This window comes from Phascolarctos cinereus, unplaced genomic scaffold, assembly GCF_003287225.1.
Source record: "Phascolarctos cinereus isolate Bilbo 61053 unplaced genomic scaffold, phaCin_HiC Scaffold_5;HRSCAF=322, whole genome shotgun sequence".
Classification (NCBI taxonomy): Eukaryota; Metazoa; Chordata; class Mammalia; order Diprotodontia; family Phascolarctidae; genus Phascolarctos; species Phascolarctos cinereus.
Window position 1 is genome coordinate 78,072,538 of NW_027555958.1, and position 67,472 is coordinate 78,140,009.

At 46.3% G+C, this 67,472-nt stretch overlaps 2 protein-coding genes and 12 non-coding genes across 14 annotated transcripts; 7 read left to right on the top strand and 7 right to left on the bottom strand.

Annotated features, from left to right (window-relative positions):
• Positions 1–3,224: 3,224 nt before the first annotated feature.
• On the bottom strand, positions 3,225–3,296 carry TRNAD-GUC (transfer RNA aspartic acid (anticodon GUC)). Its single transcript has one exon. It is a non-coding gene; the product is annotated as a tRNA-Asp (tRNA).
• A 1,981-nt stretch (positions 3,297–5,277) lies between these two features.
• Positions 5,278–5,349, bottom strand: TRNAD-GUC (transfer RNA aspartic acid (anticodon GUC)). The gene has a single exon. It is a non-coding gene; the product is annotated as a tRNA-Asp (tRNA).
• A 4,691-nt stretch (positions 5,350–10,040) lies between these two features.
• TRNAL-AAG (transfer RNA leucine (anticodon AAG)) lies at positions 10,041–10,123 on the bottom strand. Its single transcript has one exon. It is a non-coding gene; the product is annotated as a tRNA-Leu (tRNA).
• A 13,822-nt stretch (positions 10,124–23,945) lies between these two features.
• LOC110197942 (heat shock 70 kDa protein 6-like) lies at positions 23,946–27,534 on the bottom strand. Its single transcript, XM_020972012.2, is given in 4 exon segments — positions 23,946–24,452; positions 24,455–25,037; positions 25,040–25,446; positions 25,449–27,534. Coding segments are annotated over 4 exon segments (1,929 nt in total). The 5' UTR covers positions 26,269–27,534; the 3' UTR covers positions 23,946–24,333.
• TRNAG-GCC (transfer RNA glycine (anticodon GCC)) lies at positions 27,239–27,309 on the top strand. Its single transcript has one exon. It is a non-coding gene; the product is annotated as a tRNA-Gly (tRNA).
• A 151-nt stretch (positions 27,535–27,685) lies between the features above and the next one.
• On the bottom strand, positions 27,686–27,757 carry TRNAE-CUC (transfer RNA glutamic acid (anticodon CUC)). Its single transcript has one exon. It is a non-coding gene; the product is annotated as a tRNA-Glu (tRNA).
• A 457-nt stretch (positions 27,758–28,214) lies between these two features.
• Positions 28,215–28,286, bottom strand: TRNAD-GUC (transfer RNA aspartic acid (anticodon GUC)). The gene has a single exon. It is a non-coding gene; the product is annotated as a tRNA-Asp (tRNA).
• A 518-nt stretch (positions 28,287–28,804) lies between these two features.
• Positions 28,805–28,875, top strand: TRNAG-GCC (transfer RNA glycine (anticodon GCC)). The gene has a single exon. It is a non-coding gene; the product is annotated as a tRNA-Gly (tRNA).
• Positions 28,876–30,672: 1,797 nt separating this feature from the next.
• Positions 30,673–30,744, top strand: TRNAD-GUC (transfer RNA aspartic acid (anticodon GUC)). The gene has a single exon. It is a non-coding gene; the product is annotated as a tRNA-Asp (tRNA).
• Positions 30,745–31,193: 449 nt separating this feature from the next.
• Positions 31,194–35,006, top strand: LOC110197941 (heat shock 70 kDa protein 6-like). Its single transcript, XM_020972011.2, has one exon. The coding sequence runs from the start codon at positions 32,691–32,693 to the stop codon at positions 34,623–34,625; it is 1,935 nt and encodes a 644-aa protein (XP_020827670.1). The 5' UTR covers positions 31,194–32,690; the 3' UTR covers positions 34,626–35,006.
• TRNAE-CUC (transfer RNA glutamic acid (anticodon CUC)) lies at positions 31,201–31,272 on the top strand. Its single transcript has one exon. It is a non-coding gene; the product is annotated as a tRNA-Glu (tRNA).
• Positions 31,652–31,722, bottom strand: TRNAG-GCC (transfer RNA glycine (anticodon GCC)). Its single transcript has one exon. It is a non-coding gene; the product is annotated as a tRNA-Gly (tRNA).
• Positions 35,007–44,378: 9,372 nt separating the features above from the next.
• TRNAE-UUC (transfer RNA glutamic acid (anticodon UUC)) lies at positions 44,379–44,450 on the top strand. The gene has a single exon. It is a non-coding gene; the product is annotated as a tRNA-Glu (tRNA).
• A 777-nt stretch (positions 44,451–45,227) lies between these two features.
• Positions 45,228–45,299, top strand: TRNAE-UUC (transfer RNA glutamic acid (anticodon UUC)). The gene has a single exon. It is a non-coding gene; the product is annotated as a tRNA-Glu (tRNA).
• Positions 45,300–67,472: the final 22,173 nt, after the last annotated feature.

Genomic DNA, 67,472 nt, shown 5'->3' on the forward strand with positions numbered 1-67,472 from the left:
TAGACTCTCCTGAGAGAGAAAGTGGGCGTAGACACAAGCCAAAGAGAAGAGCAAACCCAGCAGAGTCTCTGGGGACAGGCACCAGGCTGGACACCCCCATTTGGCATCAAGGGCCATTAGAAAGGGGCAGGCCTGGAGGGAAAGACTTTCTGGTCAGGGTGATGACTGCAATAAAGGAGACCTGGGCCAAGTGGGGAGATTTTGGAGTGGCGGAGGTTTGCAGGAGGGATGCTTTGGCCTGCAGTGGCAGTAGAAGAACCCCTGCCAAGGTACAGAGGCTGCAATCAGCACCCCAGTTTGTGAAGAAAGGGAGGCCTCCTCTGTATCACCAAGGCTGTTATCAGAGCTTCCTAGCAGTGCAGAGAATCAAACGGCTGGAGCTGCTCTTGTCCCAGAAATGCAGACTGACTAGGAGGAAGTGTTAGGAAGGTTGACACTCCCATTCCCTCAAGTGAACCGAATTTGTCCACTCCTGACCCTAAGGACAGGGGATCTTGGGAAGGCAGTCCAAGGGAAGCATGTTAAGGGGCCCATGAGTCACTCTAAGTGGTGGCCAACTAGGCTTAGGCAGAAGTGGAAGCACCATGCAAAAGGAAATGGAGGATATGCCTCATCTTTCTATCTTCATTCATTCACTCACTCATTCCTTCATTCATTTCTGAATTGACTCAGGAAACTTAAGGTTACAGGTCCTTAATGTAGTTTCCCAGCCTCTTGAGGAACTTGGCTTTTCCAGAGACTGGACAGGGCCTACTGCAGGCTATCGCCCTAAAGATCAATAATTGGGTTCAGCTGAATCAAGGCTGTACCCTTGCTGAATATCGTTCCTGGCTTGAATAGTCTTCCTGTCTTAGAGCTAAATAACCCTTTTGCCAATTGATATATGGACCAAGATTCTCATTTCACCAGAAACCACAAACTAGTTTGGTGGTACTAGCCCTGCTGAGCTACACTATACAAATACAATATTATCCCCTCCCTAACCGTAACTCTTTCCCCACCCCAGACCTCCATCAGCAGCAGCACCCAGTGAACTCCTTTCTTCTAACTCAATCTGCCCTCTTGTCCTTCACTTCATGACAATCCAATAGTCTATCTTCCTCAGGATTAACAGAGGCTATACACTAAGCCGGCAGCATATTCCTTTCTTTCCTCTACCTCAGATCAGAGATTCTACCATGGCTCAGGCCCCGAGACACTCCCAATGGGGAGTTTCTAACACTTTCTAGCAGTTCCCTGGTTGCTGGTGCTCCTTCCTTCCTCAAATACTCTCTCTGCAGTTTGAATCTGTACCCCCTCTCCAGGCCAAACCTCCCACAGAGCTTGAGGTAGAAACACTTCAGACTCAACAAACTAACAAAAAGGGGAAGGGAATAAGAAGCATGGATGGCAGGGAGGGCAATTTAGAGGAAGGAATAGTTGGGAGGAAAATGGGCTGAATATTGAATTATGAAATTCTTTTTGAAAAAGCAGGCTGTATGAAAGGAAGAGTCATGCTTTCATACATAATCCTACTTTCGACTGCTATGCATGTAAAGTGATAATATTTTATTGCTTACATTCAGAAGTTAAAATGAAGTTTAATTTTTAGAAGTGATCTTTTCCTCCTTTGAAAAAAAAGAAGAAATAGGGGCAGCTAGGTAGCACAGTGGATAAAGCATTGGCCCTGAAGTCAGGAGAACTTGAGTTCGAATCCGACCTCAGACACATAACACTTTTAGCTGTGTTACTCTGGGTAAGTCACTTAACCCCAATTGCCTCACTTAAAAAAAAAAGAGAGAAACAAATAAAATGTAAGACTTAAATAAGTTAAAGGATAGCAAGAACGAAACAAACAAATTTAGTGAAACCCCACCTCCCAAGTTGTGACCAAAGATGAAAGAGAGTGAAGACTAGAAATTTTTGGTTTTGCCTCCCCTCTTTGGAAATATCATGTCTGAGATCTCAATAATAAGGTCCATGACATGGGTGTTACCCAATGATGGCATTTCACAATTGGTCTTCTAATGTCAGATATTGACCTTGACTGCGATTAGCACCAGAATGTCAGGGTAACAGCAGAAGTGATGACCCCCTTTGTCACAGTGACTGATATTTAACCACAGATAGAGTTATTTGTAGTAAGGTAGTTATTATTAACACCATTTAACAGATAAGGAAATTGGGGCTACGACTTGCACAAGGTTGCACAGCTAGTAAGTGTCTGAGGTTGGATTTGAATTCAGGTCTGCCTGACTAGGTCCAGCGGTAGATCCCTTTTGCAACCTGGATAAAAGGAAAAGGAGAGTAAAAGGAGGAATGGACTACAAAAAGAAAAGAGATGCACTAATGAAAAAAAGGAGTGGGAACTTTCTATGTCGTAGAGCTGGGATTTGGAAGAAGAGTATACAGACGTGGAAGAAGGGTGGGGGTCGGAAAAAGGAGTCCGTATTAGAGAAACCTTATTCGGAATTGAAAGAGGCAAAGGAGGTTTGAGTATACACACAGAGTTTGGTGCAAACCCCAAGAGGAAAACAGTTGAGGATGGCAGTGGGGTTACGAAGGAAGATTATGCTGCGGAGGGAATAGCAAAAGCAATAGAAACTTCCTGATGCTGTGACAGGTATTAAGGGGATAGGAGGTGGGAAGGGAGGAGAACTCTAAAAGCAAAGGACTAAATTCAAAGGTAAAGCCTTCCCCTACACTCGATTTCCCCCTCGCTCAGTTTCCCTTCTGCACACCCGAAAGTCCCTGACAGCAGCCCTTCCCGTGTGCTCCACACAAAGTCCTCAATCACCTGTCTCGCCCCTAAGCTCTGGAAGAGGCTCGGAATCTGTCGGCCTTTCTGATAGAAGCTTGTCCTCGGAAGGAGCAATGTCTTAGAGGGAACAGCAAGGGCAGAGGCTGGAAGCCCAAGCGGGTCACCTTGCTACCTAGACTGCCCCAGACCAGAGGTCCGGCCTCCCGATTGGGCAATGACCCGCACAAGCACCTCGAGCCGTCCTGTCGTTTGCCTTAGCTTCCTGTTCCCTCGGTGCCGGTTGGATGGCCCCAGAGCTGCGACTTCTGTTTCCTGGGGCTCCCAAAGTACTTGTGGGAAGAAGCCGAGCATCTTCAGGGCCTCTGTGTTGGGGCGCCCCGCCACTGGAGCCACGTGGAGAAGCTTTGTGTGACTCCCAGATGCAAAACAAAAAGAGAAAACGAGAAAGCCAGCAAGGGCATACATAGAAAAGCATTGATTTGTGCTCCTCGTCGGGGAATCGAACCCCGGTCTTCCGCGTGACAGGCGGAGATACTCACCACTATACTAACGAGGACCTGGCTACGACGCTCTCTTACCCACTAGATAACATGTATGGAGGCCATCTAGTCAGGAGGAGAACCTTTTCCTGTAAATCGCATCGTATCTTCGCACATGTTTTATCCCAGGCCATTTATAGCTTCTTCCTCCCTTCCTCCTTTCTCTGCTAAGACATCCAGGGAAGACCAATGCCATTCCACTCAAACCCCTATCAGACCCAGACCCTCCTCCACCACCACCTCCTTCATCCTTAACCCTCACATTACCATCAGGGCCGGGTCTGCAGTCTTCTGCCAAGATTCACCTCTCCCCTAAGGGAACTCTCCACCCACCCACACTTGCACTCTCGCCACGGGTCGCCTCTGCAACTCCGTCCCCATTCCCTTTCCTTACACTGCCACCAGCCCCGTTTCCTGGCAGAGAAGATTATCTGTGGGACTCTTTTCGGCACACTGCTACTCAGCGGCCTGAAGTTCCCTCACCTGTCAAATCAGAGGCTTACATAACGTGTGACGCCTAAGGATCTCTCCCACCTCAGAACTAGGAGCCCGGCTTCCGAATGCTGTCTGACCGTAGGTAAGTCATTTAAGTTTTCCGTTTTCCCGGCAACTCCTTCAGGGTATCAAGTTGGACCGCAGTTGCCAGTCGGTCTTAGTAGAAGGAACTTCTCACCTGGGTCCCCAGTATAATGATGAGGCCACCAAAGGTTCTTGGGTAGAGAGTAACAACATCAACCCTATTACCTGAGAGTCTGCAACCCCACAGTGGGAACATTTCTCAAACAGCTCTTACTATGCCCGGGGCACTGAGCTAGGCGTTGGGAATACAAAGACAAATCCAAGCCCAGTCCTGGCCTTCAAGGAATTTTCAAGAGGGGTAGTGGTAGTGGTGGTGGTGGTGGTGGTGAAGGGTATGACGGCAGAGATTCAACCTGCAACCAGATACATAGCTATGGGAATATTTGAAGAATGGAAGAACAGTAACAGCTAGGGGAGATGTCGTTCAAGGGTCGCCATAGAAATTGGCACAGGAATACAGCTTCGATGGGTTTAAGAAGTAGGGAAGAAAAAAAAAGATCCTTCTGCCATATACGAATGTCTGCCCTGAGATCACTTAGATATTTCCTCATCTCTTTGGAGCAGTTTACATTTGGCCTTTTTTCGGAAAAGTTACCGTTCCTGTGCCCGGACTAGGTATCTGTTAAGAGCATGGCTCTTGAATTCTTAAACTTTGTCAGTACCTCCCCTCTCTCCTCCCACACACTGGGAGGGTGGGGAAGGGATGATAGGTGATGCTGATATTTGTCTCAACCTGCATTTTCTCTCCTTATTCCATCCTCCTTGATTTGTTTCATGGCAAAATTTACAAATGTTATGGAGTCATTTCTGTCTCTTTGGGCTTCTGCAAACAACCTGTCCCACTGTGTGGCCCTCTACAATGACCCCCTTCAAAGGTCACACTCGATTTCCCCCTCACTCAGCTTCCCTCTGCCCACCCACAAGTCCCTGACAGCAGCCCTTCCCGTGTGCTCCACACAAAGTCCTCAATCACCTGTCTCGCCCCTAAGCTCTGGAAGAGGCTCGGGATCTGTCGGCCTTTCTGACAGAAGCTTATCCTCGAAGGGAGAAATGTCTTAGAGTGAACAGCGAGGGCTGAGGCTGAAAGCCCAAACGGGTCACCTTGATTCCTAGATTGCCCCAGACCAGAGGTCCGGCTCCCGATTGGGCAATGACCCGCACAAGCACCTCGAGCCGTCCTGTCGTTTGCCTTAGCATCCTGTTCCCTCGGTGCCGGTTGGATGGCCCCAGAGCTGCGACTTCTGTTTCCTGGGGCTCCCAAAGTACTTGTGGGAAGAAGCCGAGCATCTTCAGGGCCTCTGTGTTGGGGCGCCCCGCCACTGGAGCCACGTGGAGGAGCTTTGTGTGACTCCCAGATGCAAAACAAAAAGAGAAAACGAGAAAGCCAGCAAGGCATACATAGAAAAGCATTGACTTGTGCTCCTCGTCGGGGAATCGAACCCCGGTCTTCCGCGTGACAGGCGGAGATACTCACCACTATACTAACGAGGACCTGGCTACGGTGTTCTCTTACCCACTAGATAACATGTATGGAGGCCATCTAGTCCAGGAGGAGAACCTTTTCCTGTAAATCGCATCGTATCTTCGCACATGTTTTATCCCAGGCCATTTATAGCTTCTTCCTCCCTTCCTCCTTTCTCTGCTAAGACATCCAGGGAAGACCAATGCCATTCCACTCAAACCCCTATCAGGCCCAGACCCTCCTCCACCACCACCTCCTTCATCCTTAATCCTCACATTACCATCAGGGCCGGGTCTGCAGTCTTCTGCCAAGACTCACCTCTCCCCTAAGGGAACTCTCCACCCACCCACACTTGCACTCTCGCACGGGTCGCCTCTGCAACTCCGTCCCCATTCCCTTTCCTTACACTGCCACCAGCCCCGTTTCCTGGCAGAGAAGATTATCTGTGGGACTCTTTTCGGCACACTGCTACTCAGCGGCCTGAAGTTCCCTCACCTGTCATATCAGAGGCTTACATGAAGCGTGACGCCTAAGGACTCCTCCAGCCCCCAAACTAGGAGCCCGGCTTCCGAATGCTGTCTGACTGTAGGTAAGTCATTTAAGTTTCCCATTTTCCCGGGCAACTCCTTCAGGGTATCAAGTTGGACCGCAGTTGCCGATCGGTCTTAGTAGAGGGAACTTCTCACCTGAGCCCCCTGTATGATGATGAGGCCACCAAAGGTTCTTGGATCAAGAACAACAACCTCGACACTATGACCTGGAAGTTTGCAACCCCACAGTGGGAACATTTCTCAAGCAGCTCTGACTATGCCTGGGGCACTGAGCCAGGCGTTGGGAATACAAAGACAAATCCAAGCTCAGTTCTGGCCTTCAAGGACTTTCCAACAGGGGTGGTGGTGGTGGTGGTGAAGAGTACAACCGCAGAGATTCAACCTGCAAACAGATACATGTCTATGGGAGGATTTGAAGAAAGGAAGAGCAGTAATAGTCATTCAAGCATCGCCATAGACGATGGCACAGGAATGCAGCCTTGATGGGACTGTAAGAGGTAGGGAAGAAAAAAAAAAGATCCTTCTGCCATATACGAATGTCTACCCTGAGACTACTTAGATATTTCCTGATCTGTTTGGAACAGTTTGCATTTGGTCTTTCTTCCTAGGAAAAGTTCTTGTTCCTGTCCTTGGAGAAGGTATCTGTTAGAGTATGGCTCTTGAAGTCCTAGATTTTTGTCAGTACCTTCCCTCTCTCCTCCCACATCCTGGACGTCACACAGGTGAGGGTGGGGAAGGGATGATAGGTGATGCTAATATTTGTCCCAAACTGCATTTTCTCTCCTTATTCTATCCTCCTTGATTTGCTTCATGGCAAAGGTCACAAATGTTATGGAGTCATTTCTTTCTCTTTGGGCTTCTATGTGTGTTGTCTTCTCTCACACTCTTATTTGGATAAGAAATCTTCATCTAGCCACAGCTGTGAAAAGCACCTGATTCCTATTCCTTTCTATTCTATTTTTTAAAATAACGTTTCCTGCTTCGAAGTTGGGTATCCATTCTGAGACAATTGCATTATAAAGTATAAGATGTTGTTTACCAACATGGTCCTTGAGTAAAGGAGTGACATGGTCACCTTGGTGCTATTGGAAGAAAATTTTGGAAAGTTATGTAAATAACTGATTGGAGAAGAAAGGAGGGGATGTGGTTTGAGAGGAAGAGGGAAGGGTGAAGTATGGATTGTGAGGAGTGGGGTAGGAAGCAAAGTGACTGGGAAGATGGCTGTGTCCTTCAAAGAATTACAAAATTTCCTCTTCCCCAAACCCCAAACCCAGTGGGAAGGTGGCAGAGGTTGGGAGAGGAGAGAGGAGCTTCATTTTGTACTTGTTTAATTTGAGACTCAGTGGTTATGTTTTGTAGGAACTCAAGAGTGATATTGGTCTCCACATATACATATCTCAGTAATTTGCCAAGAAGTAGTAGTAATTGAAACCAGGGGAAGAACTGAAGAGATCAGAGAGAGAATGAGATGTGAATGTGCAAAGTTGGAAGACCAGAAGGTCCAGAAATGGATATCCTGGAAGGACACCCATAGTGAGTGGATCTGGATCATGGGGTCTCTGAGGCAAAAGAGGGGAAGGAACAGTCCTAGAGAAAGTCAGAAAAGCTGGAGAGAGAGCCAGGTTAGGGAAGATGATGGAGAAGAGAATATCCAAGAGGAGGGGTTGCACTGTCCAAACCTGAAGAAAGGTTCAGAAGGATAAGGGAATGGAATCTCTCTTTTCCCCCAATTCTCACAAACCTGGGAGGGGGCAGTTTCAGTTGAGGGATCAGAGGAGAAGGCATATGAAGAAGGGTTGGAGGTGAGTGGGAGGAGAGAAAGTTGTGGCTAGTCACCTAAAGGGCCTTTTCTAGGAGATTCCCGCAGAAGTGAGGAATGGGGAAGGATGACTGAGAATGGATAGCTTCTAGTGAGCTCTTCTTACTAAGGAGGTAGTCTGTCCCTGTAGGGCCTGGTCTGTCTGTGTCTGTCCAGGAGAGGGACTAGGGAGTAAAGTCAGACACCCACCTTGTCCCGGGTCCTCCTTTGTATTGGCTTATCCCCACATGCCAAGTGGAAAATCGAGGTTCTATTTTCCGCCGGGGAGCACAGGCCATTAAAATTTTTTTTCTTGTCTGCTTGCTGTTTAGCAACTGGGAGCCATACAGAGTTCCTTCACTCCTGGTGGCCTAAGTGATGGTGTCCCCCCAGCCCACAAACATGCAGGAAAGGCCAGGAAGGGGTCCCTTGAGCCTGCTTGGCTCTTGCCTACCAGGACTTCGGAGGCCCCAGGACTGAGAAGTAGATGATCTTGGGCCATGGAACAGGCCCAGAGGGAAGAGGATGCCAATGCAAGGGAGGACACAGCACAGGACTGTGGAGCGGGTCACTCTCCACCCTATGGGCCTGGCCGTGAGGGCTCTGGTCTCCCGGACAGTGTGGGCAGTGAGGGTGCACTCTTAGGCTTAGTGCTGCAGCCACTCAAGTATTATCACTGGCAAGGCGCTCTTCCTGAGGCCCAAAGTAATGGTAACTCTTTGAGAGCTTAGATGGTAGGAGAAGGATACGGAGGAAGGTGTGCGTAAGTTAAGAGTGCAAGGGAAAGACTGGTGGGCGAGCATGTGTGGGCAAGAGAGGCCGCTGAGGTAGCAGTGAGGTATTCAGGATGCGTGTTTTGGCGTGAAGGGTAAGGATTGCAGGAGGGGCTGAACCAAGGAGATAGAGTATGTGTGGGTTGTCAAGGTTTGGGAGGCTGGGGAAGGAAGGCAAAGGATGGCTGGGGTAAGTGGGGCTGTTTGCACTAAGTAGGAGACCCTAGTATGAAGGTGATATTGCATAACGTTGCTCCCTGGTGGTCTAGTGGTTAGGATTCGGTGCTTTCACCGCCGCGGCCCGTTCGATTCCCGGCTAGGGAATCTCTTTTGCTTAGCCCGCTTTACACACTTCCTCTGGACATTCCCACAACTGACAATTTCCCTCTCCACTACCCTGTTGAAATACATGCATCCTCACCAACTTTGGCCCCACCATTGCACATCACCTGTCCCTAGGCAAAACAATATTCAAAGCATTCTGCAAAGCCTGCACCCTCCTTCCGGGAAAATGCTCAAGGCCGAAAAGTGTCCAAGCATGACTGCCCAGCAATTCAGGCTGCAAGCCTGTCATCCGCCATCTGTCCCAACTCTCTTTCAGCGACACCCTTTCCATTTCGCCGAGAAAATTCCCTAGTCCGACATCTCCCTCCCTATCGGGCCTATATAGACTCAGAAACTCAAACAAGACAGCTCCTCTGCACACATAAACTCCAAAATCTTCCTCCAATCTGCTGGGAGTCTGTGAGGGATGATCCAGACCTGGTGGAAACAAGGACGGAACCCCAGGACGTATGTTGCGCTCGTGAATCTCGGAACAGATGTGTAAGGAACAGGTGTAAGGAGGGATTCCTAATGGCCCTCGACTTAAACGGCCACTAGGAGGAATCCGGAGAAAGAAGGCAAGAAGAATTGTATGAACGGATCCGCAGTGAGTTCAGTAGAGACAGAGAAAGTACGAGATGCCGAGACTTGGAAAATGTCAATGACAAGGCCGGAAAACGAAGCCAAAGGCTCTTGTCGTTCATTTTAAGGCTTAGTCTTAGCTTCTAGACGACCAAAGAAAGGGGCAGGATACAACCAACGCACCTGCCCCCATCCCAGTTCTGACCTGTACAAAACAAGTCAAAAAATAAAAGAAGCTAGGAAGGAAAGGTGTTTGTGCTGAGCGGAGGGGAGGGAGATACGCCTGCTCTGCTAACTGTTAGCAGGTTGAGTCCCTCCCCTGGAGTACCCTGGGGAGAATGACAGATCTGCTTGGAAAGCTCGAATCCAGCCAGGAGCAGCCTTTCTCTTGCCTGGCATTGCACCACTCCCCAGTTGGACCACCTGAGAACGATGGTTCCTGGGCTTTGTAGGGTGGCGGTGTGGGAGTGTTTTCCAGCACAGTGGAAGGAAGAAGGGCTAGTAGCAGAAGGGGCAGTCCAGAGAGCACTTTGCGAAGGGTAACGAGGTAACAAGATCATCCCCTGGTAGCTAGCCTGCGATTGGCGTGAGTTTCTGTATTGCGGTAGCCTGCCTTTGGATTCCAGCTGCGGTACGTTGTTCAGCCTTTACTAGAAAAGAACGAATTGAGCGAGGCAAGATGAAAAGGACTATGTCAGAAATGGGATTCGAACCCACGCCTCCAGGGGAGACTGCGACCTTAACGCAGCGCCTTAGACCGCTCGGCCATCCTGACCGCCTTCAGCTTTCTCACAGCCTGCTTTTCCCTCACCCTTGCCTCAAACCCGGGCCGCCTCGCCCCTTAGACGACTACAGCAGCTTCTTCCTCTCGCTGGGTCTTCATTCTTCCCAATGGTTTCCTAGTTTCAAGTTACCTCACCAGAGGCTGACGCACTCGGACCGACCTCTTCATTCACAGGACCAGCCCCTTCAGTTCATCCCCGGAGAAGGGGTAAGCATCTAAAAGGTGGCTCTCCCACATACCCTCCCCTGCCGTCACAGTCGTCTGCCTCTCTGTCTTTTCGTCTGTCTAGATGTCCAGCAGACATCTTAAACTTAGTATGTCCAAATCAGAACTCAAACCCTCCCCCACTCCTACCTTTCCTGTTACTGTAGAGAACAACGCCATCTTCCTAGTTTCTCGGGCTCGAAAGTGAACTGAGATCTGTGCTCTCCTAAACCTGAACAGGAGGAGTCTTGGAAAGGCAATCTTAGGCAGTTGCCGTCTTCCCTCGAGGCACAAAAGCTGCCAACACGCTGACTGTCGCATAACCCGGGGAGGGGGAGAGTTGTCGAACACTAGGAAACGGAGGGCACTTTCATCTACACTAACTCGCTACCGGCTATTTCCTTGAAGCGGGAGAGCTGAACTCAACTAGATCAAGACTCTGTCCTCTGAATATCCATTCCTAGCTCTGAACAGCCTTCTCCCCTTACGACTAAATACACTTCCTTTTGGCAACTGATAGATGGACTGATAATCTTAATTTGTATGGAACAGAACTTTTCTGGTGGCACCAGCCTGTCTTGAGCCAGACCTGAAAAAATACAGTTCTGCACCACCCAATCACCCTTCCCCACAGCATCAGAACCCAGAAAAACCTGCCCACTTGACCTTCTTTACATAGGAATTTGACGATCTGACTCCTCACTGAGATTGGCACAGGTTGTCCCCTAGGCCTGGTGAGCACTCCATTTTCCCTCTACCTCTTAGAATCCCCAGATTTCCTCAAGCCTCAGCTTATGAGCCACCTCCTACAGGGCGCCTTTTCCGACATCTCACCCTAGGTAGCAGTGTTCTTCCTTCCTTACATATTCCTGTAGCTACTTACCTGTTGGCAGGTTGAATCACTGGCCATCCATCCCCTCCCTCAGTTTCTCTCTCTCTCTGCAAGATTGGAAACTCTTTGAAGGCAAAGACTGTTCTTGGATTTCTCTTTCGATTTCCGTCGCCTAGTGGAATTGCGAGCTTCTGGGTTATAGGATCAATAATATTACTCTTTTACGTTGTTTTTGTCTACAAGACACTGGGAATTCCAGGTGAGGAGTTCCATTTCCCAAGGCCGATAGGCAAGTGCTATGCAACTGGAAAATCTGAGGGACGTGCCCGGGAGAATGAAGAGTTTAATTGATTTGCCTGGGGTCAATCGGCTTTGTGAACCTGGGATCTCAGATTAGACGCTGCAAGCAGCCTTTGAAGCGACGTCCGTAGTCTGCTCCCCTCATTTGACAGATTAGGTAATTTCAGACTCGTGAATTGAAGAGTATTGAATAAAGCACCACAGATAATTTTCTATCACCGAAAACTGGTGGCTCAGGAACTGGACAGGTTGCAGGGAGTGTCAGAGGCAGCACTCATGGTGGCGGTAAACTGTTCCTGCGTGGCTAGGTGAAAACTTTTGGAGGAATCACGTGCTTGTGGTGACTGTGCAGAAGGGTACTAAACCCATAAAGGCTGCTGTGGCGATGATGGGGAGAGGAGTACCAAACCCAGCATTTCTGAATTTGCTTCCCTTCTCTGCATTTGGCCGCGAGGAAGGGAGGAATGGAGGAATAAGGTTCAAGGGGACGGAAGTAGTGGCTGTGGAAAGGCAAGGCGTGATTTGGAAGGGCGGAGTGGGGGGGGCGTTTCTTAACTGGGCCAAGTGACGTGCACAAAAGTTGTTCGGCGAGCAAGGAATTGCCTTGGGTAAGGAATTGTGTCCTGGGTCCTCGATGGTGGTGCATCCCCTGCTGTTAAACTGGGATTGCCCAGGAGGAGGATAGTTTAGTTGTTTTTTGTTTTTCTCGTTATTTAGCACCTTGGGGCCATGGAGAGTTCCTTCCCTCACTCTGGCCCCAGTAGCGGAGATACCTCAGCCCACAAGCCCACAGGACCGGCAAAGGTGGGCTGTCCTGAGGCTGCTTGGTTCCTGCCTACGTAGATTCGAAGGCCCCGAGACCTGGAAGCTGCAGCTCTTGGGCATCCAAAGGGAGAGGAAGGAAAAAGACATGCGGACAAGGGAGGGGATAGCACGAGACTGTGAGGTGGGTCACTGGCTCAGCGCCCTTTCCCCGGTCGGAGCTGTGGAGGAGAGGCAGCCAGGTCAGCAAGTAGACCTCTTAGGTTTCAAAGAACACGTTTCCAGCCCTACAGGCTTTGTCCCGGGTAGGACACGCTTCCTAGAGGAGGCCGAAAGTACCTTTTCACAAATCTAGGGACCAGGAGGAAAAGGAAGGGTATGTGGGAGTTGGAAGTGGATAGGCTAGAATAGCGGTCAAGGATGTGCCAGGAAGAAGAGTGGACACTGAACGAGGGAGAAGCGAGTTCGTGGAGTGTTGCGATTGAGGGCTGAGCTGAGCTGGAACGTTAGAGCAGTCAAAATGGGTTCATGACTTAGATATAAAGGCTGATACCATAAGTAAACTGGGAGAACAAGGAATAGTTTACCTATCAGATCTATGGAGAACAGAAGAATTCATGACCAAACAGGAGACAGAGAACATTATGAAAAGCAAAATGGATCATTTTGATTACATTAAATTGAAAAGTTTTTGCACAAAGCCAATGCAACTAAGATTAGAAGAAGGTAGAAAATTGGGAAAGAATTTTTACAACCAGTCTCTCTGATAAAGGCCTCATTTCTAAAATATATAGAGAATTAGACAAATTTATAAGAACACAAGCCATTCCCCAACTGATAAATGGTCAAAGGATATGAACAGACAGTTCTCAGATGAAGAAATTAAAGCCATCTATAGTCATATGAAAAAATGCTCTAAATAGTTATTGATTAGAGAAATGCAAATCAAAACAACTCTGAGGTACTGCATCACGCCTATCAGATTGGCCAACATGACAAAACAGGAAAATTAATAAATGTTGGAGAAGATGTGGGAAAATTGGAACACTAATACATTGTTGGTGGAGTTGTGAAATGATCCAACCATTTTGGAGAACAATTTGGAACTATGCCCAAAGGGCTACAAAAATGTGCATACCCTTTGATCCAGCAATAGCACTTCTAGGGCTATATCCCAAAGAGATCAAACAAATGGGAAAAGGACCCACATGTACAAAAATATTCATAGCAGCTCTTTTTGTGGTGGCAAAGAATTGGAAATTGAGAGGATGCCCATCAATTGGGGAATGGCTGAGCAAGTTGTGGTATATGAATGTAATGGAATACTATTGTGCTATAAGAAATGATGAACAGGCTGACTTCAGAAAAACCTGGAAAGACTTATATGATCTGATGCTGAGTGAAGTGAGCAGAACCAAGAGGACTTTGTACACAATAACAGCCATGTTATGCAATGACTAAGATTGTTAAACTGAACCCTTCTCAGCATTACAAGGATCTAAGACATCTCCAGAGGCCTCGGATGGAAAATGCTGTCCACATCCAAAGAAAGAACTATGGAAGTCGAATCGCTATCACTTATTTTTACCTTCTGTTGAGTTTTGTTTCATCTTTCTGATGGTTCCTCGTATTGGTTTTAATTTTTACTTACAACTTCACTAATGTGAAAATATGTTTAATGGGTATGTAAATGTAAAGCTTATATCAGATTGTGTGCTGTCTTGGGGAGGGTGGGGGGGAGGAAGGGGGAGAAAAATTCTCAACTCAAAAGCATATGGAAGTAATTGTTGATAAATCAAAATAAATTAATAAAATTTTAAAAAAGAAAGAGCGGATTGGCTGAGTCAACATATCAGAGGCTGGTTAAGAGCTGGACGGTTGTTATGTTGAAGCTTCTGTGGACAAGGCCAAGTGTCCCTTGACTACTGGGCTCCAGCATCTGTGCGTGCTCTCGGCTGGTCTGGTGGTTAGGAGTCAAAAGAGCCAGTGCCATCTTCAAAAGTCTCATGATGGAAAATGCTATCCACATCCAGAGAAAAAACTGCAGAGTTAGAATGTAGATCGAAGCATAGTATTTGCTCTTTTTTCTCTTCTGTTTTGTTTTGTGTCCTCTTTCTTGTGGTTCCTCCTATTCGTTCTAATTCTTCCTTACAACATGACTAATGTGAAAATATGTTTAATAGGAACGTATATGTAGAGCCTATATCAGATTGCACACCGTCTTGGGCAGGGGGAGAAAAATTTAAAACTCAAATGCATACGGAAGTGATTGTTCAAAACTAAAAGTAAATTAATTAAAAAAAAAAAAGAAATAGCTTGACGAGGGAAAAAAAAAAGAGTCGCTGCCCAGTTGGGTGCCAGTCAGGAATGTCTTTTGCATGGTCGCCTGCGCCCTTTTCACCATCCCCACCTCCCACACCCCGCCAAACAAACAGGCAAACAAGAGGAAGAGGAAAAGCGTCTGGGGTTAAGTTTGGGGGGAGGAGAAAGAAGACAAGAAAAAAAGAAAAGGTATGGGAGCTGTTGAACACCAGGCAACAGCCACTGGGTTTAGTCACTGGTCAGGAAAATGCTATTTTAAAAAATTATAGTCTCTCTCTTTGGCCCTCTGGGCTAGGCAGTCTTCTAATCCCAGCTCAGAGCCTTTTAGGGCTATAGTTCTACCAAGGCCAGCAACCATAGGTCTTGGTCGTCTCTTATTCCTAGACCCCCAACTTCAGTCCTGAACTTTCCAAACAGATCAGTCTCTTTCTCAATATAAGCCCTCAGGGTACCTCAGGGGAGGTACTCGACCTAGTGACAGGTGCGGGTGCTCCCCTGCCATACGTTTCCTTTTCTTTATCTTCTTCCTCCTCCCCAACTCCTCTCCTACATTACAAAGACCTTTCCTTTAAATCTTTTTATTTGCTTGATTTTTTTCTTTTGTTTTTGTTTCTGTTTAGCTCAAGTGGGTGAGGGTAGGTCCGTTTTGGGTTATGTTACTCCGGTTTCTTTGGTCTTCTCGGAGTTAAGGCTTGTCCTTAACATGAAAGAGAGCTTCTGTCTTCTTTTTTGCATTCTTGTCGGGAACTCCTAGTCTCTGTATATCTTACTTCTACTGGTTCTGCTGAATTCACTGTGAATCTGGTTCATACAACTCTTCCCTTCTTTCTCTGGATTCCTCCTAATGGCGATTTGGAAATTGTCATTTGTGGGGATGGCCCAAGAAAGACGCGAAGCGGGCTAAGCAAGAGACATTCCCTGACCGGGTATCGAACCCGGGTCGCGGCGGCTGAATCCTAGCCCCTAGACCACCAGGGAACTACAAGCGGAAGTTGTGCCCCATCACTAGGGTCTCCTAGTTGGCATGAAAGGTTCCACTACACCAACTGCCCTTTGTCTTCTTTCCCCAGCCTCCCAAACCTTCACACTTCACACACATTCTATGTCCTTGGCTCAGACCCACCGGCAATCCTGACCCTCCAGGCCAAGTTACACATTCCGAATACTTTGCCTACCTAGGTCAGCGGCTCCTCTCTCGTTTACACACTATCAGCCACCAGTCTTTCCTGTGCATCCATATGGGCCCAGGAAGTCACCGGTACTTTTCGGCCTCTGCCTGAGGAGTGGCAAAACTTGCTGCTGTGAATATTTTGCTTTCTATGCCTCTCCTCCCCTTTTGCCAGGGATCTCAATGGATTGGAGGGTCATACCTAGCAATGGAATACTCCAAATCAAAGGAAATGGGATTTTAGAGATTTCTTTGAACCCTTTCCAGAACAGTTGGATCAAGTCAAAGCATCATCAACAGTACAATCCAGGCTCACTTGAGCTATTCCCCTGCAGGATCACTCTTTCCATACCACTATCACCTTGAGCTACTCTCCTCCAGGATCGTTCTTTCCATACCACTATCACCTTGAGCTACTCTCCTCCAGGATCGTTCTTTCCATACCACTATCACCTTGAACTACTCTCCTCCAGGATCGTTCGTTCCATACCACTATCACCTTGAGCTACTCTCCTCCAGGATCGTTCTTTCCATAACACTTTCACCTTGGACTGTTCCCCTCTTTTCTCATCTTTGCCAGGTAATTGGAGGTGAAGTAAAACTGCAGAGTTGCTTGCCTTTGCATTGCCTGACAATTCCTTTACAACATGCTTTTATTTGATTGTTAATAAAGTTTATCATTCTTATTTTGAGAATTGTGCTTTTGACCACTACCCTTAATCTTTCACACTGAAGACCACCAAAGCCCTAGGTCTTTAGTGAGGGAATGAAGCCTGAAGTTGCCAGTTAATGTATGGGAGAGAATGGGGCCTCAGCCTTCTTTCACCTAGATCTAGAGAGTACTTCTCTACTGATTCCACCTAAAACCCTTAGGAGGGCTGGCCCCCACCAGAAACAGTGAAAGCAGGAAGGAGCGCCCTTTAGCAGAGATGGGTAACCTTTGGCCTCGAGGCCACATGTGACCTTCTAGGTCCTCAGGTCCGGCCTTTTGACTGAGTCTAAGTTTTATAGAACAAATCCTCTTATTGAGGGGATATGATCTGTGACATTTGGATTCAGTCAAAGGGCCACACTTGAGGACCTAGAGGTCCACAAGTGGCCTCAAGGTGGAAGGTTTCCCACCCCTGCAAGGCATTGGATCATTCCTGATGAATTTTGTTAGATCCTGTTACAGGGTCTTGAAGGATCTGTCTGTCCTTGAAAGGGAAGAGGGAGAAACAGGCCTCTTTCTTTTTGATGCTGGTCTTCCCCTACACCAGGCAGAGAGTTGGGCGGTTGCTTATGCAGTGGAACAGAAGATGTTCATGCATGCTCTTTGGCTATATCACCATACAAGTCTGCAGGCTCACACAGCACAGCTGGTTTGGTTAGGAGGATAGGCTGCCTCTTCCACCTTAGTCAGCTCAGGATCCTGGCTCTTTCCAAACTTAAATGAGGAGGTTAGCCTCACCCTAGCTGCTCCATCCCTATCAACACTTAGAGGTAGGCTCTAAGATTCAAAGGTGACTACATAACATTTGTAATATTTGGCATGAAACAAATCAATGAGAACAGAATAAGGAAAGAAACTCCAGGTTGGGACAAATATTAGCATCCCCTATCACCCCCTCCCTACCCTCCCAGTGTAATGTCTAGCATGTGTGGAGTGCTGACAAAGTCCAGCACTTCAAGAGCCTGCTTGGGTGGACCATTACGCTGTTGATAGGGGATTGGGAAAAGGTGGGTGTCTGACTTACTCCCTTGTCCCTCTCCCAGACAGACAGACCAGGCCCTACAGACACAGACTACCAAGAACCTCCTTAGCAAGAAGAGCTCACAAGAAGCTATCCATTCTCAGTCATCCTTCCCCATTCCTCACTTCTGTGGGAATCTCCTAGAAAAAGCCCTTCAGGTGACTAGCCACAACTCTCTCTCCTCCCACTCACCTCCAACCCTTCTTCATATGCCTTCTCCTCTGATCCCTCAACTGAAACTGCCCCCTCCCAGGTTTGTGAGAATTGGGGGAAAAGAGAGATTCCATTCCTTTATCCTTCTGAACCTTTCTTCAGGTTTGGACAGTGCAACCCCTCCTCTTGGATATTCTCTTCTCCATCATCTTCCCTAACCTGGCTCTCTCTCTAGCTTTTCTGACTTTCTCTAGGACTGTTCCTTCCCCTCTTTTGCCTCAGAGACCCCATGATCCAGATCCACTCACTATGGGTGTCCTTCCAGGATATCCATTTCTGGACCTTCTGGTCTTCCAACTCTGCAGACATTCACATCTCATTCTCTCTCTGATCTCTTCAGCTCTTCCCCTGGTTTCAATTACTACTACTCCTTGGCAAATTACTGAGATATGTATATGTGGAGACCAATATCACTCTTGAGTTCCTACAAAACATAACCACTGAGTCTCAAATTAAACAGTTACAAATTGGAGCTCATTTCCCCTCTCCCAACCCCTGCCACTTCCCACTGGGTGTAGGAGTTTGGGGAAGAGGAAATTTTGTAATTCTGTGAAGGACATGGCCATCTTCCCAATCATCTTGCTTCCTACCCTCCACCTCACAATTCATACTCCACTCTCCCCTCTTCCTGTCAAAGCAAATCCACTCAGTTTCCAAATCTTGGCCTCCTCACTTCCATACCTTCTTTCACACTCATCTCCTTCTCACCCTCTCAGCTCCAAGGGTCACAGACCTACTTTAGGTGTTAATCACTACTCTTTTGGATCATTGGAACAATTTCCCAATTGGTCTCTGGGGTTCCAGTCCCTCAGCTTCTCTCCAATCAATTCTTGAAACAACTTGGCCAAAATTTTCTTCCAAGAACACCATTGTGACCATGTCATTCCCTTACTCAAGAACTTTGTTGGTAACAGACATCTTACACCTTATATAATGCAATTATCTCAAAATGGATAGCCAATGTTGCAAAAGGACATGTAATTTAAAAATAGAATAGAAAAGAACAGGAATCAGGTGCTTTTCACAGCATTCCTCTATGTGTGTCTGTGCTGTGTGAGCCTGCAGGCTTGTGTGGTGATATAGCCATATCTGTATGACAAAGACACCTCCAGACTACCTACCTGATATTCCAGGTATTCTAGGGCTATGCTTGCCTCTCCTCCTCTTCCCCCCTCCCCCTCTCCCTATCCTGTTAAACTGTATTTAGTCCAGACACCTTACCTGGCTAATTGCTCTGGAATACTATAAGGAAGGGAGCCCCTTGGGTTCCTTGCCCCAATAAATGACTCTCTTTAACTTGGAGACCGTCCAAGGGAATACTTTCAGGACAGAATCTGTGACCTTTCCATTTCCTGTGAACCCCAATATTTTGGAGTCCTCGTGAACCCAAACAGCTACATCAAGAATTCTTATACAAACAAGGGAGAGGCCTTGACATGTAGAAGTGCAAAACAAAACAAAACAAAACAAAACAGAAATGAGTACATGACATTTGTTATCTTTGGCATGAAACAAATTAAGGGCGATAGAATAAGAGAAAACCTTTGAGTTGGGACAAAATTAGCATCCCCTTTCATCCCCTCACAGTGTGATGTCCAGTGTGTGTGTGTGGAGGGGAGGGGTGCTGACAAAGTCTAGGGCTTAAAGAGCCATACTGTAACAGATGAGTGGTCCAAGGACAGGAACTGGAACTTTTCCAAAGAATAAAGGCCAAATGTCAACTGCTCCAAACAGATCAGGAAACGTCTTAGTCGTCTAAGGGCAGACATTTGTCTACATGGCAGAGGGATCTTTCTTTCTTCCCTATCTCTTACAATCCCCATCAAAGCACAACTCTTGTGCCACCCCCTGTGGCGACCCTTGAACGACATCTCCCCTAGCTGTTAACTGGTCTTCCCTTCTTCAAATCCTCCCATAGACATGTATCTGTTTGCAGGTTGAATCTCTGCCGTCATACCCTTCACCACTACCACCACTACCCCTGTTGGAAAGTCCTTGAAGGCCAGGACTGCGCTTGGATTTGTCTTTGTATTCCCAACGCCTAGCTCAGTGCCCCGGGCATAGTCAGAGCTGCTTGAGAAATGTTCCCACTGTGGGGTTGCAAACTTCCAGGTCATAGTGTCGAGGTTGTTGTTCTTGATCCAAGAACCTTTGGTGGCCTCATCATCATACAGGGGGCTCAGGTGAGAAGTTCCCTCTACTAAGACCGATCGGCAACTGCGGTCCAACTTGATACCCTGAAGGAGTTGGCCGGGAAAACGGAACACTTAAATGACTTACCTACAGTCAGACAGCATTCGGAAGCCGGGCTCCTAGTTTGGGGGGCTGGAGGAGTCCTTAGGCGTCACGCTTCATGTAAGCCTCTGATATGACAGGTGAGGGAACTTCAGGCCGCTGAGTAGCAGTGTGAGGAACGAAGTCCCACAGATAATCTTCTCTGCCAGGAAATGGGACTGGTGGCGGTGTAAGGGTAGACAATGGGGACCAAGTTGCAGAGGCGACCCGTGGGGAGGATGCAAGTGTGGGACCGGGGCAGAGTTCCCTGACGGGAGAGGTGAATCTTGGCAGAAGATTGGAGGCCTGGCCCCGATGGTGACCGTGAGGATTAAGGGTGAAGGAGGTGGTGGTGGAGGAGGGTCTGGGCGTGACAGGGGTTTGCACCGAATTACGTTTCTCCCCCCAGCAGAGAAAGGAGGAAGAAGGTGCAAAGGGACTAGGGTAGAATCTATTCAAAGATAGGATATGATTTACAGGAAAGGTTTCCCTTCCTGGGCTAAATGGCTTTCTCTAGGAAGACCCGCTTGAAAGATACTACCTTACCCACTGGACATTTATGGAGGTCATAATGTTGGCCGGTGGGTAAGGTGTCATTTTCAACTGGGTCCTCGTTAGTATAGCTGTGAGTATTTCCGTCTGTCACACGGAAGACCGGGGTTCCATTCCCCGGGGAGGAGCACAACGGAACGTTTTTCATTCCTTGCTGGATTCTCTATTTTTGCATCTGGGAGCCACATACAGTTCCTCCACGTGGCTCCAGTGGCGGGGCGCCCCAACACAGAGGCCCTGAAGATGCTCGGCTTCTTCCTACAAGTACTTCGGGAGCCCCAGGAAACAGAAGTCGCAGCTCTGGGGCCATCCAACCGGCACCGAGGGAACAGGAACCTAGGGCAAACGACAGGACAGCTCGAGGTGCTTGTGCGGGTCATTGCCCAATCGGGAGGCCGGACCTCTGGTCTGGGGCAGTCTAGGTAGCAAGGTGACCCGCTTGGGCTTTCAGCCTCAGCCCTCGCTGTTCACTCTAAGACATTTCTCCCTTCGAGGATAAGCTTCCTCTTGACTGGCTGACAGCACCCGAGCCTCTTCCAGAGCTTAGGGGCGAGACAGGTGATTGAGGACTTTGTGTGAAAGTTGGGAGTGGATGGGAAAGGCTGCTGTCAGAGACTTGTGGGTGCGCAGAGGGGAGGCTGAGCGAGGGGGAAATCGAGTGTAGGGGAAGGCTTTACCTTTGAATTTAGTCCTTTGCTTCTAGACTTCTCCTTTCCGCCCACCTCCCATCCCCTTAATAGCTGCCACAGGAACAGGAAGTATGTTTTGTTTTTTTAATTGCTTTTGCTATTCCCTCCACAGCGTAATTTTCCTTCTTAACCCCACTGCCATACTCAACTGTTTCCCTCTTGGGTCTGCACCAAATTCTGTGTGTATACTCAAACCTCCTTTGCCTCTTTCAGATACGAATGAGGTTTCTCTAATAGCGATTCAGTTTCCCCACCCCCACCTTTCTGAGTCCTTTAACGATGACAATTAAGCTGTCAGAGCAAGGCAGCTAAGATAAGCTAAGATGAGCTTATCCAGTGCTCCTATCCTCCTTCTGCAGGTAGTAAAGGACTGGAGGAGTATTTGTAGGAGGTACATAAGCTCAGTATCACGTCCACTGGACCCCCTAAAAGGCATTCACCTCTACAGCTTTCCAGGCTCTTGCAGAAAACTCAAGTGACAAAAATGAAAGGGCTGAGAAAGGTCTTCCACCTAGCAATACTTTCTCTCAACCAGAGAGGCCAGAAGAAAGCTTCAAGAATGTAGCCGGGGACTACAGCAGTAGTAACAGGATTGAGAAGATGACTTTGGCACATAATAAGAGGCAAACATATCCCTCCTGTGGGCCAGAAATTCAGGAGAAGCAGCTCTCTCTCTCTGTTCTTGAGAGCCTCTGGCACATAGCCCTGGAGTATTCTTTCATGCCCAAATCTCACTAGCCACAACACTAACCCTCCCCTCCTAAGATCTCATCCATATAGTTGATTGACTTCAGAGCTAAACTTGGGAGTTGCTGATGTTTTCTACAATTTATTCAAAGTCCATTATTGTTTACAGAAATGTCACAAATATTTCAAGTATTGCTTTGGTTGTGCTGATATTTTCTTCTCTTTTTGTCTTTAAAAAATACCATTTGTTATATGAGATGGCTCACTGGGAGGAGGAGGGGGGCAGATACTGGGGAAAACTATGATGAAATAAAAATCAAAAGACATCAATAAAAATATCTTAAATTTAAAAATAAACACTACAAATATTTCACATGAGTAATGGTATAAAATCTAGCTAACATATTGTGTATGTATATGTACCTATGTGTGTATGTATATATGTATATATGTATGTATGTATAATCTTCATCCAGACAACGGCCAGCTGGCTTTCTAATTCAGTTGGAGAATGCTCTCTCACACATTATAAAGGGATAATAACATTAAGAGCCAGGATACATTTCTGACTTTCCTTCTCTAGAAAGATGCCAGCAAGGAAGGAGGGTAGGGTTTCCAAGGGCTCAATCTCAGTTCTCTTCTGAATCCCATTTCCTAGTCCCTAGAACAGTAAAAAGAAATCCTGACCAATAGGCATTATGTGCCAAGAAAGAAGGCAACATTGGTCCTTAGTTTAGGCTAGTCAAAAGGGCAGAAGTAGTGTCTTGAAGTAATCATAGCCACTAAGATACTAAGGAGACTCAAGAAAGATGGGGGTTTCCAACTACCAACTACCTAACTTTTCTTCTACCTAGCCTAGGCATGAGCTGTTACGAGATCTACTCTAATCCCTCTGTTGAGCTGGGGGAGGGGGGGACTACGGACAGACTTGGTATGAGGTTTCTAGCTATTTGCCCAACATACTTGATAGACATTTATGGTGCATATACTTGTGTACCTGTTTATTTCAGAGGATTGCATCTGCTTTGTGGAAGTAGGGTAGGCTGGATGTTTCCCCAATTCCCTCACTGCTATGAGGCTCACAATTCCTTCAGAGCCAGAGGACAGATTCTGCCTTTTGGCAGGCTGCCCCTGCAGCCATGGCCCCATTTGCTAATGCCTCAGCCTTCACTTTACTTGCATTCAAGCCATTCAGTTGGGAATAGTTGGAAAAGGAGGTTCACAGTTCCTTTACCCCTACTTATTCCTCACCTCTCTCTTGGGGAAGCAGCAAGAAATTCCTCTCAAGAGAAGCCTGTCCAGGAGAACTTAAAAGCCTTTTCCCAGGCTGTCTTTCCTACCCACCACCCCAACCCACCCCCAGGCCAGGAAGGCACTCCTTCCTCCCTCATTCACCTCCACCTCTAGGTGGAAGCCCAAGGTTCCTTCAGAGCTCAGCTTAAATGCCCCCTCACCCACACAGCCTTTGCCCATCCCCTCAGCTTTGAGGGCCTCCCTGAATCAGAAAATCATGTATTTTGTATTGAACATTTTTGTAGCTATTTACTTGTGCACATGCTTTCTCCCCCTAAGGAACACATGCTCCTTGGGGCACAAGGCATTTCAGTTTTGTCTTTGTATCCAGAAGACCTAGCACAGTGCCTGGCACATGGTGGCATTAAATGAATCCATTGGTTAACAACTGCCTGCCCCATTAAGTACCACAGGTCAAGGTTGGCTAGCAGCTTTTTGTCACTTCTCAACTAGGACAAAGACAGTGCCTAAATCTCCAGTTGGCTCTGCTGCTTTCCAAAGCAGGGAACGCATAGGCATTCTCTGTTCCTGTTCCTGCCTTTGCTCCTTGGTTTCTGCCTGGCTTCGCCCAGCATCACCCACCTGTGCCAATCACAAAGCCGTATGGCATTCAACAGATTCTTTGTTCTGTTTTCTACATACAACTGGGCTGTTTGTTCCAAGGGCTGTTCAAGGAAACCTGGTACTTGTCTGTATGAAAAGAAAGGCACTTTGCAGGGGAGGAGACACCATCCCAGACCCCTAGCCCTCTTTTCACTTTATTGGATTGCAAACAGAGACAAACTTTGGAGTTGCTGCTTACTTTCCACAATTTATTCCAAGACCATCTTTCTCTACAGAAACAACAGAAACAATTTCACAGAAGAAGCCATATAAAAATACATGTAACATAATAATATAATAAGAATGAGAATAAGAACAGCGGCAGGAAGACCTGTGCGGGCCACGTTTGCCTGGGGAAGAAAGGGAAGGTTAAGGGAGGAAAGTCAAAAGATGACGACTAGTTTCCAGGACCGGCTGAGAACAGGAGTCCCCGTGAAAGCCTCTGGGGCAAAGGCCTAAGGGCCCAGAAGGGAAAGGACCAAAGTGGGGAGGAATAAGCAGCCTTCCTTCAGAGAAAAGGCCTAGAGGCCCCATCCGAGGTTCCCCCCCCCCCCGCTGGGAGGTGTGACTCAATCCACCTCTTCAATGGTGGGTCCCGGGGTGGGGTTGGCCTGCCTGGCCTGGGCCCCACAGCTGCTCCCTGCAGCAGGTGCCCCGGGTGCCTGGTAGAGCCCGGCAATGATGGGTGGCTCAGGCGTTCCAGTTCCTTCTTCTGGTGTTCATACTCCTCCTTGTCGGCCAGCTGGTTGCCCTCCAGCCAGGAGAGGACCTCCTGGCACTTCTGCAGCACCTTCCTCCTATCTTCTTCCTTGATCTTGTCCCGAAGGCCGTCCTCTTGCACCGTGCTCTTGAGGTGGAAGACGTAGGCCTCGAGGGAGTTCTTGGCAGCCACCTTCTCCCGCTGAACCTCGTCCTCGGCCTTGTACCTCTCAGCCTCCTGCACCATCCTCTCCACCTCCTCCTTGCTGAGCCGGCCCTTGTCGTTGGTGATGGTGATCCTGTTGGCCTTGCCCGTGCTCTTGTCCGTGGCCGAGACGTTCAGGATGCCATTGGCGTCGATGTCAAAGGTGACCTCGACCTGGGGGACCCCCCGCGGCGCAGGGGGGATGCCCGACAGCTCAAAGCGTCCCAGCAGGTTGTTGTCCCGGGTCATGGCCCGCTCCCCCTCGTACACCTGGATCAGGACTCCCGGCTGGTTGTCCGCGTACGTGGTGAAGGTCTGCGTCTGCTTGGTGGGGATGGTGGAGTTTCGCTTGATCAGGGTGGTCATCACCACCCGCCTGCCGTCTCCAGGCCCAGGGACAGGGGAGCCACATCGAGCAGCAGCAGGTCCCGCACCTTCTCCGACTTGTCCCCCATCAACACGGCCGCCTGCACCGCCGCCCCGTAGGCCACGGCCTCGTCCGGGTTGATGCTCTTGTTCAGCTCCTTGCCGTTGAAGAAGTCCTGCAGCAGCTTCTGCACCTTGGGGATGCGCGTGGAGCCCCCCACCAGCACCACGTCGTGGATCTGGCCCTTGTCCATCTTGGCGTCCCGCAGGGCCTTCTCCACGGGCTCCAGGGTTTCCCGGAAGAGGTCAGAGCACAGCTCCTCAAAGCGGGCTCGGGTGATGGTCGTGTAGAAGTCCACCCCCTCGTACAGCGAATCGATCTCCACGTTGGCCTGGGTGCTGGAGGACAGCTGCGCTTGGCCCGCTCACAGGCTGTCCTCAGCCTCCTCAGGGCCCGCTTGCTCTGACTCGGGTCCTTCCTGTGTCTGCGCTTGAACTCTTGCACAAAGTGGTTCACCAGCCGGTTGTCAAAGTCCTCCCCGCCCAGGTGGGTGTCCCCGGCTGTGGCCTTCACCTCAAAGACGCCGTCGTCGATGGTGAGGATGGACACGTCGAAGGTGCCGCCCCCCAGGTCGAAGATGAGCACGTTGCGCTCCCCCCTGCCCGACCCGTCCAGCCCGTAGGCGATGGCTGCCGCCGTGGGCTCGTTGATGATCCTCAGCACGTTGAGCCCCGCGATGGCCCCCGCGTCCTTGGTGGCCTGGCGCTGCGAGTCGTTGAAGTAGGCCGGCACCGTGATGACCGCGTTGCTCACCGGGTGCCCCAGGTAGGCCTCCGCCGTCTCCTTCATCTTGCTCAGCACCATGGAGGAGATCTCCTCCGGGTAGAAGGCCTTGCTCTCGCCTTTGTAGGACACCCGCACCTTGGGTTTCCCGCCCTCGCTCACCACCTGGAAGGGCCAGTGTTTCATGTCCGACTGCACCACCTCGTCCGAGAACTTGCGCCCGATCAGCCTCTTGGCGTCAAAGACGGTGTTCTGCGGGTTCATGGCCACCTGGCTTTTGGCCGCATCGCCGACCAGCCGCTCGCTCTCCGTGAAGGCCACGTAGCTCGGCGTGGTGCGGTTGCCTTGGTCGTTGGCGATGATCTCCACCCGGCCGTGCTGGAACACGCCCACGCAGGAGTAGGTCGTGCCCAGGTCGATGCCGATCGCCGTTCCCTGGGGGGTACCCATGGCTCGGGGACACCTGCCTTCCTTCCTCCCTCCGGCACTGGACGGGGACGAGCTGCCTTTCTGCGCGACTCTGCGGGGCTCTGCGCGGCTCCTGGCACAGCCGCTGGTATCGATACCAAGAAGGCAGGCAACCGGGCTCGAGCGGCCGCTCCGGGTGCTGGGCTCACAACAGGGCTGGAGGGTTCCCCCGACTCAGATCCTCCTGATCCTCGGTATCTGCTCACGGACGGACGCTGCTGGTGCTGGTGCTGCTGCTGCTGCTGGTGCTGGTGCTGGCACTCCTGGTGCTGCTGCTGCTGCTGCTGGAGGGAGTGGGTCCTGGATCTCGGGCGGCTCTGCGGCTCGGTCTCGGATCCTGTTGTGTTCTCAGTGCCTTTTCTCAGCTGGGGGGGGATGTGCTGGGCTCTGCTCCGGGCTGGCCTCTTTATCCTGTGGCCCGGGACCCGCCTCCTCCCTCCGCCTCCGCCTGCGAACTTTCGGGCACCCTCTCGGGGAACCCGGAGTCCCGGAGAAAGGCTCTGGAGGAGCCCGCCCCGCCACCCGACGGAGACCAATGGGAAGCGAGGACTCGGCTCAGCCAGAACCTTCGCGGAGGTTCCGAGAGCCCGGGAACTGAGGCGAGGGGAGGGGTGCCGAGGGGAGCTGGGGGTAGCCAGGCTGGCCAGGGAGCCGGGCGGGGCGGGGCTTGTCGTGAGTGCTGCGGCTTTGGGGGCTCAGCCGCTACCGTGAACGAGCCTTTCGGCGTCGGCTTCTGTTGGGTTGGGGGCGGACGGATCGTAGGTTCTTGGGCGCAGGGACTGCCCCGGAGCCCAGGCCAGGTGGCTGGAGCTCCCCAGTGCTGCTCTCCGAGAATGGGCTCGGCTGCAGCTCGAGCCTGGCTTCAGGTGGACCTAGCGTAGAGGCCTTGGAGCCACAGGGTCCCCGCGAACCTTTACCCAGAGGAGGCGGCCCCGGAGCTTCTCAAGCAGTCGCATTGGTGGTTCAGTGGTAGAATTCTCGCCTGCCACGCGGGAGGCCCGGGTTCGATTCCCGGCCAATGCAACGATAAGTTTTTCTCTTTTTCTTTTTTTGCTTGGCCTCCCGAGCTCTTTTCACACCGGACATCTCCCCGATCCCGCACACTTCAAGTTTCGCAAACGGTTCACAGGGTTCTCGGGGTCACATTTGATGAGCGCTCCCACCGCACCCCCATATCTATCGCCTCTGATTCGCTCCCTTGCCCGGCTTCCTAGAGGAAAAAAGGGGTCTCCCCCTTACAATACACCCTTAAGCAGCTCTGCACCCACCCGGTACCTAGACAGCAGCAAACATTCTGCGGTGACCGCTGGGCGGGGTCCCCAAAGATCAGCTTGTTAGTTAGTCTTGACCCGCGGGCATCTTGAAGAGCCGGAAGGGAGAAGGTAGCAGCAAAACATCTTTCCCTGACCGGGAATCGAACCCGGGCCGCGGCGGTGAGAGCGCCGAATCCTAACCACTAGACCACCAGGGAACCCGTATGTTGCTCTTCACTCAGCACCCACACAGCTCAGACGGAACAGACTTTTTTTTTTTTTTCCCCCTTCAAACTGCTCCGAACAGCCACCCCACAAGCCCAGCCACCAGGCCCCCGCAGGCTCCCTCTCTCTTCTTCCTCCTCCTCCTTCTCCTCCTCACCCTCCACTTCAATCACTGAACCCCTTCACCGGACACTTCCCTTCCCAACACCCCAAGGCCTCGCCTCGCTTACGAGAGCTCCGCAGACGGACGAAGCGGGAAAGGAGAAGGAGCCTCGGAACTGAGCCAAGGAGAGCCCGACTACACATCCAGAGAGTAAGCCAAGCCCTAACGAGCTTCCGCCGCTGGCCGCCTGACCGCCTGACCGCCTGACCGCCTGACCGTCCGGAGATCCGAGAAAAACGGACTTAGGAATCCAGTGCGGCTCACAGGAAGAAAAAGCTTGCTTTCACCTCCCCGTCGGGGAATCGAACCCCGGTCTCCCGCGTGACAGGCGGGGATACTCACCACTATACTAACGAGGACGCCGACGAGGCGCCGTTCTTCCCGCAACCACCCATACTTTCCCGGATGAGCACACTGTTCCCCGACCTTCCTTTCTAGGGATTCTCGTCCCGAGTCACCGCCCAAGTAGAGGAGCCAGACGCAGGCCCGTGAGCCCCTCTGCCATTGCCTCACACTCAAAACAAAAGCGTTTTCCCCACCCATAGGCTACACACACACGCACACCAGTGGGAGGAAGAATCTATGGGAGACAGACCCACGGACACTCAGAGACACGGAAAGAGGCGGAGGCAGAGGCAGAGGCAGAGGCAGAGAGAAAGCTAACAGAGGGAGCATGGCAATCGATGCCAGAACTGAAGCGCAGAGACCAGTAGAATAGTAGTACTCTTCCGAAAGGATACACGGCGAAGAACTATTGCCATGCAGCGATACCTTGGAAGATGTCCGGATACAGTTCTCAAAAGTGCTGTCATTTATTGTCAGTCGTTGGCCGAGTCTTTTTCCTAAAGGAGGCCTCCTCATCCTGTTTCAGACGTCAGCATTGGTGGTTCAGTGGTAGAATTCTCGCCTGCCACGCGGGAGGCCCGGGTTCGATTCCCGGCCAATGCAACTTGCTTTTCCGCTTTTCAGAGACATGATCTATTCCTTTTCTGTGTTATACTTGAAGTTTCTAATAAAATTGCCATAACAAAACCTAGGAGAAAATAATAGAGACATTTCTTTAGAAAGCGTTACGAATTGCAGAAATGCTTGGCGATCTTTCTTTCACTCCTCACTCTTTTGAGAAGCCAGCACTGCCTCATAAGTGGTGGAACTTTTGTACTTGAGTTCCAATTGTAGGCTCTATTCATTTCAATCGGACTCTCAATCACCAAGTGTTTATTAAAACAGGCTCTGTTGGTGTAGTTGTGGTTGGATGCTGTCATTCTAGAAAGTAATTTTGAACTATGCCCCCAAAGCATTAAACTCTACATACACTTTGATACATGGACAACACTACTAGGCCTACACAAAAAGAAAAGAAAAAAACACTTTTAAAAATGAAAAAGACTAATATGTACAAAAATGTGTGTAGAAACTCTTTTTGAAGGAACAAAGAACTGGCCAAATTATAGTATATTATTGTAACTGAATGCAAGAAATTGCAAGAAATGAAGAAGGTACAATTTCCCACAAATGTTAGATTTGTATGAATCTATGCAGATTAAAGTAAGCAGAACTAACGGAATAATTTATATAAGAACAATAACATTTTAAAGTAAAACAACTTTTAATACCTTAAGAACTCTGATTAATTCAAAATGACCAAATTGGACTGCAGAAGACTAAGAGTAAATCTTTCTACCCCCAAGTCCACTCCACCCTCCACCTCTTCAGAGAGGTGATAGATCCAGATACATAATGAGACGGTTATTTTAAAAGATTTTTTTAAAATTAAGAAGCAATTATTTTCTTCTCCTTCCCACATCCCATTCCCTACTGGACATAGAGAAGGAGAAGGTGTTGAGAGGCTACAAATGCTCTTTAATATATCTGCTCCCTATCTGCTCTACCTTGGCCTTACAAATATCTTTCTCTTGACATAAGGACATTATTCAGCTGCATAGAAAGATCCTTATGGAGTAGTTAGCTACCTTACTGTCTTAGGAGGGAGAAGGGGACAACCAGTGGTTGTGGTCTGTGCCTCTCCAGGCTTTGGTGTGAGAATTAGAGACTGAACAGGGTTACTGTGCCTATTTTCTATTTAGGTCCCAGAATTGTCAATTGACACATTTTATATGTAAGCCAAAAATACTACTACCCAGGAGGTTTGACATCCAGCACTGTGGTTACCTAGATGGGGATGACCAGTCAAGAGATAAAAATTCTGTCTTCAGAGACGACTCATGCCACCAACATTCAGAAGGGTCGCTTTTCTCAACCTAAGGAGTAAACAAAGACGATGGAATAGCTCAGATGAGCCACTCCAGACAGAAGTTCAATTCTTCTTCCAAGGTATCGCTGCATGGCAATAGTTCTTCGCCGTGTATCCTTTCGGAAGAGTACTACTATTCTACTGGTCTCTGCGCTTCAGTTCTGGCATCGATTGCCATGCTCCCTCTGTTAGCTTTCTCTCTGCCTCTGCCTCTGCCTCTGCCTCCGCCTCTTTCCGTGTCTCTGAGTGTCCGTGGGTCTGTCTCCCATAGATTCTTCCTCCCACTGGTGTGCGTGTGTGTGTAGCCTATGGGTGGGGAAAACGCTTTTGTTTTGAGTGTGAGGCAATGGCAGAGGGGCTCACGGGCCTGCGTCTGGCTCCTCTACTTGGGCGGTGACTCGGGACGAGAATCCCTAGAAAGGAAGGTCGGGGAACAGTGTGCTCATCCGGGAAAGTATGGGTGGTGCGGGAAGAACGGCGCCTCGTCGGCGTCCTCGTTAGTATAGTGGTGAGTATCCCCGCCTGTCACGCGGGAGACCGGGGTTCGATTCCCCGACGGGGAGGTGAAAGCAAGCTTTTTCTTCCTGTGAGCCGCACTGGATTCCTAAGTCCGTTTTTCTCGGATCTCCGGACGGTCAGGCGGTCAGGCGGTCAGGCGGTCAGGCGGCCAGCGGCGGAAGCTCGTTAGGGCTTGGCTTACTCTCTGGATGTGTAGTCGGGCTCTCCTTGGCTCAGTTCCGAGGCTCCTTCTCCTTTCCCGCTTCGTCCGTCTGCGGAGCTCTCGTAAGCGAGGCGAGGCCTTGGGGTGTTGGGAAGGGAAGTGTCCGGTGAAGGGGTTCAGTGATTGAAGTGGAGGGTGAGGAGGAGAAGGAGGAGGAGGAAGAAGAGAGAGGGAGCCTGCGGGGGCCTGGTGGCTGGGCTTGTGGGGTGGCTGTTCGGAGCAGTTTGAAGGGGGAAAAAAAAAAAAAAAGTCTGTTCCGTCTGAGCTGTGTGGGTGCTGAGTGGAGCAACATACGGGTTCCCTGGTGGTCTAGTGGTTAGGATTCGGCGCTCTCACCGCCGCGGCCCGGGTTCGATTCCCGGTCAGGGAAAGATGTTTTGCTGCTACCTTCTCCCTTCCGGCTCTTCAAGATGCCCGCGGGTCAAGACTAACTAACAAGCTGATCTTTGGGGACCCCGCCCAGCGGTCACCGCAGAATGTTTGCTGCTGTCTAGGTACCGGGTGCCGGGTGCAGAGCTGCTTAAGGGTGTATTGTAAGGGGGAGACCCCTTTTTTCCTCTAGGAAGCCGGGCAAGGGAGCGAATCAGAGGCGATAGATATGGGGGTGCGGTGGGAGCGCTCATCAAATGTGACCCCGAGAACCCTGTGAACCGTTTGCGAAACTTGAAGTGTGCGGGATCGGGGAGATGTCCGGTGTGAAAAGAGCTCGGGAGGCCAAGCAAAAAAAGAAAAAGAGAAAAACTTATCGTTGCATTGGCCGGGAATCGAACCCGGGCCTCCCGCGTGGCAGGCGAGAATTCTACCACTGAACCACCAATGCGACTGCTTGAGAAGCTCCGGGGCCGCCTCCTCTGGGTAAAGGTTCGCGGGGACCCTGTGGCTCCAAGGCCTCTACGCTAGGTCCACCTGAAGCCAGGCTCGAGCTGCAGCCGAGCCCATTCTCGGAGAGCAGCACTGGGGAGCTCCAGCCACCTGGCCTGGGCTCCGGGGCAGTCCCTGCGCCCAAGAACCTACGATCCGTCCGCCCCCAACCCAACAGAAGCCGACGCCGAAAGGCTCGTTCACGGTAGCGGCTGAGCCCCCAAAGCCGCAGCACTCACGACAAGCCCCGCCCCGCCCGGCTCCCTGGCCAGCCTGGCTACCCCCAGCTCCCCTCGGCACCCCTCCCCTCGCCTCAGTTCCCGGGCTCTCGGAACCTCCGCGAAGGTTCTGGCTGAGCCGAGTCCTCGCTTCCCATTGGTCTCCGTCGGGTGGCGGGGCGGGCTCCTCCAGAGCCTTTCTCCGGGACTCCGGGTTCCCCGAGAGGGTGCCCGAAAGTTCGCAGGCGGAGGCGGAGGGAGGAGGCGGGTCCCGGGCCACAGGATAAAGAGGCCAGCCCGGAGCAGAGCCCAGCACATCCCCCCCAGCTGAGAAAAGGCACTGAGAACACAACAGGATCCGAGACCGAGCCGCAGAGCCGCCCGAGATCCAGGACCCACTCCCTCCAGCAGCAGCAGCAGCAGCACCAGGAGTGCCAGCACCAGCACCAGCAGCAGCAGCAGCACCAGCACCAGCAGCGTCCGTCCGTGAGCAGATACCGAGGATCAGGAGGATCTGAGTCGGGGGAACCCTCCAGCCCGTTGTGAGCCCAGCACCCGGAGCGGCCGCTCGAGCCCGGTTGCCTGCCTTCTTGGTATCGATACCAGCGGCTGTGCCAGGAGCCGCGCAGAGCCCCGCAGAGTCGCGCAGAAAGGCAGCTCGTCCCCGTCCAGTGCCGGAGGGAGGAAGGAAGGCAGGTGTCCCCGAGCCATGGGTACCCCCCAGGGAACGGCGATCGGCATCGACCTGGGCACGACCTACTCCTGCGTGGGCGTGTTCCAGCACGGCCGGGTGGAGATCATCGCCAACGACCAAGGCAACCGCACCACGCCGAGCTACGTGGCCTTCACGGAGAGCGAGCGGCTGGTCGGCGATGCGGCCAAAAGCCAGGTGGCCATGAACCCGCAGAACACCGTCTTTGACGCCAAGAGGCTGATCGGGCGCAAGTTCTCGGACGAGGTGGTGCAGTCGGACATGAAACACTGGCCCTTCCAGGTGGTGAGCGAGGGCGGGAAACCCAAGGTGCGGGTGTCCTACAAAGGCGAGAGCAAGGCCTTCTACCCGGAGGAGATCTCCTCCATGGTGCTGAGCAAGATGAAGGAGACGGCGGAGGCCTACCTGGGGCACCCGGTGAGCAACGCGGTCATCACGGTGCCGGCCTACTTCAACGACTCGCAGCGCCAGGCCACCAAGGACGCGGGGGCCATCGCGGGGCTCAACGTGCTGAGGATCATCAACGAGCCCACGGCGGCAGCCATCGCCTACGGGCTGGACGGGTCGGGCAGGGGGGAGCGCAACGTGCTCATCTTCGACCTGGGGGGCGGCACCTTCGACGTGTCCATCCTCACCATCGACGACGGCGTCTTTGAGGTGAAGGCCACAGCCGGGGACACCCACCTGGGCGGGGAGGACTTTGACAACCGGCTGGTGAACCACTTTGTGCAAGAGTTCAAGCGCAGACACAGGAAGGACCCGAGTCAGAGCAAGCGGGCCCTGAGGAGGCTGAGGACAGCCTGTGAGCGGGCCAAGCGCACGCTGTCCTCCAGCACCCAGGCCAACGTGGAGATCGATTCGCTGTACGAGGGGGTGGACTTCTACACGACCATCACCCGAGCCCGCTTTGAGGAGCTGTGCTCCGACCTCTTCCGGGAAACCCTGGAGCCCGTGGAGAAGGCCCTGCGGGACGCCAAGATGGACAAGGGCCAGATCCACGACGTGGTGCTGGTGGGGGGCTCCACGCGCATCCCCAAGGTGCAGAAGCTGCTGCAGGACTTCTTCAACGGCAAGGAGCTGAACAAGAGCATCAACCCGGACGAGGCCGTGGCCTACGGGGCGGCGGTGCAGGCGGCCGTGTTGATGGGGGACAAGTCGGAGAAGGTGCGGGACCTGCTGCTGCTCGATGTGGCTCCCCTGTCCCTGGGCCTGGAGACGGCAGGCGGGGTGATGACCACCCTGATCAAGCGAAACTCCACCATCCCCACCAAGCAGACGCAGACCTTCACCACGTACGCGGACAACCAGCCGGGAGTCCTGATCCAGGTGTACGAGGGGGAGCGGGCCATGACCCGGGACAACAACCTGCTGGGACGCTTTGAGCTGTCGGGCATCCCCCCTGCGCCGCGGGGGGTCCCCCAGGTCGAGGTCACCTTTGACATCGACGCCAATGGCATCCTGAACGTCTCGGCCACGGACAAGAGCACGGGCAAGGCCAACAGGATCACCATCACCAACGACAAGGGCCGGCTCAGCAAGGAGGAGGTGGAGAGGATGGTGCAGGAGGCTGAGAGGTACAAGGCCGAGGACGAGGTTCAGCGGGAGAAGGTGGCTGCCAAGAACTCCCTCGAGGCCTACGTCTTCCACCTCAAGAGCACGGTGCAAGAGGACGGCCTTCGGGACAAGATCAAGGAAGAAGATAGGAGGAAGGTGCTGCAGAAGTGCCAGGAGGTCCTCTCCTGGCTGGAGGGCAACCAGCTGGCCGACAAGGAGGAGTATGAACACCAGAAGAAGGAACTGGAACGCCTGAGCCACCCCATCATTGCCGGGCTCTACCAGGCACCCGGGGCACCTGCTGCAGGGAGCAGCTGTGGGGCCCAGGCCAGGCAGGCCAACCCCACCCCGGGACCCACCATTGAAGAGGTGGATTGAGTCACACCTCCCAGCGGGGGGGGGGGGAACCTCGGATGGGGCCTCTAGGCCTTTTCTCTGAAGGAAGGCTGCTTATTCCTCCCCACTTTGGTCCTTTCCCTTCTGGGCCCTTAGGCCTTTGCCCCAGAGGCTTTCACGGGGACTCCTGTTCTCAGCCGGTCCTGGAAACTAGTCGTCATCTTTTGACTTTCCTCCCTTAACCTTCCCTTTCTTCCCCAGGCAAACGTGGCCTGCACAGGTCTTCCTGCCGCTGTTCTTATTCTCATTCTTATTATATTATTATGTTACATGTATTTTTATATGGCTTCTTCTGTGAAATTGTTTCTGTTGTTTCTGTAGAGAAAGATGGTCTTGGAATAAATTGTGGAAAGTAAGCAGCAACTCCAAAGTTTGTCTCTGTTTGCAATCCAATAAAGTGAAAAGAGGGCTAGGGGTCTGGGATGGTGTCTCCTCCCCTGCAAAGTGCCTTTCTTTTCATACAGACAAGTACCAGGTTTCCTTGAACAGCCCTTGGAACAAACAGCCCAGTTGTATGTAGAAAACAGAACAAAGAATCTGTTGAATGCCATACGGCTTTGTGATTGGCACAGGTGGGTGATGCTGGGCGAAGCCAGGCAGAAACCAAGGAGCAAAGGCAGGAACAGGAACAGAGAATGCCTATGCGTTCCCTGCTTTGGAAAGCAGCAGAGCCAACTGGAGATTTAGGCACTGTCTTTGTCCTAGTTGAGAAGTGACAAAAAGCTGCTAGCCAACCTTGACCTGTGGTACTTAATGGGGCAGGCAGTTGTTAACCAATGGATTCATTTAATGCCCACCATGTGCCAGGCACTGTGCTAGGTCTTCTGGATACAAAGACAAAACTGAAATGCCTTGTGCCCCAAGGAGCATGTGTTCCTTAGGGGGAGAAAGCATGTGCACAAGTAAATAGCTACAAAAATGTTCAATACAAAATACATGATTTTCTGATTCAGGGAGGCCCTCAAAGCTGAGGGGATGGGCAAAGGCTGTGTGGGTGAGGGGGCATTTAAGCTGAGCTCTGAAGGAACCTTGGGCTTCCACCTAGAGGTGGAGGTGAATGAGGGAGGAAGGAGTGCCTTCCTGGCCTGGGGGTGGGTTGGGGTGGTGGGTAGGAAAGACAGCCTGGGAAAAGGCTTTTAAGTTCTCCTGGACAGGCTTCTCTTGAGAGGAATTTCTTGCTGCTTCCCCAAGAGAGAGGTGAGGAATAAGTAGGGGTAAAGGAACTGTGAACCTCCTTTTCCAACTATTCCCAACTGAATGGCTTGAATGCAAGTAAAGTGAAGGCTGAGGCATTAGCAAATGGGGCCATGGCTGCAGGGGCAGCCTGCCAAAAGGCAGAATCTGTCCTCTGGCTCTGAAGGAATTGTGAGCCTCATAGCAGTGAGGGAATTGGGGAAACATCCAGCCTACCCTACTTCCACAAACTGGGATCAAAGCACCCAGGTATAATCTCCGAAAAGTAATGACTGGGAAACATATTCCCTCTCAGCTCAATGAGGAGGTTGGGGCAGACCTAGAGAAGACCTTTGGGCAGAGTGGAGACAGATGGTAGTTTGCAACCTTGGAATCTCCACCCCATCTCAGGTGCTGTGGGTGCTGTGCTATCTCAGATCTGATGATCCTACCCCTGCTGCCTTCACTTCCCAAAGAAAGGCAACAGTATAAATTTCTTCCTTAGTATTTACTGTGGACCAAAATGCATTATTTTTCCTTTTCTAGGAGTCTGGGAATGTGATTTGGAAGAGAATTTGGACTAGTCCCTAGCAATTGCTGCCCTTCAGTCCTTCCCTGCTGGCATCTATCTGGGTAGGGATGGTCAGAAATGGGTCCTGTCTCTTAAGCTTTATTGTCGTTCAGCCAATTTTCAGTCTTGTACAGGTAACCCATCATAAAGTGTCTAGGAGCTTTCCTGATACAATGGGAAAAGTAGGTGATATTGATGGCCTGAAGACTGTAACTGTAGATTGTCTATCTTGGCCCACCTCTCATGGTGGTTATAGACCTACACACACACACACACACACACACACACACACACACACTCTGAGTGATTTGTGACTGGCTATATTCAACTAATGCACATTTATTATTTTTTCTCCATTAACTTATGTGAAACAAGATGCTGTACAAAATCCAGAAAGTTCCCTTCAGGTACCACTATGACAATTATGACAAAAAAAGGAAATGAGGTTAGTCTGGCATAATCTGTTCTTGATAAAGTCATCCTGATTCTTTCTAATTACTATTTTCCTTGTCTATTCCGTTCTAGAATTCTATTTCATTCTAGAATTTTTTTCTAGGAATAAAAGTGAAACTCATTGGCATATAGTTCGCAGACCCTGTTTCCTTCCTCCTTTTTGAAAATTGCACTATTTGCCCTCTTCCAATCCATTAATTCCTTCCCCATTCAAACATATTGAATACCGGCTGACAAAACCACCTGAATGGTCATTTGGCAGTATTGCCATCTGTGGTCAAATTGTGAAGTGTACTCTCCACCCATTCCACCCGGCCTTGCTGATTAATAATGCTTGCTGGTTCCATTCAAATCCACCAGCATTTATTAAGTCTGCTATATGCCAGACACTGTGCTAAGCACTGGATACAAAGAAAGACAAGCAACAATCTCAGCTTTCAAGGAGCTACAGTCTAATGGAGGAGATTATTTATACATATAAAGATATATACTGGGTTAATTGGAGATAATCTCAGAGGGAAAGCATTAAGATTAAAGAGGAATTGGGAAGACTTCTTGCATAGGGTGGAATTTCAGTTGATTGATTGATTTTAACTCACACTTGAAGCCTGAGAAACCAGGAGACAGAGATAAGGAGGGAGAGAGTTAAACAGCCAGGAAAAATGCCCAGAATCAGGAGGCTTGGTTTCTGCCCATGTCACTGGATCAGAAATGGGTGTGAGGGTGTAAGGTACAAGAAGATTGGGAAGATAGGAGAGGGTCACGTTGTGAAAGGCTTTAAAAGTCAAACAGACAATTTTATATTTGATCTTGGAGACAGCAGGGAGATACAAACTTTGATTGAATAGAGAAGTGATATGGTTAGAATTAAGCTTCAGAAAGATCAATCGAATAGCTAGGTGGAGGATGAACTGGAGTGTGAAGAGACAGAGCAGGGTGACCAGTCAGCAGGTTATTGCAATATTACAGGCATGAGGAGATGAGGGCCTGCAAAAGGTCATAGCAGTGTCAGATGAGAGAAGAGAGATTGTATACAAGAGAAATCAGGAAGTTGGAATGAACATAACTTGGCAATTGATTGGATATGGTGGTGATGAGACAGAATGAGTAGTAGAGGATGGCACCTAGGTTAGGAAACTTGACTGAGAGTGTGGTGCCCTCCACAGTAATAGATTAGGAAAAGGGAGGCTTTGAGGGGAAAGATAATTACTTTTGGACATGTTGAATTTAGGTTGTCCACAGGACATAATTATATTAGCTAACTCTTCAGCTATTTTATTAACTTTTTGGGGAAAAAAAGGCTCCTAGTTTTATTTATCAATCAATCGTCTTTTCCCTAAATTTTTTTACTTTGTCCTTTAATTTTAAGGATTTCTACTTTGATATTTGATTAGATAGTTTTTATTTATTGTTGTTCAAATTTCTTTTTCCATAGTATGCCCAATTCTTTTATTTTTTTCCCCCTCTTTTTCCCTCTAAAATCTGCTTTAGCTGCATCCCTTAAGTTTTGGTATGTTTATTCATTATTGCCATTTTCTTTGATAAAATTTTCTATTGTTTTTCAAACTGTTCTTTGAATTATGTTATTTAGTCACAAATTACTTTTTAATTCTTTAAGAGCCTCTTATTGAATATACTTCTTATTACATTGTGATAAGTAAAATTCTCTATTTTATTAAATATTCATTTGCTCACCCCAACACCTCACCCTAGGATTATATTTACTTTGTCAGAGAAGTTATTCTTGATTTTGCCTTTTGGAATATTATATTCTAAGCTTTCATCTCCTTTATGGGTGGTATTTACTAAGTCTTTATGATCCCAACTGTGACTCCTTGGTACTTGAATGCTTTCTTTTTGGCTGATTGTAAGAATTTCTCTTTGACCTGGGAACTCTGGATTTTGACAGTGAAGTTCCTGGGAATTTTCATTTGGGGAGCCTTTTTTAAAAGAAGTAAACAAATGGTATTAGGAATGAGTCTGAATACAGTATCCTGTTAGTTAAAGTTCAATTATGGATGAAATCAGGCACTGGAGAGTCACCGAACACTTAGCAAACAGAGGCTTGTTAACCCTAACATAGCAAGTATATGTAATAAGGATACCAAGGAAATCGGCTTCTAAGGATGTATCCCACCCTCCCCAAATCCCACCTCCATACAGAAATTTGTTTGTTCAGCAGGGCAAAGTATGTGGTCTTCAGACATCCTCCAAGGTGGAGGGGCAAGTGACTCCACGTGAATGGCACTTTTTATGTTCTTAGGTGACCAGGAAGCTGCATCAAGGAAGGTAGAGGTCAATCAGGTCCTAGACATAGCTTTGTCTTTTTAGTATTTTTTTAGCCTTTTAGTTCATGGTCAGTAAATATTTACCAAGTATTTACTATGTGCCAGGCGCTATGCTAAGTCCTGAGAATACAAATACAAATAAAAAGATATTCCCTGACCTCACTGAGCTTACAATCTAATGGTGGAAGACAACTCACAAGTTCAAAATGGGGTGTATGAGGAGGAAAAGAAGATACCTGGCACAAGGGAATGATGTAGTCCAAAAGCAATGTAGATGGTAGGAAATGAGAAGATTGTGCTGGCCCTCCTACTTCAACAGAGCCCTGGAGCCCGTGGCTTTGCCTTCTAGTCAGAGGGTCCAGTCAGAAGCAGAGGGTTCTGATGAGCTGTGAGTACCAGGACTGATTCAATATTGCAGGATAATGAGATTTCCCAATGCTGATTTTAGGAAAACATAATGCCTTTGTGAGGAAATGGTACTCTGGTCCTATTACAGTTGGATTCTTTCCATTTTCACTTTTCCCTTTGGTTCTAAGAGTTCTGAGCAATATTTATTTATGGTTTCTTAAAATATTGTTTCCAAGCTTTTTGTTATTGTTGCTGTTATGGTTTTCAGATAGTCAAATAATTCTTAAATTGTCTCTCCTTGGCCAAGTTTTCAGGCCAGTTGTTTTCAATATTATATTTTGTACATCTTGTTTTTTCAATCTTTTTATTTTGTTTTAGTATTTCCTGTCTCATTGAGTTGGTTTCTGTTTGACTCAATCAAATTTTTTTTCAGCCAAAGACAAAGTTTATTAGAACATCCATCATATTGGGCAGACTATTAAGGAATCTAAGCATGTGTATCGCTAATGCAAGCGAGTCAGATCTTAAGAATCTGAGCAGTGGCTAGAATTTAAGAATCTGAGCACCTTAATGGAGACAAGATGGACCTTATATACAGAAAGACTGTGGGAAGGACCCAAGACTGGCCAAGTAGTCTGGGGTGACTGGAGGAGGGGTCTAAGGAGGATCTGGATGACAGTGGCCAATAAGCTGAGGTGAACAGAACTCCAGGGAGACTGGAGTCTAGACAGAATTAAGAGTGGGAAGTGGCCAGGGGCAACTGAGAGGTAACAGAACAGAATTGGGAGATTGGGTGTAGCCACAATGAAAGGCCAATTGAGTGGACTACAGCCTCAGACAAACACCAGAGATTTGGGAAAAGTCAGGGGGTTTTCTTTTTTAGGGTCCAGATCCCAAAGACACGGTCTTTTCTTGTTAGGGGTTCAGAACCCATCCCCATCATTCCCCCTGAAACAAAATGGGACCCAAATTCTTTTGGAATAAGGGGCGAAGGTCTTGGCTTCTGAAACTGCTTCCTGCTGGCAAGGGGTATAGAGCTGTCCCTGCCTTGAGGGGGGTCCCAAAGAGGAGGTTGACTGGAACCGAACAAAGGCAGCATCCAGGGGACGATGGGGGGACACTAGCTGGCACTCACTGTTTGCTAGCAACTATAGGTCTGTGTCTGGAAGACACAAATCTGACAGAAAAGACTGCAGGTGCCAGATATAGGGAGAAGTAAAAGTGTAAGAGCCCCATTAAAATCATTTACATTTGACTTGCAGCATTATTTGTTCTTGTTACTTTTTCAAAAGTTTCAGTAACACTTTTGCAGGTAGAAGTTTTCTACCTCTGATTACAAAAATGAATTTGCCAGAGACTGACTTTCCCTTCAATTATCACTGAAATTTCCCTCCCCAAACCAAACTGAAGACGTTTCTGACTTAAATTCAGTTGTTTAGGAGTATTGAATGACTACACATTCCGTTGACTCCATCAAATTTTTAGGGCATTCAATTCTTAGGTAAAATTTCCCAGTATCAGTTTGAAGGTCTCACTTCTAGACGTTTTCTCCTCCCTAGCTATTCCATTTTTGTATGTCTTATTTCATTTCTTCTAGGTACTCCCATAATCCTTGTGGTTAAGATATCCCCTCCGCCTGCCTACCCTGCTCTATTTGGACTTGCTATTTGGTTATTCTCTTTTTCCAGGTTTACCCTCTGGGTGTGTTTCTCCAGGATTTATTTTTTTCATAGTTTTCAGTGTTTCTTTGGTCTACTCATAGTAACAACCTCAATATCTGGGACTAGGGGAGAGGGGTTACACATGGTCTAGCACTCCTGGATGGGGTGGGTGAACCCTGCCTGCTTCTGAGTGTGAAGGACAAGACCAGGGGTGGGGAACCTGTGGCCTCGAGGCCACATGTGGCCCTCTAAGTCCTCCAGTGCGGCCCTTTAACTGAATCCAATGAAGCTGGATGCTGCGCTAGGCTGAGCTGGGTTACCTGCTGTTTCCAAGCCTCTGGGAGGCTCCTCTGCTGCAATCTTTTTCTGGGGTTCTCACCCCCTTTCAGGACTCTGGGGCCTTTCTCTGGCTTCTGGCCTTCAGGTCTGCCCCCTAAGTTGGGCTCCATTGCTGTGGAGTTGCTTTTGACTGAGGCTTCTACCAAGCCATTGACAGTGGGAGGAGCCTAACCTCTGGCCTGGGGGGGGGAAACAGCAGTGTACTCTCTCTGTCAAATAGCTCACATTCTAGTAGAAGACAACACATGCAAGGCGATAGTGGTCAAGGAAGGATATTTTGGTTTGGAAAGTCATAGGGATGATGAGTGGAGCTATAGAAGAGTCAACTGACAAACTTCCCAGAGCAACAGATGGAAACTCTAGCTAGCTGCACATGTATCTGGGAAATACTATGGAAGAGAGAGGAATACCCTGTAGGGAGGCTCTGCAGAATGCAGTCAGTCAGACAGTGATCTCTAAAGTACAGACTGTACAATTTTTCTGAGGCTAATTTCTTATTTTAAAATGTTTATTGGTATCATTTGTTTTTATATCATCTTTATTTCCAAATATATTCCTTACTGCTCCCCTTGTAACAAAGTAAAAAAAGAGAAAGAGAAGAAGAAGAGGAGGAGGAGGAGGAGGAGGAGGAGGAGAAGCTCTTGATGGAGTTCTGTCTCATTATTTCCAGTCTTCATGCCCTAGAGACCAATACTCTACAAAAAAACATAGCAGAGTTTGGGGGTGCAGAGGGTCTTAAAAGTGAGAACTCCCTCCTCCTTCAGCTTGAAGTATGGTCACTAGGGTATGCTTCTGTGATATAGTCTCGGTCCTTTTTAAAAACAAAAATTGATGACTCTGGTGAGGACATCAGTGAGATACTTCTCAAAATTTGGAATCACATGAAGCTAGAAGGGATAGCCAATATATCATATAACCAGAGTCAGGAGCCAAAGATCTTAACAAGCTAGTATGAAGCTCAGTCTTTTTTTTTTTTTTGGCTAGGCAACGGGGTTAAGTGATTTGCCCAGGATCACACAGCTAGTGTTATGTGTTTGAGGTCGCATTTGAACTCAGGTTCTCCTGAATCCAGGGCCGGTGCTCTATCCACTGCACCACCTGGCTGCCCACCTGGCTGCCCACCTGGCTGCCCACCTGAAGCTCAGTCTTAATTGGGGTAAAATAATAGGGATAACTATAAATGCCTACATTTAGGTTCAAAGAACCAACCAAAGAAATATATGTGAAAAAAGTCCACCAGTTTTATTAAACTGCAAGCTCCACAAGAGTCATTACTGTAACATAGTGGTCAAAAAAACAAAAGACAAACCTAATATGCTGTTAGGCAGCATTATAAAAATCATAGAAATCTCAGAGTGGGAAGGGAGCACAGAAGCCATTTAATTCAACCCATACAATGAAGAAAAATCAAGAGACTTGTTCATGGACATTCAGCTTAAAAGTATTGGAGCTGGGATGCAAATCCCCGAGTACCTAGAGTCCAGTGATCTTCCCACTATGTACCAGGCCTTTCATACTCCTCATGGTGAAATTTAGTGCCTTGATTAAGGGAAGTAATAGTCTTACTATTTTTCGACTTGTAAAACCATTCTATTGGATTGTGCTCAGTTTTTGGCTTAATGTTTTAGGGAGATTGTTGTAAACCTGGAGTTAGTCCTCTCCAGAAAAGAGAGGAAGGAATGATGAGAGAACTCAAAACCCAGTCGTATGAAAATTGATGGAAATAACTGGGGACTAAGGGGAAATGGGACAGCTTTCTTTGAGTATCTGAAAGACTGCCATTTGAAAGAGGGATTATTAGAATTTTTCTATTTGACCTCAGAGGGAAGTCGTAATGGATGCAAGATTCAGAGTAGATTCTCTTAATATAAAGGGGAAAATTCTTAATAATAAGAACTTTTCAAAAATGGAAGGAGTCTATTCAGATGGTAGTGGGTTCCTCTGACTTGAAGTCATATGCTTCCTATGGAATGTTATGAACAGATGCGCTAAGGTCGGACTGGCTAAATCCTCGGTCAAGTTCCATGCATCTGTTGAGACTCAGGTGATTTCAGTGTCAGTCCAACTCCTAGCCAACACCCCACCCTGGGCCCTTTTCCCTCCCACCCATGTCACACCCAAAGCTAGATGTACCCATTTATTGGAATCTACTGTTCTAAACCCAGATATACAGGGTGCCTCAAAAGCCATAGTGCAATTTTTAGTTATTAAAGCTTAACTATACAGGACACCCTGTACATTAAAATAGTCCTAGGGAAACACCAATTCAACATGTTGTGAGCTTATATCCTGGGTGAATTATGAGAGGCCAAGAACTCCTTCATTCCAGGTGGCCCCAGTGTGGCGACCACAGCCCACAGGCCCGGCTGGTGGGAGCTTCGGGAGACCTGAACTCTTCTCCAGCAGATGTATAGCCCTTCAGGCTACTTTCTCTTTCACGCCCAGATACAGACAAGTTCCTTCCTCTGGGGACTTCGAAGCCGGTAGGACAGAGAAGCAGCTGCTCTCGGGACCGTTCAACAGATGTGGGCGCAGAAAGGAGAAGCCAACACAAGAGACGAGACAGCAGCGGGCTGGGAAGCGGGCCACTAATGGGTTTGGAGGCCTAGAGCTCAGCACCCTCTTGCCTTGCACGTCGGAGCTCAGGTCCCCTGGCAGCCTGAGTAGCCAAGGAACCAAATCTGTTTGGCCCAGCCCTGCAGGCCCTGCTTCCGGCAGACACATCTCAGGGAGAGGCTGAGGCCAGGGGTAGATGCCTCACCTGCCTCTATTTCCCCAGGGTTTAGTAGTCTCCTGGGAGCTAGGGAGACAGAACAGGTACAAAGCATTTAGGAGACTGTGGAAAATGAAAGCAATAGTGTGTTATAGACATGGCAACTGAGAGGAGCGGATGTCTATCAGCTCCCTGGTGGTCTAGTGGTTAGGATTCGGCGCTTTCACCGCCGCGGCCCGGGTTCGATTCCCGGCCAGGGAAAGAGTGTTTTTCTTTCTACTGTCAATTCCAACAGCCATAGAAACTCTCGAGCTCAGCCTTCAGAGGAGAAAGGAGCCGGCTGAGGTCCCACTTGGTCCTACCTTTCTGGAAAACCCCTTGGAGTTCGGAAAGAAAACTCCCTGAGGCTGAGATGATGCCCCTGATGGGCATGTACCCCAAGGAGATGAAGGCCACAAAGAAAGGTCCTGTACGCATAGAGACCACAATATTCCTAGCTGGTTCTGAGGGCGGGTGAAGGGAGGTAAGGACAATAACAAGGTTGGCGGGGGAGGGGAGGGAGGAGAATCCCTTGACCATCCTTTGGGAAATGGCGGGACAGATGATGGTGTATGTGAATTAAAGAGAGTGCCATGATGGCCTTTTAAGAAATGACCAGCATGTAGAATTCCTGAGAAAAGAAGGGAAGAGTTGTATGAACAGATTCAAAGTGCAGGACAAGGAGAATCAACATAAATGCTGGGACTACGAGAACGTCAACAAGAAGAACCCAAAAAGGAAGCGAATGTTAGGTCCCTGCGGTGACCCCTCTTTGGCCCAAGAAGAGCCCAGCACATTTTTTTTTCTTTCTTTGAAGTAGAGATCTGTCAGGGCTGAGTAACGTGTACTCTGCCAGACTGCGTTGCTCCGTCGCTTGGTTTGGCTTAGAAGCCTTTAAGAGCTGGGGAAGTTGACACAGAGATAAATACAATGTTTGGGGGGGGGGAGAAAGAACATAAAGAAAAAACAAATAGATTAAATCAAAAGGCTTTTTTCAATTCCCTGGTGGTCTAGTGGTTAGGATTCGGCGCTTTCACCGCCGCGGCCCGGGTTCGATTCCCGGTCAGGGAACGTTTATGTGCTTTTATGCGAGTTGCTTTTAATTGCTATGATCAAGGCAATCTCCTGCTAAAACCCTAATCCAGCTTCATGCACTCGTGCAAATACAAAAGCGAAAGTAAGTAAAGGAAAAGAGAAAAGAAGACAACCTTGGAAAGGTAAGGAGCTGAGCACCAAGAAGAAACTCTACTGGAGTTGATGACTACCACGGATTATCCGGCCCAGGGAATCAGGAAGGAGGACCGAGCCTGAGAAAGGAATTTGAGATTGCCCAAGGCCCAGCCCGGGAACTGCATTGCCTCATTTCCCGAAGCGCCTCTGGCAATGGCTTCCCGGTAAGCAAGCGCTGGAGGACGAAGGTTTCTGGACTACATGGCGGGCCAGAAAGCATTCAGCCATCGAATGCAAGGCTGAGAAGGAGTGAGGCGGTGTGAGGCGAACCGCCAAACCCAGCATGGGGACGTGTTCATTTCAGGCCAAGGCCGGAAGGCTAGACGCACAGTGGCGGGAGGAGGCTGCTATAGCAAATGGCACGGGGGCGTCTGTAAGATGGGATGCGATATGGCAAGGAAGAGCTACAAACTGAGATGGTGCAAGACAGGACCTGTATTGATTGCTTGTGTTTTTATCCCCAGAACAGTTCCTGACACATAGGAGGAGCTTAGTAAATATTTTTCATTTATTCATTTGGGGATTCATTATGTGTGTGCTTCATTATTAGAGCACTCAAATTTGTGCCTATTTTTCCAACTTTAAGGGAGAGAAGTGTTTTATAGTTATTGCTCTAATTTTGTCTTTGCTTTGAGCTAATTGTGCTTCATTAAACTGTTAAATAAACACTCATCTATCTGGATTAATGAGGCATGGTTTTAGGAGTGGGGACCCACAAAGTGCTACCCTGGGTCGTATTCACCTAAACTGCAAACCTGTGAGTATTACAATAAAAAAGTGTTCTAATTATTTTTGTACATGAGTTCTTTTCACTCTTTGATATCTTTCGGAAATAGCTCTATTAGCTATCTCTCTTTCCGTCAAAGGATAAGCAGTTTAGTGACTTTGGAATCGTGGTTCCAGATTGCTTTCCAAAACAACTCTACTGTGTTGTCATAGGTGAAGCCCTTGGCTTGGAGGCCACAGTAGGGACCTTGAGTAGCCTCCTTGCCTGTCAATGTCTCTCCATGGCTTCTCACCACCACCCTTAGGGTACTTGTACTTTTTCTGATGTAATCATTTAAAAAACCTTTAAAATTCATTTTGTTAAACATTTCCCAATTACATGTAATATAATTTTAACATTTATTTTTAAAAATTTTGAATTTCAAATTCTCTTTCTCCTCTCCTTGAGAAAGCAATTTGATATCGATTATACATGTGAAGTCATGCAAAACATATTTCCATATTAGCCATGCTGCAAAAGATAACACAGACCAAAAAAAAAAAAGAAAACCAACCAAACTCCAAGAAAAATAATGTAAAAACAGTATGCTTCAATCTGTTCAAAGTTCACCAGTTCTCTCACTGAAGGTGGATAGCATTTTTCATTTGCTGTAATCATCTTGAGGGAGATGTTTTCCTCTTTCTTAAAGAAGGAGTAGGCTTAGCCTCCGATCATGGTCTCCTGGCTCTCCAGGACTCAAGAAGATAGGCACTGGTGAACCCCTGGTTACATGAGGGGATGGGGGGAAGCTGTGGGGAGGAGGGCAAATACTTTTGAGAATGTTGCTCCTACTACACTCCACCTCCAAAATCATAACTGTCTCAAATCATTCTTTTTCGAATCATTAGTATTTCTTTGAGCAAAGGCCTGTTCCATTTTAGTCTTTGCATCCCCAGCTAGGTGCCTCCTTTTACCAATGTTTATCATCTTCTACTTCTCCTATAAAATTGCTGCAGCTTTTGTTAACTGTTCTTTTAACTCCAGATTACAAGACAAGCTGCTATTTTATAGGGGAAAAATTGTATTGATATCTTTTAAAAATCATCTATATTTTCTCTCCCCCCTCCCACATAACAAAAATTAAAATAGGGCAAAAAACAGTTCAGGAAAACAAACGTTTCTTTGAAGTATGACATCATAAGCATTGGTCCACACCTAGGTGTTATGTTAATGTTACTTTAGAATGAGTTTTATCAGAGAACATCTAGATAATTGGACTGAGAGGTATTCATTACATTGTTTAATCTCTGTTCTTTCACCCACCTCACTGCTGGCATATGAGTTAGTGGTTGAGAGTATTTTTTTCACTTGTCTTTATTTTGGGTGATAATAATAGCATCTTTGAATTTTGTTTCCTTTTGGCTTCTTTTTCTGTTTTTGGTAGTGTGAAAGCACATCCCTCTGTAACCTTTGAAGCTATGTTGCTGCTAGCATGGATTTCTTCTGTTTATATTTGGAAAAGTTCAGTCATTGTTTCTAGTCTAATCGTTTTCACTGCTACTTCCACATTGTCATATAGTACATCATATACCGAGTTGTTATAGTCCAAACGTTCCATTGTCATTGATGCTGAGTATAGATTGCTAAAGAAATGTTGGAAAATCGGTCCCATTTTACATCTATTTCTTGTCCTCCTTTCACCTTAATCTGGAAATTCTCCTGGGATGATGTCATGTTGAGTTTCATACTAAGCTTTTTGCTGTCTCCCCCCCCCAATATTTCTTAACTGTTTTGGGAGGTGATGCTACTTGTAATTTTTTGCCTTGCCAATAATATTTTTGCAAGTGAACATGTACAGTAAACCAGTGCTACTGTGAGCTGCCACATCTGTGTCACATTGCTCTCATTAGAATGTATCATGCAACCAAGAGAACGTTGTATGCAATAACAGCCACATTGTGCTATGACTAATATCGATAAGCTTAATCCTTTCCAACAATTCCAGGATCTAAGACATCTCCAAAGGCCTCGTGATGGAAAATGCTATCCACATCCAAAGAAAGAACTATGGAGTTTGAATGCAGATCAAAGCATACTATCTGCTATTTTTTTTTCTCCTATTGAGTTTTGTTTACTTTTTCTGGTGGCTCCTCCTATTGGTTCTAATTCTTCCCTACAACATCACTAATGTGAAAATATGTTTAATAGGAATGTATATGCATAGCCTATATCAGATTGCTCGCTGTCTTGGGGAGGAAGGGGGAGAAAAATTTTAAACTCAAAAGCATATGGAAGTGATTGTTGATAAATCAAAAGAAATTAATAAAAAAAGGTAAAAAAAATTTAAAAAAAGAATGCATCATGCAGAGAAATCCTTAGGAAGTTCAACAAAGGCAGGGATAGTTGTTTTGGGTTTTTTTGGTTTTGTTTTGTTTGTTTTTAAATTTTTAATTATTTATTTTGAATTATCAACAATCACTTCCATAAGCTTTTGAGTTTTAAATTTTTCTCCCCCTCCCTCCCCAAGACAGCGAGCAATCTGATATAGGCTATACATATACATGCCTATTAAACATATTTTCACATTAGTGATGTTGTAAGGAAGAATTAGAACCAATAGGAGGAACCACCAGAAAGAGGAAACAAAACAGAAGGGAAAAAATAGAAAATAGTATGCTTCTTTCTGCATTCAAACTCCATACTTCTTTCTTTAGGTGTGGATAGCATTTTCCATTACGAGGCCTTTGGAGATGTCTTAGATCCTTGTATTACTGAGAACGGTTAAGTCTATCAATATTAGTCATCGAACAACGTGGCTGTTACTGTGTACAACCTTCTCCTGGTTCTGCTCACTTCACTCAGCATCAGTCCATACAAGTCTTTCCAGGTTGTTCTGAAATCTGCCTGCTCATCATTTCTTATAACACAATAGTATTCCATTACATTCATATACCACAACTTGCTCAGCCATTCCCCAATTGATGGGCATCCTCTCAATTTCCAATTCTTTGTCACCATGACAAGAGCTGCTGTGAATATTTTTGTACATGTGGGTCCTTTTCCCATTTGTGTGATCTCTCTGGGATGTAGCCCTAGAAGTGCTACTGCTGGGTCAAAGAGTTTGTTTGTTTGTTTTAACAAACTGTATTGCTACTCATAGGGGGAGGACAACAGCTGCTATGGGTCGGGGGAAGATAAGAATTTATATAGCACCTACTGTGTACCAGGCACTGTGTAAACACTTTACAAATATCTCACTCAATCCTGATGATAACCTTGCAAGGTGGAGTCAATCTCAGTGCTCAGCTTCCATTCCGGCAGCAGGCAGTGGCTGGGGCAGTAGGGAAGGAGTTAGGGGGTAGCCACATTTCTGCAGAAGGCCCAGAGCCTTTCAGGGCTCAAACTTTATTATAGAGAGTTTTATAAGCCAGCATGATACCAAGATGAGACTTACCCATAATATTTATAGGACCAGTAAAGTGAGGGCATGTTCTAAATTGCCTAATAAGGATAAATAATGAGGAGTAGGGATGTAGGGAACTTAACCCTAATTATGCCAATTCAGCAAGCGGTGAAAGGGGTTAACTCTGGGCTTTTTAGCTTTCCCCTATTTGCAATGGGAAGGGTGGTGGGAGTCATTGATATACCAGTCAAATTAGTTTTTACCAATTGATAGAATGTGAGCTCCTTGTGGGCAGGGACCACATTTTTTTGGGCTCATCTTTGTATATTAGTGCATGCACATATTTAACGTTTAATAAATCTTTGTTAACTAACTGACTGTTTGGGTTTGGGCTGAGGCAAATTGCTGAGCTATTTTGAGATCTCCTTTGGTGACTATTTTATCCAAGCTAATCTGTTTTAAGGAACTGTGATCATCAGAGTTGATAGATTTAGTTTTACCCATTTTTCAGAGTTAAAAGCTTGTTTAAATATCAAATGTGATCATATATATTTTAATATGGTGGGTCCAGACTGATGCTAGGAGCCCAGTGGTTCAGCCACTCCTTCCTCCTTTTACCCTATTCCTGACTCCTTGGCTAGGCAGGCTTCCTGATATAAATACTGTTCTTCTCTGGGAAAGTATTAAAGGATCTGTAATACAATCTTTTAAAACTGATTCTCCCAGCCAAAGACAGCACCTGGAAAAACACCTCGTTTAAATCTATCTGTCCCTCTTCTCTGGGAGTGCTTCCCTCTTTTTTTAAATTAAAAAAATATTTTTAAATAAATACACACAGATTAGCAAAGTCCAATAGTTAAGACTTTGTAAAAACAAAATAAATAAAGGTAAATAAACACTCTCCTCTGGCATAAGGAAGGCTTTGGACGTCAAAGAGAGAAAGGAGGTCCAATATAACTGTCATGAGCTTTGTAGTCTTTGAGCTTCCCTAGCACAACAAAGCTTCTGCCACAATGCACCACATGCCCTGTATGCCCAAGGAGCCTCAGCCTGCCATAATCCTGTTCTCTTTCTTTGTGGTGGTTGTCTTGGCTCCCGATCTTGGAGCTGCCCTTTCTCTAGCTCCATGTGACTTCTCTATTTCTTCTCAAGATATTGGGCCCTTCTACAAAGCTCTTTCTCAAATTCACTAAACCAAATGATTGAGGGCAATCTCTACTCATCCTGATCTATATCTCACCACTAGACCCAGATGGCTTCAGAGGAGAGAGTGAGGCTGGTGACTTTGCGCAACCTTCCCTCACTTAAATCCAATTCACTTGCTAGTCATGGCATCACCTTCCTGATGTTATGGTCCTCACTCAGAGGCAAGGTCTATCATTCTTCATCCTCAGGATGTGAGATTCGCTGAAGGAACACTCAAGTACCTCATGAAGGGATCACCAGGCTTGACCACAATTTTATAATTAGATTTTATAATTAGATTTATATTAATTATATAATATATAATTAATATTAATATTGCTTTATCAAGTTCCTTTTCTGTGATTAGGTCAATGAAAAGCCCTTATACTCTGAGCCCCACCCCCTCCCAATTAAACATTTTATATTCTCCATCAAATCAACTTGGATGTGTCCAAGCATATTTTTCTATAGCCCCAAATTCTGGAAAGCTCTCTAGTGACCACAAATCTACATACATTCAGGACATATTACATGCAGATGTCATAGCAGCAAAGGCTGGTCCATAAAGTAAATATGCATAAAATCAATGCAATAATAGATATTGATAGATTTCCATGAAAATACAAACATCAATGTATGTGTATAGGGGAGAAGGGAATGTGATTCTCACCTCTCTAGATTTGGTTTAGGCCCAGGATTTAATCATAGATGATTGAAACTTTAATGTGAATGAATGAAAAAGTACTTATTCTGTGTAAAACACTATTCTGCTAAGCAGTGGGAATATAAATAAAACAGTAAGACAGTCCTTGCTCTCTGAGAATTCACATTCTAGAAACATTATAGGAAATTTCAACTCTAAATCAGATGTAAAGCTCCCATGATCCTTAGGCACAGCAGAAAAGTGTACGATAATGCATCCACTTTAATGTTATTTGCACTAATAAAGTCACATCCATTTCTGATGTTGAAGCATTGGACAATGTCAAGGACTTTGGTGGCAAGAATATTCCATTCCATCCCGATTGGGATTATTCCTATGCATCTCCACAGGGACTGATCTCAATAATTGGGGTGGAGTGGGGTGGGACTGGGCTAGAAGCAGGGTCAGGAGTTTGGGGGAGCACTGCTATTTGCAGGCCTGGGATAACAGTCCTAAACAGAGTCCATTGGCTCTGAGGGGGACGTGGTATAAGACACTGAACAGTTAAATTGAGACCCCTCTGGACAATCCTTCTACAACATTTCAACAGATTCCTAATTGAGTCAGAAGGGTACAAAGTGATTGCCTCAACAAACAAATTACCCTTGTACTTAGGAGTTTTAAAAAGCTAAGCCCTTGGGACTTAGGGCTGCCTAACTAGGGAAGAGACTTTTCTCGCCTTAGAAATCCCTCTTAGACTTTAAGTGATGTGAGCTTCTGCTGCCTGGAGGAGAGTTAGAGCGATTACATTTGCTGTGGCCACCAGAGGTCCTCTATAGCACACGTCCATTTGGTACTTTAAACATCTAATCTTTTGAATTGTAAAAGGATTAGCTTGGGTCAGAAAAAGTTGAAAAGAAGGGAGTCTTTTCCTAAGACCCAATTGCCTGCCAGTCAAATACTTCAGTTCTTAAATTAGTTATTGTGGAATGGGAAATGTATTTTTATCCCTTAAAAAAAATTCTTGCATTATATGCTTTTCAACTTCAATTATTAAAGTAGTTTTAATTGGATTTTTATGGTTCATGAGGGCTTGTTGCATTTTATTTTAATTTTTAAACCCCAACTTAAATACCAACCCCCCCCAGTATTACTGTGTAGACAGAGAAACACAAAAAGAAAATTTTATATGAAATCATAAATCTCCATTACATACTGCTTCCTTTTTTAAAAAGTATATAATAAACCCAATACATTGCTTTCGAAACTGTACTGCGTATATGTGCTTCCTTCTGAATTTCCTTCTGTTTTTTTTCTATACATTTACAAATTTTTAATGACACCCCTTTTTGGCATTACTATTAATAACCCCCTTTTTTGTTCAGTCATATCTGACTCTTCATAACCCCATTTGGGGTTTTCTTAGCAAAGATAATGGAGCGGTTTGCCATTTCTTTTTTCAGCTCATTTTATAGATAAGGAAACTGAGGCAAACAGGGTGAAGTCACTTGCCCAGGGTCACATGGCTAGAAAGTATCTGAAGTACCTCTACACATAGGTGCCCTAGATAATCCCTTTCCCTTTCCTTAAACCCATCACCAATTAAAATTGGAGAAAAAAAGAAAAGAAAACCCTTGTAACAAATTGGTATAGTTAAACAAAACAAATCTAGATAGTGCCTATATCCAAAAATGTATGTTTCTTTCTACACCTTGAGTCCATCACTCTCTGTCAGGGGGTGGTAGCATTCTTCATTATAAAACTTCCGGAGATTCGGTCAAGAAAATCATTGAACAGTTTCAAGAGAAGCTTAAGTTCCTGTAGTCCTATGAGATGAGTAGAATGTTAAGCCAAAACATTTTGTGACATTTTCTTGTAAAGATTCCTAAAAATGTTACCTTAAACTGTCTTGGGACAGAGAGATGTCCAAGCTCATTAGGGAATTGCTATATGTCTGCTAGGACATTTCTCACTAAGGTAAGAAATGCTTGGATTTTCATTAATGTTGAATTAATTTTTTTTAAAAAAAGCATTTCTGGAAGACTTGTGTCTAAAATGCAGAGCACAATATTAGAGTTTTTTCTCTGACACTGGTCATGGTGGGATGCTTCCCTCTCTTCAGCCTGCATTAGCATAATGTACTTTGCTATTGTCTCTGTGCTTCTAGCTGACTTTTTGTGCAGTTCTGAGGTGGAAGAACAGCCATTTACTATAGTTTCTCATTAGGATTCAGTCCTGTGCAATCTTTAGTGTTTTGGAGCAGATTTGTGGGAACTGGGTTGCCTGCTTCCGTTCAGGCAGCTGTTGGCTGGAAGTTCCCTGTCTGTTGCATTTTTTAAAAGTTTAAGGAGAAAGACCTTGAATAGGAAAGACAGTGAATCAGATTGACTAAGCCAGATTTAGGTTTGGTCCACAATATTTGGGGCTGCCAACCAAGGTTTGTATTACTCCTGTTGTTTGTTTTTTATTTTTGCACCAGCCTGATGGTTAAATTCACTCATTCATTCTTCCTTCCTCCTTTTCCTTCTTTCTTTCTTCCTTCCTTCCTCCCTTCCTCCCTCCCTCCCTTTCTTTCTTTCTTTCTTTCTTTCTTTCTTTCTTTCTTTCTTTCTTTCTTTCTTTCTTTCTTTCTTTCTTTCTTTTCTGAATTTAGCAAGCCTCAAATAAAATGGGCATTTTCATATACATAGTATAAGGAAGGGTATTGCACATGAAACTGATGTTCTCTATTATGTATAGACTGGCTTTCCTCCTCCCACACTGGGCACTTTACAGTTCATCAGCCTAGGTCTCAGCCCAAAGTGGCTTCAGAGGGGATAGAAATGACCCCAGCTGGATGCTGGGCTCTTTCCCTCAAGCTTCGTCCAGTACTACACAATGCCTCACCCCTGCCCCATTCCCTCTGGTCCATCAATACAGTGTTCCCATGCCATTGCTATTGCAGCCTAGGCAAGTTTCTCCTGTTTAAGTTTGGATCTCCATGGCACTGCGGGGCTGGAGGGATGGGCCTGGGGTTAAACTCTGTTACAAGCCTAGACATATATCCCCTGTTACTCTGCTCCGTCACTCCCATGCAGATAGATCTCTGCTGCGCTGCTGACTATGGAGGCCTCAGCAAATTTCTCCAGTTTAGAAATTAGATCTCCAAGCACTGGAAAGAGGGAGGAGAGTCAGGGTGGGGGTTGCATTCTATTTCAAGCCTGTGGGTCAAATCAGCTAGTGCAGTGGTACTACCAAGGGTTTGGTGGGGAGGTGGGGGCTCATTGAGTCAAGTTAAGTAAGTTAGGTCATGGAATTTTTGCCTTCTTTGGTTCTTGGTGCCCTAAATCATGGAGACAGTTGAAATTGCCTTATTTCACATAATTTCTATGTTGCAGAAGCTTGAGAGAAGATCAGAGAAAATGTCTAGTCCTCCATCTTGTTGGTCAAGTAACCCAGAAGTTAAATTGCATTCTATACACAATGGGACAGGGGACCTGAGGCCATTTCCCCCATATCCAAAAAGACGTCATTGATTTCCCTCCAATGGAATTATGTGCCTCACTCCAGGAGCACCACATAATCAAATTTACAGGTTCTGTCTCTAAACAGATGAAAGAGCTTGAGGCCCTCTTTTTTTTTCTTGGCTTGCCTCACTTCTTACAGTCCTAAATTAACCATCTGATTTTCTTACCAAGCCTTAATTACTGAATGGGTGTTGCCTCAGTCAAAATAAGAAGTTGGAAAGACCGTAGCTTAAACAGTCTAAGGTCTCTCACTGCACCTGGGCTATCTCCAGTCATCCTGATCTATGTCTTGCTACTGGATCCAGATGGCTCCGGAGGAAAAAGTGAGGCTGGTGACTTTGCACAGCCCTGCCTCACTTAAATCCAATTTACTTGCAAGTCCCAGCATCGCCTTCTTGACATCACGTTCTTCCTCAAGAACGAAGGACAGACAACAACGACAACAACATCAGAGAAAACCCATTCGCGTTTAATAAAAGAGAACAGGCATAAGAGCCAGGACACATAGCTGCCCCTCCCTCTTCAGATTCCAGAAGGGAAATTCAGAAGTCTAAGTAAGCCTCTCTGATGTCTGGGGATAGAACCGAAGCTGCTAGGGACTCAGGCCAAGTTCTCATGAAAATTCCACTCCCTCCTCCCTAGAAAAAGGAAGACTGCATTTTTGCCTACAGGCTACGGCCTCACATGTTAAGAAAGAAACCCATCCCGCATAACAGTGTTGACTTCCTTAAGCTGAATTGGATCTGAGCACTCACACCAACTGTCATCTGCCTAGCCCTTCTTCTACCCAGCCTGGCCAAAGGTGCCCTGAAGCCTGCCCCGATCCCCTTGTTGAACTGGGGAAGGGATATGTTCCCCAGACACTTTCCTTCATTTGCAGGTGGACACTATGGATGTTTTGTGGATGTGGGGATAGGGTGGATGTTCCCTAGGGATCCCTTTCTGCTAAGATGCTCACAGCTCTCACAGGGCCAGAGAGCTGACTCGGTAGCACTTACCTGCCCTTTGGTAGGTTGTCCCTGCAGACATAGACCCATTGCTATTGCTTCCGCCTCCATTCCACATATTCTAACCCACTCAATTTGGAACAGCTGGGAAAGAGGTTCACAGTTTCTTTATCTTTGGGTTACTCCACATTTCTCTCCTTAGGGAAGTTACAAGAGATTCCATCCAGAGAAGCCTGTTCAGCAGATCACAAAAGCCTTTTCCCAGGCTGTGCCCCATGCCTGGAAGGCACTCCTTCCTCCCTTCCTCACCTCCACCTCTTCAAGGCCCTAGGTTCCTTCAGAGCTCAACTTAAAGACTGCCTCTTACATGCATCCTTTTCTGATCCCTTCAGCTTTTAGGGCCTCCCTGCACCAGAAATCACCTGATGTGCATTTCGAATATATTTTGCGTACACTTGCTTTCATACATGTTGTCTCTCCCTATAGGATGTAAGAAAGGAACGGGGACTTTTCATTTTTGTCTCTGTACCCACAACACTGAGCAGAGTGGAACCCTGGCACTTAGTAGACATCTAAAAATGCTTGCTTGATCCATCAATTGATTAGCAACCATGTCTGCACTAGTATTATAGATTCAGGACACCTGAGCAAACAAAGGTCACAGGTAGCAAATAGCTTTTTATCTTTTCTTAACTGGAACGTGCCCGATCACTAAAGGTGCTTTTCTGTGCAGCAGATGTGAACACCTTCTTGCTTCTCTTCCCGGTTTTGCTCATTCCTTTCTGCCTGCCTTTGCCCAGCATCACCTTCCTCAGTCAATGACAAGACCCCTCAGGTGGCCAGAGAATTGGCTGTGCACCTTGTTTCTTTCCTGCATAAATGGTTGAGTTGTTTCCCCAAGGGGCTGTTTTTAGGTAGCTAGATGTCACTGTGCATGGAATACTGGAAGCTAGAGAGACCTAAATCCAAATCTGGCCTCACTTATTAGCTGTGTGACCCTGGGCAAGTGACTCAACCCCCATTTGCCTCAGTTTCCACATCTGTAAATGGAGCTGATCGTAGCACCTATCTCCCAGATAGAAAATAATCTAATTTCTAGATGAATTCCCACTTTTAGAAATGGTAGTGTGGTGTTTTGAGCAGTGTTATGCAACCACACTCATCTGCCCCCCTTTCATACTCTTATTGGTTCATTGACTCTATGGATTTCTTGATGGAAATGTTCTTCTATTCTAGGAAGCTGAATTGAAGGATCTGTAAAGCTCTCTCCTTTTTTAGCTTCAAGGCCTCAGCCAGGGGCAGTGCACTCACAAAGCACATCAGTGTGAGATGTATCACCGCCTCTTCCCTGGACACGTTCCCCCTCAATTATCGTTTTATTTCCAATAAGTACAAGCAAAGTAGCAAAGCCTATAGTTAATATTGTTTACAAAGACAAAATAAATACTTAGATATCAGAAAATTGGTCTTTCACAGATCCATTGCAAAGCACTTTGCAAATGTAATGGGGTAGATTGGCCAATGGAGGGAGGAGGGGGACCGGTCCAGGGAAGGACAGTTCTTCAAGTGTGTACAGATATTCTTCACCTAGTTTCACCCCAAATAACTATGATGCCCCAGGGGCTATATTGTCAGATGACAAAAAAAAAAAAAGAAATCTCCAAACTGGTGGCAAAGCAGGAAGAACTGATGACCCAGAAGTTGCTAAGCTAGAATTGAGTGTAGATACAAATGGGATATTCTTGTTTATCTCTTACCATTTTTCTTAATGGCTTTGAGTGAGTTGGGTGACTTTGAGCTACTAGGTAGGGGACACACAGCAGGTTGCATGACCCCATACAGCCTCCATGGATCCAAGAGCACGTGTTTCTTTAGCATTGATTCTTTCATTATCTTAAGTAAACAACTGTTCTAAGGCGAGTGCCTAGGTAACTTCATGAGAAACTGCAGTTGAGTTCTTCTGTTCCAGAACTGCAAGAAAGTCAGCCTGCAGCCCATAGTGGAATATAAAGAGGACCACCAGCACAGCCATCACCAGCATAGGCAATAAAATAAAGAAGCCATGGCCTCCCAGAAAGAATAGTCCAAAGGCACATGTAGCCTGCATTGCTCTGCCTGGAGGCAGCAAGTCTGGAGCCTTTCTTCCTAAATGAAAGCTCTAGGGAGTTTAAAACTCCATGGCATGATCTTTTGTGGGGAGCAGCAGCCAATTCACCTGTGCTTAGACAGAGAGTGCCCAGGAGATTAGGGCTCCTAGCTCCTTAGCGTTCTGTCCACAGAGAGCCCTGAACCTCAAGAGGGCTTCCAGGAGGGCCGAGCCCTAGGAGGTAGAGGTAAGCCCAAGAATCCAGGGCATCTAGAGTGAGACAAAGCAAGGTACTCCACTCCCCCCCCCGCCCAAAAAAAAAAGCCAGCGAAGTGGGCAGAATGTGGACTTAGAACAAAGCTGGAAAGATGAGTTAATCATTGAAAATATCCGTTTTAAGTCTAACTCCATCACAACTGCAAACAGTGAGGAGAGAAACTTGTGGAGGGAGGGGATGCCTTGAACTGCTGGCGGAACAGCTCTCTAGACAATTCTTTCCCATTCACAGAAGTCCCTGGGTGAGGCTTTGCCTCTGCCTTCCGTCCTGGGCACTTCTGTCCTGTACAGGTCAACTTCTTCTGCTCCACTTCCACTGCTATGAATCACAGCTAGCTCTGTATTCTAGTCCAGAACTGATGGGCTAGTTAGGTGGTTCAGCCTCAGGATTAGAATAAAATGAGACATCTGTAGACCATCTATCATTTAATGAAAGGAAGTTTATCTAACAGTAGCATGGGAAAGATATTCAGCAAGGATATAGCATAAATTTAGTTGAACACAGCTCCCCTGCCTCTACCTTTTTTTTAAAATTTTTAGGCAATTGAGGTTAAGTGACTTGCCCAGAGTCACACAGCTAATAAGTGTCAAGTGTTTGATCTGAGGCAGGATTTGAACTCAGGTTCCCCTGACTTCAGGGCGGGTGCTCTGCCCCTACCTTTGTCAAGGTGGCCCAGACAGTCAGTAGCATGTATCAAGCCTGAAGAACTATCAACCCTTTGTGTGCTGGGTTCTTATATTTAGGAGACTAGGAAACTATGTCAATGGTGTGTATCCTTTGTTTCCTGGACTAATCAAGTTGTAGAAAGACAGATAATTTGCACATTTACAGAATAATAGTCAGGGTTTATATAAAAACAATTCCCCATGGCCACTTATTGTCTATAGGAGAATGACTTGGACTCCTTGATAATCAGGAGGAGACTGATGGGCACTTAACTCAGCAGATCTCAATCAAAATTTTTTCGAAAGTTATTTGAACTAGATAATGTCTGGGAAATAGATATTTCAAGTGAAGAAGACTCAGCGTACCAACACCAGCCAGGCCATATAGAGGGAGGGATTAGAATAAACCCAGAGACAAGTACATTCCTGTTTAGCACTTCAGCTTTCTAGAGGGAAACCCCACCGAACACAATGACAGTGCTGGGTGACCTGGAACTTTCTTGAGTTCAGGTTTAGGACTGTAGGACTATATGGTTCTGATGATTAAGATCAGCCCATACTATCAATTAGTTCAGGTACAAGGGTAACTAAAGGTCAGCAGGTAACAGGAGACTTGGGTCTATGGACCAAAATGTGACCAGACTAACATGACATTTCAGAGAAAAGTAGAGAAGTGTTTACATGTACAGCCAGATGATAATATTCATATAAGAGGTGTCTTGTATGTAATTGCATACATTCATTGATGTACATGGTAATTACTGAATATTTGTGTATTGTAGATAGTTTAATTGTTGCTATGAATAATTTTGCTGTTTGTCTATTTGCACATGTAACATTTTTCTAGAGGTATTTCTCAACTTGCATCAATACTGACGAGATGGTTTCCCAGAGGGTGGCTACCTCACAGTTCTAAAGGGTAACTCTGTGGGTTATATTTCAATACTTAAAGCTCAGAAGCTATAAGTCAGTTGTGCTTCTCATTGTCAATCTGCCATTAGATATAATTAACTCTTAGCAAAGGCATTTACTGAGATGGCATAGTAAAAAGTTTTGTTATTTTTGAGTTGTTTCAGTCATGTCCAACTTCTTGTGACCCCATTTGGGGTTTTCTTGGCAAAGATACTGGAGAGGTTTACCATTTCCTTCTCCATCTTATTTTACAGATGAAGAATGGAGACAAACAGGGTAAAGTGATTTGCCCAGGGTCACACAGCTAGTAGGTGCCTGAGGCCAGATTTGAACTCAGGAAGATGAGTCTGTCTCTAGGCCTGACACTCTATCTATTATGCCACCTAAATGCCATATAGAAAGAAAGTAGTAGCTATAAAACATCTCCTCAATAAACTTGTGGTACATTCTCCCACAAATAGACACACTATCTAGTGGAAAAGAGGGCTCCAACCTAGAATACAATGATAATGAGGCATGTATGTAGGATACATATATGGCAAAGGCAACTTCACATACATTTTCAGGCACAGCTAATGTGGGAATTTAAGGTTACAAAGAGTTTGCTTTAATTTTTTTCTCACTGCGGGTTAGAAGTGAGGGAAAAGTGGGGAGCTAGGGATAGGAGTGCTAAAAAGAGAAAGAAAAACAAAAGAAGAAAAAAAGAATAGCCTAAACGTGTTTATGAAATGCACGGGGGAAAAAAAAACAAAAGAAAGCAAAGAAAGAACTACAGATAAGAAGGACAGTTTTGAAAATTACAAAATTCTTGATGACCAACAAAAAAAGGACAACTCAACTCCTGGTGATATAGAGCCCAGATATCCTTATTCTCTTTGTAGGGTTCTCATGAATCTCTACTTGTATGTGGCATTTCTGTCAGAAGGGAAGATCAATTGAGTTATCAGAGTCTTCTCCCTTCTCCAGCTTGAATCAACAAGCTTTCTTTTAAGTCCCTAGTCAGCTCTCTTCTTTGCTGTCAGGAGTCATACTCCTTGAAGCTGCTTTTCTGCTTGGGTCATCATCTCTTCATATCATTGGTTTTCTGGAGTTTGTGGCTTTGTTTTCTCAATGAGTCCTTAAACTCCCAAGTAGCTCCATGTCAAATCAACATCATATTGTGATCTAAGCTTAGATTTGGCTTGATCCAGAAGGATCAAGGTTTTTTTCATTTTAAAGAAATGTGGTAGGCTCTTGTAAACCCTAAAACACACCTAAAATTAATTTAGTAATTAAAGTTTAAAAGCACATGATTAGAGGATAATAATAATAATATAGAATAGGAATAATAAAAGAATATAAAATACAAGTACTTTTCCACAGTGACTAAATCAGGAATTTGCTGAATTTATTATTTAAATTAACTTTTGTTGGCTCATTAGAGTTTTCTAAGTAAATCATCCTCTCATCTCCAAAAATCAATAGTTTTGTTTCCACTTCACTTATGCTTATATCTCCAATGTTTCTTGTCTTATTAATATAGCTAGCATTTCAAGTATCATGTTAAATAGTAATAGTTATAATGGACATTTTTACTTTATGCTGATCTTATTAGAAAGACCTTTAACTTTTTTCCATTACAAACAATGCTTGCTCTTGGATTTAGATAAGTATAATTTACAGGGGCAGCCAGGTGGCACAATAGACCTGAGTTCAAATATAACCTCAAACACTTACTAGCTGTGTGACCCTAAGCAGATCATTTAAGCTCTGTTTGCCTCAGTTTCCTCAATTTTTTTTTTAGGCAATTGGGGTTAAGTGACTTGCCCAGAGTCACACAGCTAGTAAGTGTCAAGTGTTTTGTCTGAGGCCGTAGTTTCCTCAATTTTAAGATGGGGATAACATTAGCACCTATGTCCCAGGGTTGTTGTGAGGATCAAATGAGATAATACTTGTAAAGTGCTTTGTGCAGTTCCTTGCATATAGTGAGGGCTATATAAATGTTAGCTATTACTATTATTATTATATTAAGGAAAGGTCCATTCATTTCTATGTCTTGTAGACTTTTTAAAAACAGAAACAAAGTATTAGACTTAGTCAAATCCCTGTTTTCAAGGAGTTTATAGTCTATAGGGTGTGGGGGAGAGATACACCCACTTATACAGATAAGTATAATACAAGGTAAAATATAACAGAGATGATATAGTGATGTAGAGAAAATACTTCAGGCAGAAAACACATTCAGCTGGGAGGATTAAAAAATAAGTAGCACATGAGCTGGGCTGAACCCTTAATGAAGAGATTTTAAAATGCAGAGATGAATAAATAGTACATTCTAGCTAACAGTAACTGACATAGATATTCTAGGCATGAGAAACAACCTGTAGAAGTGCCTATAGGAATGAGATGAAATGTAGAAGTACATAAACAGTAATCCAGGGACTGGACATTAAGGCAAATAGTATGAAATAAAGCTTTTGCCTACTCTCAAGGGATTCAATGATCATCTCTCTGTAAAGAATTCCCTACTGGGTCCTTTGCTGGCACTAAAACATATTTCATATGTGGCAGTCAAACCCCAGCTCTTTCTGTCTTTGTCTTTCTCTCCCTCTCTTCTTTCTCTCTGTCTCTTCCTCTCTGTGTCTCTCTATCTCTGTCTCTGTCTCTTTCTCTCTCTCTTTCATCTTACTTACCCTCTACTTGCTCTCACTATGGTAGGTTTGGGATGCAACAGGATTCCAAGAAGAAGGGCTGGCCACAGACATGACCATGTGACTACAACTGGAACTTTCTCAGGGTCTTAAGAGGTAAAATTAGTGTGTGCAGGGTGCAGGGAGGGGTGGAAAAAGGGGAGATGCTTTCCTACAATTTGCCGCTATAGGTCCTGAGCCACCATCTGTGCACTTCCCATTTGTACAAAATCAGTCACTAATTCCTAAACATGAAGCATTTACTAAATGAGAAAGCAAAAGCAAGATTAATAACATTTATTTAACAGAAGGCAAAACCAGTAATAAAAAACACATACCAGCCTATATCAGATTGCCCACAGTCTTGGGGAGGGAGGTAGGGAGGGAAGGGGAGAAAAATTTAAAACTCAAAAGCTTATGGAAGTGAATGTTGATAATTCAAAATAAATTAATTTTTTAAAAAAAGTATATACCATTCTCCCTATAAACTTGGGTCATTCTCTCCCACAAATCCATACAGTGTTCATAAGGGAGACTAGGCACACACAGAAACCTATCAGGGAGACACATGAGTAGGGAAATCCACAGTCCTAGGGCAACTCAAAGTTCTGGACAATAGGCCTTGATGGTCTCATTAGAGAACAGTCTGTAGTACAAATCATGCACTGAGCAAGACCACCTCTCTGCTATGTGTTCCTATTCTGATCCTCAACTCTCCTGCCGAGCAAAACCACTTTACTACTCTCAGGACACAGGAGCAGTGTTGAGAATTCAAGCACTTCTTACACATACTCCCGCTTTCCCTCCTCATCAAGGTGCTGAGAAAGTGATATGCTCTTTTAGCAAAATATATGAGCATAGCTCAAAATGGCTATAAAATCTGTCTTTTCCCTTCTTCTTTCCCCCTATCTTTACAAAGGACTGTAAAGATCCTTTGTTGCAAAGGATGTTGTTGTAAAGATGAACACAGGCATCCTTGAAATGTTTTCACTCTCTCAAGCTCTAACTAGCTCTGGAAGTCAGACTACTCAGCAACAAAATTCAGCTATCTTCCAATAATCTTCCAGCAGGCCTAGACCCTAGAGTCAGCTCAATTTGTTTTTTGCAGCCAATCATCTATCCACAAAAGCAGTGTCTCTTCCTATTAGCAAAACAACTGTAGAACCTACTTGTCAGCTATTTCCCATCAAGCTCGTGTATTCTGTCTTCTATAAGAAGATTCTCCCACAAGTCCTCACATCCTCCTGTGTTTAGCTTCCTCTTTGGCATCTGTCTTCATTCACTACTTTCCTACCTCCTATGGTTTCCTATGCCTTGAATCAGGCTTCCTCATCAGTAGTGACTCATGAAAACTCAAAAATCCCACATTCCTCATATAATCATTAGTTAGCACATGAACAGTTATTTGATTTACAGTTTCTCATTTATAACCTTCAGAACTCTGAAAAACAGTCAAATGGAAATGAGCCGGTGGACCACAATGTTCTGCAGCTATGAATACCTCAGTTAGTGTTCTGCCTTCACAAAGGTCTTCTCAGCACATTTATTAGGAGAGGCAGTTTTCTTTCAAATCATCAGTACAGTCTGCTGCTCTTTTTGAGAATTTTTATCTGGGGAGCTGTTTCTCTCAAGCTGATTTCATCAGTATTCCACACACAAATGTTCTTCTGCAACCAGACCATCCATATAACAAAGAGACAGTACCTTACTAACAGCGTTAGACAATAGGTCAAAGTCAGAGGCAACAGGCCCTTTTATTTGGCATGTTCAAAGGATGAGGAAGGGTATTCTAATGATATACATCTCACAAACTGGGGTAGCAGCTGTAACTTCCAAAATTAGTGTAGCCTGCTGAGCTCTCCTCCCAGTCTAGTCCAGAAAGGGGTGAAACCTAGGCCCAGAGAAAAATTCCAGTAGATAGTACATACTTCCATCAGCCCCTTGATAGTAGAAGCTCCTGTTGCCTTCACACAGAGATGACCAAAAGACCAACACAATTTAATACATGCCCATGCATTGCATCTTACTCATGGGAGAGGGACACACTACTCCATTTGCCAGATATTCACAGGGACTGGTCAACTGAGTCTATGGGTTGGAGTAGCAGTCAGCAGATAGGGCAATGTGTGGTAGCAGTGAGAGAGAGGCCATGATTTGGGCTCACAGGAGTCCAACATTTTATATTCTAAATTTCTCATTTCATGGGGAACAACTTGAAGACTTCCAGATATAGCAGTTGTAAGTCTAGTGAGAGGGTCCACCTGACTGTCCTACTTAGTCTAGTAATGATGATGATTGGTGAGCACTTACATAAATGTGGGTCATAAAGAAAAGAAAGTGTTGGGTCTATATGCATATGTACTGCAATAACATTTCCCCCCACCCTTCAGTGACCCAACTCTTCCAACTGAGGTCCCATCAAATTATAGACTCAACCACCAAACCATACGCAATTGCTCAAGAGTCAGTAAGTAGGCATATTAGAGCTGGAGGGCTGTTGTGTTCACAATGGGCAATCATGTGGACTAGACACAATTAAATCCATTGGAATGACTAACTCAAGTGGTTCCTGACAAGGGAGTTGGAAAGTCAATGACAAGACTCATCCTCCCTGATAGTCCATGCGTCTGGATCCCAGAATTTATACTTTGTCCACAAACACCAGGCGAGGTCTCTCAACCGACTGAATGCTGCAATTCAACAGCATATCTGGACAATTCCTATGCTTGCTCCTCAGTAATTTCACCTTTGCTTCTCTAATCTTGGAGAAATTCCTGAGAATGGAAACTTTTTTTAATAAATGCTTATTTTTTATCATAAACTTATATAATAAAACTCAAATATAAAATAAGAAAAGAAAAAATATATCACGTGCACAGCAAATCATAAGAGAGGATTCAAAATATGTAGCAATAAATTTCCATTTCAAGAAAGCCTAAATACTACGTGTTGTGTTGACAGCTGTCCGTCTTTTCTTTCCTTCCTTGTAGGTTTTCTTTTGTTCTCTGCTGTGCACTTTTTAATTTGTTCTTTTTCCCTCCTTCTTTCCCTGTCCCTCCCAAGCTACAGTTAAGCATGGTTATATTTACGTATAGATATAGATGCATACACATATACATATATACACATACATACATTTATAAACATATGCTTTCCCTAACAGATTCTCCTCCAGCAGAAAGGTTTTCAATAGACCTTTTAGGTCCTCGATGTGGGCCCAGGCACCCAGTTTCTGCTCAGACATTCTAAGACTTTCAACAGCCAACCTGATCCATGAGTCTTACAACTTGCAGCAAAGTTTCCAACAGTTAAGGTGGCCAGGCCATTGTTGAGGTGGCTGCTTTGGAGAGTCCTTCATCACCTAAGGGAATCTACTCTGGGTCTCAAGAAATCACAAGAGACTGGGGCAGCTAGGGGCACAGTGGATAGAGCTTCGTCCTTGGAGTTAGGAGGACCTGAGTTCAAATCCAGCCTCAGACACTTGACATTTACTAGCTGTGTGACCCTGGGCAAGTCACTTAACCCCAATTGCCTCACCAAAAAGCAAAAAAAAAAAAAAGTACCCTCCCTCTATATAGGATACTAGGTGGGATGCCATACCTTTGGGGCAGCTAGGTGGCACAGTGGATAGGGTACTGGCCCTGGATTCAGGAGGACCTGAGTTCAAATCTGGCCTCAGACATATAACACTTACTAGCTGTGTGAGCCTGGGCAAGTCCCTTAACCCCATTGCCTAGATAAAAAAAAAAGTAAATAAAAAAAATAAATCATGAGAGAAACTCTTATAAGGCACTGGGCAGTTAAAAGGGCTGGGGGACCTCTAGGAGACCAGCTAGGTACTAGAGTTCCAGCCCCATTTTTATTCTTTTACTATGGTGGGTTGTTGTTGTTGCTATTTCTGAGTTGTGCTAATTCTTTAATAGACACACAAAGAATGGCAATGATGCTTTTCACATTTGGGCAAAGATTAGTACTTTGTGTAAGTAATCCAATTACAACCAAAGCTTTTAGAGAAATGAGTCTGGAAATCACAGCACTGCCCTCTCATGGTACCAAAAAAAATTGTTTTATATTCAACATAATCACCAGTTTTTATGTATCCTATCTATAAAAACAAACAATGGCTAGAAAATAAATTGTCAGATTAAACCTTTTACCTACCAAAAAAAACATCAAATGAATTACAAAGTGCTAGAAAGTTTTGTTTTATATGAGCCCCCAAATTATTTGCCAGGTATACATTTCTGCTATTTAAAGATATTCAATCCACAGATTTAAACATGAAGTCAGCATAAATATAAAAGAGATAAAATACATTTCAACATAGATACAAATGTCCAGTTTATTTTATGAGAGAGAGAACACAGAGAATTTTTGAATGTAATCATTACTTCCTGAAGCAGAAATACAATATTAAGTGGCCCAGTTGCAAATATAGCCCTTGCCTACATAATACTACACAGGGACAAATAGATAGCTTAGTGAACAGTTTTAAACAACTTGGTTTTACTATCCTGAAGTTTATAAGCTAAATGCTCAAAAAAATACAGTTTACTTAGTATTTATGTCAATGAAACAGAAGAGAATTGATTTTTTATATGCAAAAGCCACATTATCAAATACCACCTGATTGCACTTATTCGAAAATTATTGACAGTAGCTTAATCATCTATTCAGCAAACTTTTTAGGAAATCCTCTATCAAAGCTTTCCTAGTGACAGAGAATTGGAAACATCCAAATATTTTCCCACTTTTTCCTTTCTCTTCCCTCTTCTTTTCTACAAAATGTGGATCCCAAGTGCCTCAGATTGGAGATTTCCTCTGTCTTCTTTATGTAGCTTCTGCAAATTTCAGTCTCTCTTCAAGGTCAGGTGAGTCTGGGGATTCATCTCCCAGGCAGGGTGGGCACAGCTCCATGTTCATCCTGTGCAGCATGAGCCCCATTGTAAGGGGCGAGATTCCTTTCAGAAGGTGAGCCACCAGTAACCCTTAAACCCCTGTCTCTCTGAACAGCC

Coding starts and splice junctions, on each gene's coding strand:
- LOC110197941 (XM_020972011.2), top strand. CDS start 32,691: ATGGGTACCCCCCAGGGAACGGCGATCGGCATCGACCTGGGCACGACC.